The sequence below is a fragment of the Pinus tabuliformis genome, chromosome 5_1 (assembly GCF_031772625.1).
Source record: "Pinus tabuliformis cultivar Carrire ecotype Pingquan chromosome 5_1, CPIR1, whole genome shotgun sequence".
Taxonomy (NCBI): Eukaryota; Viridiplantae; Streptophyta; class Pinopsida; order Pinales; family Pinaceae; genus Pinus; species Pinus tabuliformis.
In genome coordinates this window covers 686,385,074-686,457,162 of record NC_142305.1, presented here as the reverse complement: position 1 = coordinate 686,457,162, position 72,089 = coordinate 686,385,074, and positions in this window count along the sequence as shown.

Here is a 72,089-nt window from a genome sequence, read left to right as displayed (position 1 = left end):
CAATGTCACTCAAACATGAATGGTTAGGCCGCCAAGGTTCTTGCAAAAGAAGAAAAGACCCTTCCTCCTTAGCTCATTCTCGCTACATGGTCCATCAAACCTAAGCAACTCCTCCCTAGTTAATTGTCCTCTTAACAACTTAATGTTCTTCTCAACCAACCTTTCAGCTAGTTCATAAGTAGCAATTGATCCTATCTATTCCTTCCTCCAAATAGCCAAAAACTTAGACTGCAACCTCCTGTAAATAACATCATGGCTTCCCATACATGAGGACAAAATGGATTGCATTTGTTTTTTGACTGTGTCAGGATGATGTTTCCTAATGCTAAAGAAACATTGGAACATTTGGAGAATTAGGTCATCACACTCTAGATCAAACATGATGTCACAGGTTCTAACCATGTCCATGACTTCTAGAATCTCAAAATTCTTCCCAAAGGTAGGTCCCTCACTATTATCAAAGTCCCGAAAGATATCCACTATTAGCCTAAATACTCTCCTCATAATTTCATCAGTGTAAGGGTGTGTAGGCGTGGTCAACATCATGATACTACTGAGATAAGAGGCAATTGGAATTTTGACCACTTCACAAGGGTGCTCCAAATAGCTATGTTATGCTAAGGCAAACAAGGCTGGTTTTAGAGCCCAAATCAATCTCTGTTACACTAAAAAATGTCACCATGGCTATGTACAGTTAGTATGGCTCTATCAACAGTCATGCTATCCTCCTGGGCAAGTCTTAAGCCTCTGCTCTCCATGTCAAACTCCAAAAAGAGAGAAAGTCTTTATAAATGTATTTATCTCTGGGTACGCAGGTTCTCTCAACCTTACCTGCGGGTACGCACCCAATGTTCACAAAAGCTGCGTCCTTGTACGCTCTGTATGTAAAGGGGCAGGTGCGTCCCCCTGTAAAGGTCAAAATGCGCAAGTTTCATCTTTAAAAAGTTACTTGTGGTCATTTCTAGAGCATTCTAGAAGGTTGTTCGATGTGTATTGAGCGCCTCCAGATGGTTCATGTATCCCTACCAAAGGGGAACTTATCCCATCAAGAGAGGACCTATCCCATCCAAAGAGGGGATTATCCCATTGATGGTGGACCTGATTAACTTCCTCTTGAGCACTATAAATACAGGCATTGGGCCAGAAGGAGGGGAGGTTGAAAGCTAAACATTTCTAAGGGTAGATGCTGCAGGAATTAGGACTCCCATTTAGAAGCTTGTGAGGAGAGATTGTCATCTTTACTTGTTCTATTTGGAAGTGGGTGAGCTTTGTCAAAGTAAAGGAGAACTCTTGATGGACCCTGGGAGGGACTTGCACAACACCAAGGCTCAGGTTGTAATTGTTCCTTTTGTTTCCTATTAATGCAAATGAGTCCATTCTTCTCAATAACTTGTTATTTATGAGTTGTTTCATGTACTGCTTGGTCTATGTGTTAAATATGTTTTATTCTATGAGATTATCAAGTGCTATTTAATCGTTTGATTGTTAGTGGATGCAGGTTTCAAAGTGAAGGAGGAGCTCATCCGGATCCGCAGAGGTGGACTGCTACAACAGCGTTGGACTACAGGTAGGATCTAAACACTTGATTTCTTTTATAATAAATGCATGTTTAGAGAAGGATTGCTCTTGTTTGTCTTGTTTGTCACTAGAGAGTCTTAGGCTCCTAGGGAGGTTGATTTGTGTCCGCACTATCGACTCTTTCCGCTTGACAAAATGGCGACTCCGCTGGGGAATCCATTGATGTGAAAGTCTTTTCCTTTGTATGCAACTTTGATCTAAGAAAAGTCATTTATTTTCTGGTTTTTGGCTCTGTGACTTTGTGTTTGGGTGGGTTAGCTTAGGGTTAGATTCATTTTGGTTTTTCTTGGTTTTTTCAGTAGGACGCACCCTCTGAGTATTGCACAGTGCGTACTTGTACGCACTGTTGCTGTGTGCACAGAGCGGGCCCGCACCTGGCTTAACCGGTTGCCTGCGTCCCCTGCTAAAAATTAAGAAATTTCCATTTTTTGCATTTTTTCTCTTAGATTTTGCTTTTTATTAGTTTTTACTGCCCAGATCCATTAGTCTCTTGTCAAAGATATTCACCTGAACTTGTTTCGATAGCATTGAGTGTTTTAGTGGATTTCATAGAAGTTTAAGTCCTAGGGTTTGATTTTTGAGTAGGTCTTGTAGTGACTTTGGCGGTAGAAGTTGTCAAGCCTTAGATCTCTCTGGTTTTGTCAGTCTTCTTAGAAGTCAGACCTGTCATAAAGTCTACCTGTGAGAGCAACTTACTTTTGAGTGGTCTCTTTGGCAAATTTCGAAGTGCTTGTTGATTGAGTATTGAATTCCATTTTACAAAAAGAACAAAAAGATTTGAGTTTTGTTTTGACTGGTCTTTTGATTCTGCATTAGCTTGTCCTTGACTTGATTGTGGTCAAGTAAAACAACCTAGAATCATCTTTGTAGGCTTTTGCCTCGTTAAGTTTGCTTAGAGTAAATTTCTTTTTGATTTGCTTGTGAGTCAAGTTTTCATAGATTTTATAGCTTTTGAGATTGATTTTTGTTAAAATAGATTTATATGCTTTATTAAATAAGAGAAAATACAAAAATATCTCATTTGAAAAGTTTTGTTTCAAGTAGCTTTGAGTCATTTTGAGAGAAAAAGAATTTTTTTCGTGCACGTAAGGAGTGGTCATGTTTGTATGCTTGGAAAGATAAAGAGAATTGTTTCTTTGATTGTCTTTACTAAGAAAGTTGTTTTCTATAAAATTTGCATTTCTCAACTCTCTTAGTTAGGAATTTCATTGAAAGAGAAAAGTAGCGTAAATCATCCTAGGTGCATTTTTGTAGTGGTTTGAGTCGAGTCTACACACCATTGGTTTCACTTCCGCTACCTTTTGTCTTTAAGAAAAACCATAAAATTAACGCTTAAAGTAAAATCAACGTAGTAACTTTTATTTACTAGGGCTCTGAAACACCAATTTAGATCAGGCTAGTGTCTTGGAGTAGGAGAGTAATTGACTCTCCAAGACAACAAAACCAAACAAGTAGCTTATCTTGTGATAGAATAAATCCAATTGTCTCATTTGCACTCTGGGAAAGCTCCTCTTAAAGGAGAAGCACGAGCTCATGTCCGAACCAGTGAGGGGATCAATCCTCCCTCGTTGGGAACGACGCCAGACACGCACGTATTACAAACGGTAAACCTCGGATTAACCATTGTCGAGGAGCCAGGGGTCACTTGTCGGTAAAACTTGGATTATTGTCAAGGAACCGGCAAGGGGATTGAGCTTGATACTCTGCCCTTGCGTGCTGTCGGAGTGTAGACTGTTCCCCCAGGTGCATTTGTTGCGGTTGGTAACCTTAGTGACCATTATCTTTAGGATTGTACCGAGGTGACGGTGGAGGGAAGATCCCACTGTACCTGGAGCAGACGTCGGCTAGACTCACTTGGATTTTCTGGGGGGTTCACTTCACTCGAGACGGTTAAAGTGAAGGAACTTGTGCCAGTCTATTCATTAAGCAGGTTGCCGGGGTAACTGTTCCACCTGCCACTTCTGTACTGAATCCGACGATGTTGGGTTTCATCTCCAACTAGCGTTTTCGGTCTGGAAGGCTACTGTTTGTGCTTGGTTTGACGCCCTAGATTCTTTAGGCGTGTGATTCAAATTTGTTTGGTTCTTTAGCGACTTTAGGTGGTTTGATTTGAGATTTTAATTCGTTTTCGTGTGTAGTAGTTAAAAGTTTTTAGCTGTGGCGGAATTACCGAGACAGTCCCGTAGACTTCGGGGTAAGTCACCTGAGATTGTTACCGGAACTGATTTGTTGAGGAAACTCCGTAGATCACGGGGCGGATCTCCTGAAGACGTCCCGGGTCAGTACGAAGGATTGAAGGTCCTTTTAACTCCTCCTAGTGGCAGTAAAGTAGGTTCACCTGAAGAAGGAGAATCTTCCTTGGTAGTCCATCTAGATTACCAAAGTCTAGAGACAGGTTATAATCCTAAAGCTGTTACAGTTTCTGAGCTTGCTGGTAGTTTTTCGTCTACTAGTGATATAGGCGAAGAACCTGAAATATCCGAACCTGTTACTCTGACTTCTAGTGTTCCAGATTCACCAAGGATAGAACGAGTTATCACCGAAAATCTTCCTACTGGTCAGATTGTTATTGAAGAACTTGCTCCACAGGAAGAAATAGGCGTCTCTAACCTTGAAGATCAACTTACTATTGAGCTCAAGGAGCGTGAATCTATCTTTTACAGTCCTCCTAGAAGTACTACTTGGTACCTTTCGTTAACTAATTATTTAGACAACTCAGGGATAGGTTTTTCTCCACCTCGTACTCCTTTTCCACCAGGAGGTATTTATACTCCTGTAAATATGTCTGGTCAGTCGTCCGTGTTTATTCAAACTCCTGAATCTTTCTTACACGGCGGTCCTTCTGTTCCCACTGGGTATCAGTCGCTTTCTAGTACCTTTACAGGGGCATCTCCTCAACCCGTCGATCATGGGTTATTAGCTGGAAACAATGGTAATAGACCGTTGGGTGTAGGGGACATTTACATGATGTTAGGATCAGTTCCCGTTTCTCAACCTCAAGGTGGCCAATTACCGCCTGGGGGGCAGCCTCAATTAACGCCTGGGGGGCAACCTCAAGGTACACAAATTGTGTCTGGGGGGCAACCTCAAGGCCAGTATGTACCTATGGTACAATACATGCCTCAAGGTCAACCCCAGCCTCAATATGTACCCCAAGGTCAACCTCAGTATCAATATCAACCTCAAGGGTATCAACCCCAAGGTCAAGGTCAACCCCAGTATCAGTATTTACCCCAAGGTTATCAACCTCAAGGTCAATACTCGAGTCAAGGTTATCAACCACCTCAGGGTCAGTCTTATGTTCAAGGTCCGGGAAATGTACCTTTCAATTATCAACCCTACCCTCAACCTGGTTACGGATCTCAGTATCCTCAACCTGTTACGGGTCAATACCCCGGAATGATAGTGTGGGATCCATCCCAAGGTCAACAGGTGTTGCAGCCAAGTATACAGTTGTTACCTCAAGCTGGACAACCCGTAGTTTCTGGTTCACCCCAGCAACTGCAACCTGTCCAGTCAAATGTTCAAACTTCTGTAACTTCGATAGTTACTCAGCCGCCAATTGCACCTAGTACTCCATCTCAAACGGCTGCTGCAACTACCGCTACATCTACCGCACTTACTTCTGGAGTATCGACAGCTCCGGTTTCTACTGTCTCTGCAACCACTCCTTAGGCATCTTTACCGTTATCTGGATCTACGATTCAAACCACGGTCCAAATGCCTATAGGTCAGCCTGGTATAAGTACGGTTGTCACTACTCAACCTCAATCTGTTCAACAACCGTACCAGGGACAGTACCAACAAGGGCAAGCTGTCCAACAGCCGGTTTACCAGTATCAACCGTATCCTGGGTACACTTATCAACAACCTCAACAACCCCAATACGGTCCGGTTAATCCTGGTTTTCCAGGAGGATATAATATCCCTAATGCGATTCCTGTTCCTAGTTATCCTGGATATCCTCCTCCTCGGGCTGGTGTCATGACTCAGAGTTTTAGAGATCCTAACCGGCAATTACCGTTTATCGCAACTTTGGATTTACCAGATTTGACCCGCCTAACGAATGATCCAATTCAATATCTTCAGTTCTGGCCGCCAATGCCAAATAAGTTGCCCAGTGATATACCCAAGTTCGAAGGTAAGCCTGGAGAGGATCCGTCCAATCATGTGATGACTTACCACCTCTGGTGTGCTTCAAATTCTATCTCGGATGATTCGATCCGCTTACGTCTTTTTCAGCGTACACTCATTGGTCTCGCGGCCAAGTGGTACATTGAGTTACCACGGGCCTCTTTTTACAATTTTAGCCAGTTAGCTACCTCGTTCTTAACTCACTTTCAGTTGCCGGTCAGATACGATAACGACACAGAGTTATTAACTTCACTAAAACAATCGACGTCCACGTATATTTCCGATCACATTCATGAGTGGAGACGTCGAAGAAGGTTAGTGAAAGTTTTTATTCCGGACCAAATCTTAGCTGAATGGTTTGTTAAATCATTGTTACCAAAGATTACTGAAGATGTAGCTAAGGCCGGAGTAGTTACTGAGGAGCAAGTCATTGCTCAGGCGCAGTACCTTGACTTAGTTTATACTCAGTCGGGTACGTTACACGAGAAGATTCCAGATCTTCCAAAATCGAATCAAATCGTTGCTGCTCCTTCGGGATCTCATGCCGCTGATGGTATGATTGGTATGGTGAACACAAAGAGCAAGAAGAAGTCTTCCAAGAGTTCTACTACTCCTATAATCACCTTGCCTGATTCCCCGACAGGAGAGTCTTCTCCTGAACTTTCCGCCGATATTCACGCTGTAGAGTCATCTACGGCCAAATCAAAAAACGGTGGAAAGAAGAAAGGGAAGAAGAAGGCTAAAGCAGACAAGGCTCCGAAGGAGAAAATAGAAAAGTCGGAAACCAATGACGAAAAGCGCAAACCTCGATATCCTTGTCTTATTTGTGAAGAGGATCATTTTACAAGAGATTGCCCTCATCGGGCCGAGGTTGTGAAAATAGTCAAATGTTCTCCCACTCCTGCTGTGTTGAAAGATCCATTTCCAAAGCAGGAGAGTAAGATGATAGGTTCTTCCTCGACTGCCAGTGAAGAACCCATTTTGATGATGTCTCATGTGAGGATTGCGACTCGGTCGCAAGATTATGGTAGTAAGAATCCTGTTGATGGTAAGGAAGCAGAATCTTCTCATTCTAATCCATCAACCTCAGCTCCTGGTTCTGATCCACTACAGATCGAAAAACCTAACCCGGACTTAGTAATCAAACCGCCCGCCAAGGGTGTACTTCGAAGGTCTGCTTTCAATCCACATGCGAGAGCGGCCCAGAATTACAACATTGTTGAGGACTTAGCTGTTTCACCCTCAACAATGTCAGCTTTAGAAGTGCTGCAATCATGCCCAGCACAACGGAAATTACTTTTGTCGGCTATCGGAGCTGTTGATGTTCAGGACCCGAATCTGATAATCTTCGATCTAGAAAATAGTACACCGCGTCTACCCCATCAAATGGCTTTCCAAATTCCAGTGATAGTCAAAAACAGGCCTATTCATCGGACTGTGATTGATGAGGGAGCTTCTACGTGTATTATGTCGATTCAGTGTTGGAGATCACTTGGTTCTCCTTCGCTGAACCAATCCCCGACCATCCTTAAGGCCTTTGATGGCCGTGGGTTCCGTCCGTTTGGTATTCTACAGGAATTGCCTATAGGGGTAGAAGGTAAAACCGTTAGTCTGGATGTGGAAGTGGTTGATGCCCCTCTAGACTACAACCTTCTTTTGGGTCGAAGTTGGTCATATGCTATGACAGAGGTCGTTTCATCGGTCTTCAGAGTAATAAAGTTTCCACATAACGGTAAGATCGTGACAATTGATCAGCTGACATACTTTTCATCCGACCCAGCCTCTTCAGAGAGTATCCAGCATGTCGGTAAGACGACAATCCCTTATAGGGATGTTGGCGTAGGTTTAGTTAAAGATTCCGGTTTACTGGGAACTTTTCCTTTCCCTCCAATCAATGCAGACCCTTCATTTGCATCAATTCATATGATTACATCAGACACCATTATTTACGATGATCCTTGGATTGTCCCATCTGAATCTGAGATAGACTCATTCGGTGATGCTATGCCTTTGAGTCCATATGAAATTGCTTATGAAGCCGTCATGTCTTTTACCGACTCGCGTTCAACCCAAATCGACCAAATGAATGTGGTCAGTGAAGAGTCACTTTTCACATCATCCTTAGAACGAATAACGTTTCTCGAAGTCGTGTCATCTGACGAGCAACTTCGCGAAATCCTAAGTGTGGACGATCTACCATGGGAAGATCTTCATCATAAATCTTCGTTTTTACCTGAGGATGATGCTCTTGAAAATGATTTTTCATCTATCTTTACCGCTGAATATGTCAAAGACGCTCAGAATCCAACGAAACATCCTGATTCAGAGTTGAATTTAGGGAATATTTCTCGCACTATTCCCATTGACATTTCAGTGAAGGCCAGAATTGAGGAAAACATTCATATAGGTGCCTCATGTACAGAAGATGAAATTCAAACTTACAAGGCCCTATTCCAAGAATTCCGCGATGTGTTTGCCTGGTCTTACGAGGAAATGCCAGGAATCGACCCTGCCATTGTTGTTCATGAAATAAAGACCTACCCGGACGCTAAACCCGTCCGGCAACGGTTGCGTCAGATTCACCCTCGGAAAGCGGCTGCGATTAAAGCAGAAGTCGAGAAGCTGTTGAAAGCAGGTTTCATTTATCCGATCCCGTTAACGGATTGGGTATCGAATATTGTTCCGGTTAACAAGAAACAAGGAACAATAAGAATCTGTATCGATTATAGGGATATAAATCGAGCTTGTCCAAAAGACAACTATCCAACGCCTTATATCGATCAAATAATTGATGATTGTGCCGGAAGTGAAATGTTTTCCTTTATGGATGGTTTTTCGGGCTATAATCAAATCAATATTCTACCTGCCGATCAACCAAAAACGGCATTCATTTGTCCATGGGGGACATTTGCTTACTGCAAATTACCTTTTGGGCTTAAGAATGCCGGAGCCACTTTTCAACGGGCGATGTCTTACGCATTTCATGACATCAAGCACATTGTGCAACCGTACCTCGATGATTTGCCTGCTCATTCTTTACATCGAGCTGATCACCTTGTCCACTTACGAGCAATCTTTATGAGGTGTAGGCATTATCGTATTCGGTTGAATCCACACAAGTGTGTTTTCTGTATAGAAGCAGGTCGATTGCTGGGATTTGTTGTTTCAAAAGCCGGCATTCGCGTCGATCCCTCGAAGGTCGAAGCCATCATCAAATTGCCTCCTCCTTCGAGTTTGCGCCAACTCCAAAGTTTGCAAGGGAAAGCAAACTTTTTACGCCGATTCATCCCAAACTACGCCGAGGTCACTAAGGGTTTTACACGATTGTTGAAACAGAATGCTCAATTCTTTTGGGACGAGATTGCCCAACAATCTTTTGATGCACTTAAACACGCGTTGACCCATGCACCGTTGTTGCATCCTCCCAACTACAACCAGGACTACTTCTTATACCTCGCAGCTTCGCATTCCACTATTGGAATGGTGTTAGTCCAAGAAGATGAATTCGGAACGGAACATGTGATATATTATCTTAGTAGGACGTTAAACCCCACTGAGCTAAAATATTCGCATGTGGAGAAATTGGCCCTGGCAGCCGTCAAGCTGTCCAGCGTTTTCGTCACTACATTCTTCTTCGTAAAACTACAGTTATTTCGGATTGCAACCCTATGATTTATATTTTGACAAAACAACTGCTAGGGGGCAAGTACTCTAAATGGATCGTTATCCTGCAAGAGTTCGACTTGGAGTTTGAGAAGTCCAAGTCTAAGAAATCCTTAGTTTTTGCAGAATTAATGTGTGATTTCCCGCGTACTGACACAGAAACTGTGGCAGAGGAGTCCATTGTGGACGAATCTTTGTTTCTTATCAGTACTTTAGATCCGTGGTACGGGGATATAATCATCTATCTCCAAACCCAAACTTTTCGGCCTGAAGCTTCAAAGTCAGAACGTCGAAAAATTCGGTTTCAATCCCAGCAATACAAGATTATTGGAGATACACTTTACCGCCGGGGGGCAGACTTAGTTTTTCGACGTTGTTTAACTCACGAAGAGGCTGAGAGGGTTTTTACTGATTGTCACTCTGGAGCATGTGGCGGTCATATGTCTGGGTATGCCACAGCTCAGAAGGTGTTGCGTGCTGGCTATTTCTGGCCGTCCATGTTTAAAGATTGTATCATTGCGGTCCGGAAGTGCCACAACTGTCAAGTGTTTGATCGCAAGATGCGCGCACCACCTGCTCCTCTCCACCCTATAATTGCCGTTGGTCCTTTCGCCAAATGGGGTATCGATTTTATTACTTGTAACCCTCACTCGGCCGGGGGGCATGCGTATATCATCCTCGCGGTTGATTATTTTACTAAATGGGCCGAGGCGATGCCTACATTCGACGCAAGCGGCAAAACAGCTGCAGTTTTCGTATTCAATCATATTATAACTAGGTTTGGTGTCCCACAAGCGATTATCACTGACCATGGGAGCCATTTTCGAAACATCATGATGACTGAGCTTACAAGCCAGCTTGGTTTGCGCCACGATAGCTCTACTCCTTATTATCCGCAAGCCAACGGTTTGGTTGAGTCTATCAACAAAGTTCTGGTTATCATGATCCGACGAACCATTGGTATTCATCAGTCGAATTGGCACAACATGTTATTTTCAGCGCTATGGGCATACCGAACCTCAGTGAAAACTTCAACAGGGTTCACTCCTTTCCAGCTAGTTTATGGCTTGGAAGCTGTGTTACCCATTGAATGCGAAATCCCATCACTTCAAATGGCTGTCGAATTACTCCCAGCTACTTCCGAAGAGGAGAAACGTTTATTATACTTAGCTCAGTTAGATGAGACTCGACGTGACGCTGCATTGGCAATCGAGACTCACGCGAAGCGAATGAAAGCTCAGTATGATAGAAATGTGACCCCTCGAAGTTTTTCGGAGGGAGACCTAGTGCTATTATATGATCAAGCTAACGATAAGCTAGGTGCTGGAAAATTCGTTCCTATGTGGCATGGACCCTACATTGTAAAGCGAAAGCTAGCAAAAGGGGCTTATGAGCTGGTAGATTTTGATGGGGACTCTTTGGGTAAACCCAGAAATGGACTTTACCTAAAGAGGTATTATGCTTAAATGGTGGGTATGGAGAATTTTTAGTTAGGTTAGGCTTTCTTTCTAGCTAGTGTGTTTGTTAGTTTGGTTAGTGTGCTTAGCTTAGAGAGTGTGTTTTTCGTCGTTATTCTGGCTTATCTTGGTTTTACTCTTGATATTGCAGATGTCGATGCCTCTCCAAACATACATCGAATTTGCTGATGGTGCTTGTCGTAGTACACGGAATATCTCTTCCGCAGCTTGGGTTATCTATTCGCCCTCTGACGAGTTAGTTTCTATGCATGGGGTAAGCCTCGGTCAAACAACAAACAACATTGCAGAATACAGTGCAGTGGTTGAATTATTATCCGAATCTATTTCATTTGGAATTCGACGTTTGATAGTGAGGTTAGATTCTGAACTTGTTGTATTACAGCTTAATAGAGTATATGCCATTAGAAATCCTGTGTTATTAAGGTTATTTTTGAGAGTGCGTCTCTTGGAACGTGAATTTGATTACATTGAATATCAGCATATTCCAAGGTCTTTAAATACATTAGCAGATGCAATTGCTTCTCGAATGTTGGACAGACATTTACGATAATCATGCAAGTAAATTTAAAAACATTTCATCACATATGTTAAACAAGATAAGCCGGTAATAATGATATATATATATAGATAGGAGTGTGTCAAAAATATACATCGTCTTCGATCATAGGTTGAAAAACACCTTATGATCGGCAAAAATGATAAGTACAAAAAGCCAAAAATGTCATATGTGTCTACAAAAGTGACTAGCCAATCACTGGTGGTGCTCTCTATACGACACCACTGCACGGGCTACCTTACACAAAAACCTCCTAAACGGTCCAGGGACTGCGACTACATAGCGCTGAAGTCTGATAGGAATATCATCTATGGTAGTCTCAGGTATATCCACCGTTAGACGCTCTAGATCCTGCTCCAACTCAGCTAGCGACTCTGCAGCCGCGTCTTGTGGGGCCGGTACCGGTACAACTGGATGTCTCCTCTCAAAAGGCCGGAGGTTGGCTGGGCGCTGTGGACCAACATCTGCATTTTGAAAATTTTTACTGTCAGTTTTGAGACGATATATATAAAAAATAAAAAATATATATAATTTGAAAACTTGTGAAAAATAAAGTACCTCTGTCATCCCATTGTTCTCCCGATGGAAGAACCATGTCCGGATCACCTCGAAAATCTACTCCGGCATACGGAAAGTCCTGGATTGCAAAAACCTGGTCCTCTAACCAATGAAAATAACCAGCAGGGAATCGAACAACTGCCGCGCCCTCGTCAGGATGCCGGGCCATCACCGTAACCCATCGTATCAGCTTTGGCTCCCGAGGACCCAAGATATCAACAGTGAGATGCTGAGGGATCAGCATCGGAACTCTCTCTAAGGCAAAGCTCACAACTAGAGGCCCATATCCAAAGGTCTTCAGTTGTCCGTTCTTTGCCCTAGTCAGTTGGGCCTTCATATTGGCCGACACAGCATCGCACCAGTTGAATATGGTACCTCGGAAACAGTCAATCGCCATCCGCATTTGGGACCCGGTGGCAATATGTAAAGCGGCTGCACCGCAAATTCTGGTAACCGTGAAAGCTATCACCTTGAGTTCACGCAGAGAGATGTGTTTGATTTCTACGCCTTTTGCATGGTGTGCATTGGGTATGCACCAATCTGCCCGGAGACTAGCAAGGGATTGGCCACCCGGCCTAGTCCCGGCTAGATTGAGTTGCTCGCCCCTATTTGGCAAGCCAGTGAGAAAGTATATGTCAGAGGGCTCTATCTCGAGCTGGTGTCCTCTGATGTAAAAGCATTGCTCATGAATGTTCCATCTCTCAACCAGCCACTCCAAGAATCTCACCTGAGCCCTCATGCCAGGTATGGCCCAGTATTTATATAGTCCGCATGCTTTTAGGGCATCAATGGAAGGTTGATGATTGATTGCGGCTAAATCAACGTCCTCGTGCTCTCTTTCTCTCCAATCCAACATGGTGAGTGCCCTACACACCAAGAAATAAAGATTAGAATTAATTTGGGAAAATTCAAATGGTTATTTTTGGGGTTTGGGGTTTCAAATTCCGCCTTTCGCGGGGGACGCACCCCGTGTTTAGGACACAGAGCGTCGGGACGCAGCTGGCCTGAAGGTGGGCTGTGTACCCCGACCTTTTTCCTATATAGGAAAAGGTCGGGGGACACAGGTCACCCTTGGGGCACCTGCGTACCCCGCAGAGCGGTTTTTGAAACCTAAAACCCCCCAAAAACCAAAACTAAAACCTAAAACAAAATTTTAATCAGATGAAATTGAAGAGGAGGATGTGGTGAAATACCTGGAAGAGACGGAGTTCGATTCTGACGGTCGGATTCTCTGCAATGACCATGGGAAGTTTCTTGCCAAAACCCCTTTTTTCAACCTCAACAGTAAAATGGTAAAAATGACATGGTAAAAAGTCTTTTTATAGGTTTTTTGGATGAATGAATGCTAGGTTTGTTTATTTTTCACCATGGAAGGATATTTTTCAATGTATTTTTGCCTATCTTAAACAGGTATGAGTAATGTGTCGTTTTTGTGCAGGACAAAGGGATTTAGAGGGAAAATTGTCATTTTTCACGAACCAAAATATCAGAGTCATCTTTTAAGCCCTTTTCTGACTCCTAAAATATGAAAAGATTGCCGAGCATTTCTTTTACACTCGTTAAAACGGAATTAAAAGACGGTCCCCTTATAGCCCTTTTCTGACCGTAAAAACAGGAAAAGATTGTCGGGTTTTTGTTGTTTCAAACTCGATACTGGAAATAAAACGACGTGTCCTTGATCGCTTTTTACTTTTTAGGTCAGTGGCACTAATTATGAAAGTACTCCTTGGTCGCAAGATCAAGCGGTTCCCCCAGGTATTATTTTATACTTTTTTGGGCTTGAGGGACACAAATCTACGAAAAAGTTCAACTTGGAGTCTTCTTAAGTTTTTCAGACTCTCTAAAATTGAAAAATGCCGAGTTTCTCCTATACTGGACTCGTTAAACATTTCACAATAAAGGACCTGTTCAATTACAAACAGGAACGAACCACTCCTTCCTAGGGTTCGAATCAAAACTAGGATGGACTCATCCGAAGGATGAGCTTATAATCAAGCATATGTTATCCTCCTCAAGCTTGTTAAAAATAAAGAGGTACTTGCCAGAAATGGTGGGGGAAAAGAGAGAAGAATGAGCTTATTTGTTATCCTTTGTCTCAGAAGAAACTTTATTACCACTCTTGGACACGACGCTTTTCATTCACCTGGGTTGGGAAATCCTTTGCCTCACAGTTGATCAAACCACATTGAAAGTCTTCAGCTGGGTTCCAGGGATTAACTTTGAGTCATTCGTCACCAAGCCATCTGTTGTGTCGTTATGTGTTCAAGAGGTCTGCAAGCAAAACTTTCATCTGCAAAATACTTGTCATCCATTTGACCATCCCTGAGTCAGTCCTTACAGCAACATTTCTTCAACTTGAACAAATGATTTCGTGTTGTGGGCTTGCCTGCAACGGGTCGCTTTCTATCGACATCAGCACATTATCTAGAGAGATGACTTAGAAATCGTCAGCACCTTGAAATCTGCATGCATCAATGGCAGGTTTCTCGCCTTTGACGTCAGTTTACATCATCGACTTTCGATCGAAGGATTCCGTGAAATGTTCGACATCAACTCATTCATTCACATCTCATGGATTGTACTGGGTACTTTGAGAACCATTGACATTACTGGTGGTCTCTCTCACACTTGTTAACAGTTTACATCATCGACTGGTAATCGAGTGGTTTCTACCATGTTCGACATCAACTCATTTATTCGCATGGCTAGAATCGTACCAATTCGGGAAGCGGAAATGAAGACCCTGGATCTAGTTTCCACCATCCAAGCTGCAAGGAGTTTTGTATTCATTATCTAAGTAGACTAATCATAAACAGATGGCTGCGCCCATACTGTGTCTACAAAAGTCTATGATTATGATGTACTGCAAGATCATTCCTGTATCAGAGTAGTTAGTCAGTTAGTTAAAGTTTTGATCTGAGTATGGGAATGCCTACCTCAGTGATGATATAATCTTATACATGTATTTTGTGTTGAAAATTGCAGGTTCTGACCAGGCTCTCCACGAGATAATCCTTGAAATGATAAAGCGCTTCACCCTTCCTAGATTTACAAAACCCTAATCTACTACAGGCTTCGCACTTTAGGGGGCAATCTGTTACACTAAAAAATGTCACCATGGCTATGTACAGTTAGTATGGCTCTATCAACAGTCATGCTATCCTCCTGGGCAAGTCTTAAGCCTCTGCTCTCCATGTCAAACTCCAAAAAGAGAGAAAGTCTTTATAAATGTATTTATCTCTGGGTACGCAGGTTCTCTCAACCTTACCTGCGGGTACGCACCCAATGTTCACAAAAGCTGCGTCCTTGTACGCTCTGTATGTAAAGGGGCAGGTGCATCCCCCTGTAAAGGTCAAAATGCGCAAGTTTCATCTTTAAAAAGTTACTTGTGGTCATTTCTAGAGCATTCTAGAAGGTTGTTCGATGTGTATTGAGCGCCTCCAGATGGTTCATGTATCCCTACCAAAGAGGAACTTATCCCATCAAGAGAGGACCTATCCCATCCAAAGAGGGGATTATCCCATTGATGGTGGACCTGATTAACTTCCTCTTGAGCACTATAAATACAGGCATTGGGCCAGAAGGAGGGGAGGTTGAAAGCTAAACATTTCTAAGGGTAGATGCTACAGGAATTAGGACTCCCATTTAGAAGCTTGTGAGGAGAGATTGTCATCTTTACTTGTTCTATTTGGAAGTGGGTAAACTTTGTCAAAGTAAAGGAGAACTCTTGATGGACCCTGGGAGGGACTTGCACAACACCAAGGCTCAGGTTGTAATTGTTCCTTTTGTTTCCTATTAATGCAAATGAGTCCATTCTTCTCAATAACTTGTTATTTATGAGTTGTTTCATGTACTCCTTGGTCTATGTGTTAAATATGTTTTATTCTATGAGATTATCAAGTGCTATTTAATCGTTTGATTGTTAGTGGATGCAGATTTCAAAGTGAAGGAGGAGCTCATCCGGATCCGCGGAGCTGGACTGCTACAACAACGTTGGACTACAGGTAGGATCTAAACACTTGATTTCGTATATAATAAATGCATGTTTAGAGAAGGATTGCTCTTGTTTGTCTTGTTTGTCACTAGAGAGTCTTAGGCTCCTAGGGAGGTTGATTTGTGTCCGCACTATCGACTCTTTCCGCCTGACAAGCTCTTCCCATCTAACTGATCCAACTTAGAGAGGATTGAAGCAAGTTCTTCCAACTTGATAAGGGATTTTACTATAGCCCCAATGAAACTTAAATCTGTCTCGAGCACATAAATTTTGGGTCCCATATCATGTTCTTTCTGTGGCTGATGTTGTTGTAGCATAGAATGCATCCCCTTGGAAAATGATTCGTTGACTGTTGTTCCTAGTTTATTAAGGGATTTTATGAAGGTTTTATCCATGTTTTAGTCCAATAAAGTCAAGTACATCAAGCCATCATACCTTATCCACTAAACATGACAACAATAAACTTTTGATTCCATGGCCAACTAACTCAATACATAGACCTCTCACATCAATACATACCCATCATTCACAACTCACACTCAACAATTATATATATGTTCAAATATAATATGAACATCTCATGTAGACTCACCATACTCTCTTATTGACTCAACAAATATTAAAAACTTGTTTTGATAACTTTTAACAAACAGTTAGCAAACAATACATTTTTCAAACACTTTGCAGATAAAGTGGAAGCACTTGTAACATAAATAAATATGAGAAGCAAATTATTGAGATAATTGCAATGCTCAAATGAGTTAGAGAAATTTGGCACAACTCTCTTAATATAGTAGTTTGACTAAGCCTTAAGAAATAATAACACATATCTCAAGAAGTAACTCAGCCCTCAAGGAGAACTCAACCCCAACAAATAATCTCAATCCAATAGATTAATTGAAGTTTGAACAAATGAATTTGGATTTCACAAATAAACTCATCCCAACAAATAAACTCACCCAATATATAAATTTAGCTTCGACAAATAAATTCAGCTCCAACAAATAAACTCATCCTCAATAAATAAATACGATAAATAGAAAAATAATATGCTCTCAGAACATATTTCTTTTTAGAAAATATCTAAAAGTAATTTTGCCAAAATTTTAATAAATTCCAGCAAAAATTGGATAGTTTATGAATCTAAAAAAAATTATTGAAAAATTTCACAACATGTAACCCAATCAAATTTATTAATAACGCTGAGGAAACAAATTGAATTGCTACAAAATAATTCGACCCAACAAGGGAAATTAAGCCCAACAAGAGAAATTTTGCATAGTAAGATAAATTCGGCCTAACAAAATGGCCCAAATAATTAATTTTCACTGCCCATAAATTATGCTACTGTTTCTAAATATGAACTGTTGTTTTTCCCCCAATACCTCTCCAAAAATTCTGAAAATTTAATCTGAGGTTCCTCACACCAAGCCCATAAAATACTAGAAATGGTTTGGCTTAACTGCAAGCCAAGATCAAGCCCACCAAGTGGTATGAATTACCTAGTTTACCCATAAAAATGCACCGTTGAAGGAAATCTTGATTTCCACCCTGAATACTATCCCAAAAATTCAAAAATTTTAACCACGAACTCCTCTCATAAAACCCAAAAAAATCTAGAAAAATCTTGGGCAAATTCTAGCTGCTTCTAAAAGCCCCAATTTTGTACGAGTTTCCAAGTATTCCCAACTTTTCACACTACACCAAATAAGATAACTTTGTACCACAATGTTCCAACTCTTCAGTCCTGCAAATGCACTATAAAATCACCAGCTCAAATAAGAGAAATCTCCTACGAAACCTTTGACAAATAGATTAAGAAATTTAACCCACAAACTTGGCTCCTTTATTCTTTAGAACCCATACAATAATACAATTTTTTTTTTATTTTATTTTTTTATTTTAGCCAATAGTTGGACAAAACCATGCTCTGATACCACTACAATGTTCCAAATATAAATTTAGGAGAAACTTGCTTCAAAAATTTTAGTTTTCAACTTCATAAACAATTTGCACAAATCAAACCACAAATTTCACAGCAAAACAAGAAATATAATTTGTAAATTAATAATAGATAAGATAAAGCCTGTTGAAGAAACCAAACTTATTTTATTAATATGTAAATAAGTTGGTACAAAGAGCAAGAATATGGCTCATGTGATGTTCTCAAAGATCAACAATAATGTTGCAACGAGCCTCTAAAACGATGATCTATTGAGATCACTTGTGAATTCTAGATGAATTCATCAAAGGGAGAGATGGGTAGTCGCCCACTCTCACTAAATCAGGCGAGGGTTTCCATCTTAGAGCTACTACTGAAACTGGGAACTATTGGTTCTCCAAACCTCTCCACAAGAAAAAATACTAAACTTCAAGATATCCCAAATGATTTCCTCCTCCTTTTAAAGACTCTATAGATAGATCTCTAAGCCTCTAGAATCATCTTATTTTATTAAGATCCTCCCTTAACTTTAACTTAGGTGACTTTTTAATTTAATTTTATTTCACTTAAGTCACTTTTGGATTTTTTCTTCCAATTAATTATTCCCCCCCGTTAATTAAATGACTAATTAAAGTCAATTTTAGTCTCGAAAAATGGTAAAATTTCCCACCATACTCTCTCTGACCACTAGAAGTCACTTCTCAGCATCCCATCATGTCAATGTTCTCATTACAGTTCCAACGAGCTATTACGTTTAGGTGTTCCATCAAATGATCCTCTTGGAATGCCACCTCAAATGTAACTAATTAAGTTAGGCCCAGTGATAACCTTGTTTTTTGAAATTTGTTAGAATGCAACAAAATATAAGGGAAGTTGTGCGAATGAGGAATATGTCGAGCTAATGCCATAACATCTCGTGAAAACTCCTTAAAACCCCTCCAACCCCTGATGATTATACTACAGATGAAAATAAAAATGGGGACATGACAATCAATTCTACGTACAAGTGAATTTTTTTATTATAATCAATTCTAGATTGTTGAATGAACCTCTAATCTACAAGCCTTGCTTTATCTTTCTCAATTTCACCTTTGACATTCAACTTGGTTTTGTAAATCCATTTAATTCCTATATTATTTTTACCTTTAGGAATATCTACAAGCTGTCAAGTATTATTTCTTTATATAGCATCAATCTCTTCATCCATATACTTTATCCAAACTTCTTCTTTAATTGCTCCATCAAAATTTATAGGATCACATGCAATTAATGCAAAATTTGAAAATTGATATATTTCATCATTCTACTGACACAATTATTTTAAACTTCTAGTTCTCTAACCTTTAGTTATTTTCATTAATGTAGCTAATTTATGGTTAGATTCATTACTTACCTCTGATCCTATTGTTTGTTGTCCACTATAACTTGATGGTTTGCCATTCTCTTGCGTTCTTGGAATTCTGTACTATAATGGGCTAACTCTTGGTGTTTTCCTTGTTAAAGTGCTTGCAACAAGTGTATATGGAATCAACTATCCACCTTGTAATTCTTTCTCATCTCCATCACCATCTCCATGAGATAGTATGGCTCCCTTTGCAATAGATTTATTTATGATTCCACCACAACCCTCTTCTTCCTTAAAGTCAACATATCTACTGATAATATACTTCTTGCAGATGGTATTATAGATTTTTTATGCCTTAGACTCCTCACTATACCCAATAAAGATACACTTACCACTTATGTCATATAACTTATTTATCAACTCTTTAGGTACATGTGTCTAAGCAACGGACCTAGAGATTCTTAAATGAGATATATTGCAAGTCTTACCAAGCCAAGCTTCTTCAGGAACTAAGTCCTTTATAGTCTTTGTTGGACTGGACTTATGTTAAGAATATAAACAACAAAAGTTATTACTTTCCCCCAATATTCATTTCGTATATGTTTTTCCTTCATCATGCTGCAAGCCATATCTGAAATGGTTCAATTTTTCCTTTCAACCACTACATTTATCTGTCGAGTATAATAGGTAGTAAAATATATCTTGTTTCCATGAGGCTTGCAAAACTCAATGAAATCATTTAGCATATATTCACCACCTCAATTTGATCTTAAAATTTTAATATATTTCAACCATAACTTTAAAATTCTTAAATACAATAAAAGCTTCAAATTTATGTTTTAGAAATTATCTTTTCAATTATAGTCATCAATAAAGCTAAAAAGTAAACCTTACCATTTTAGGAGGGTGTTTTCATCGTTCCAAATAAATCTGTGTACAATATCCAATGGAACTTTCACCTTATATGGAACTCCATTTACAAATTTTACCCTCTGATGCGTTGCAAGTATACATTCCTCACACAAGGTTGTTGATTGTTGAATACTAGATAACCCTTTCACCATTTGTTTTTGCTCCAACAAATCTAGACCACCAACATATAAATGACCATATCTTAAATGTCATAATCAAGTATGATCCAAATTCTTAGTTTAATAAACATTCAAGGAGGGAGATAATTCATTTCTCATTATAAGCATAAACATCATATTCTTTTTCATCTCCACTCTTCCTATCAAAGACTTACTTGGATATTTATCAATGGTTGTGCATACTTTATTCTTGAAGAAAACTATGTACATTTTCTCTATCAATTGTCCAATGCTCAAAAAATTACTTTTTAAACTAGTTGCATAATACATTTCATCAATTGTTCTTCTTTTTGCATTTCTAGTATAGTCAACAACCTCTCATTGACCTTTAATACATACTTTATTATCATTGCTCAACTTGACCTCAAACTGACTACCTGACAAACAAATATTTGTTTCCAATCGTGTGATTGTTGCAATGATCCAGGTCCGGGTGTGACGAAGGACCCTTCCAAGACCTTTTACTTTCGTGATGTGTTAAATTTCATTTTTTAAAGAACATTAATGAATACATCTACATGTTGTAAAGAAGAGGAACATGTCAATCATTAGCAACATAAAAACATATGCCATTGATAACGGAGTTCGTCTAGGAGGGTGTTAGGCCCCTATACTACTAGTGTAACCCCTTATTGTTATTAGTAAAACCCACTTATTATATTGATGTACCCATGTAGTGCCCATATTGTTACTAATGTACCCCATAGAAGCCCACTATTGTTATTATTGTGCCCTTACATTATTATTGTTATGTCAGCTTTGATTATGTTATGATCCCTTAGACTCCTATATATAGAAAGGAGGTCTTTTCATTTGTATCATCGAAGAATTGTTCATTTATGTAATGTAAAGGAGGTTTCCCCCTCGAAGAGGCTGAATTCTAAGGCGTGGATTTTTCTTTTCTATCTTTTCTTGAGCTGGTTTCATAACATTTGGTATCAGAGCTTTGGATTCTAGGGTTTCGCTACTCCAAACAGGTCATCGTGGCATTTTCGCTATAACTTTTTTCTGTGATGTTTCGGAAGTCGCAAAAAAAACCCATTTGAGAACAAATCGTGCTGAACCTTGGGTCCGAATTTCAGATATTTTCGCGCCATATTTGCGGAGATATGATCTGAGGAATTTGGTCTTTTTGCAGACTCCTGAATTACATTCCAAACAGGTGACCTGGGGAAAATTGTCATAACTTTCTTTCTAAGCATCGGATTGAAATTTCGCAAGAAGGTACAGAAAGAGGACGGACTTTAGTTTTCTTTTATATATTTTGCAGAGTCAAATCTTGAAACAGTGACACGTGGCACTTCATACAAGTTCGCTCTACTGAACTAGTCTACAATCAAGTCATTGTGGGAGATTGTGCATAACTCTTTCTTGGAGAATCCAATTTGGATCAGACTAGTGGCATTGGAAAGAGGACACAGAAGGCTACTACAGGGTGCAATTTTAGAACTTAAAGATCCAAAAGTACAAAGTTACAGTCGTTTCAAGGTCGAGCTCCTAAAATCAAGAAAAAGCAAGATGAGGAAGTTTGATGGCAAGGATCCGGTAAATTGGATACTTCAGATGGAGCAATATTTTGATCTAAATGGTGTACAACTGTTACAAAAGGTATGTATTGCATCTTCATATTTAGAACCAGATCAATTTTTATGGTACAAAGGGCTTTGTTCTCGTAAAAAACTTGTTACGTGGTCAATTTTCACGGAGGAAATGATAGCACATTATGAGGATACAAAGAGCAACACCTTCTTTAGAGAAACACCACAACAATTGGAAAGGGTGAAAGGTCTTTGTGACATAGTGGAAAGAAAAATTATGGAAACTAAGAAGTGTACCTCTCACAACTATAAAGATGGAAGTGTTGTTTCTCCTAGCCTTCCACAACCTACAAGGGTTACACCACAACAATTGGAAGAAAAAAGAGAAAAGGGGATTTGTTACAATTGTGATAGCAAATGCACTAAAGGTCATAAGTGTACTGAGAAGAAATTATTTTACATAGAGTATGAAGAGGAGGAAGAAAAGGATCAAGAAACATCAAAAGAAGAAGATATACGTCAGGACCTTACCCCAGAGAAAGAAGAAATGAATCAGAACATATCTTGTAAACTATTGGCAAGAATGACCACTCCTCAAACTCTCAAGATAGAAGGACATATCAAGAAGAAAAAGGTGCAAGAAGTGAAAGATCACATCAAGAAAGAAGAAATGAATCCAGCCATATCTTGTAATTCACTGGTTGGAATTACCACTCCTCAAACTATCAAGATAGAAGGACATATCAAGAAGAAAAATGTTCAAGAAGTGAAAGATCACATCGAGTGTCAAGAAATGAATCCGACCATATCTTGTAAAGGATTGGAAGAAATTACCACTCCTCAAACTCTAATGATAGAAGGACATATCAAGAAGAAAAAGGTTCAAGCAGTGAAAGATCACATCAAGCATCAACAACAAGTTCTCCAACTTTTAAAGGATAACGCCACTTCGGTGCAAAATCAAATGAAACAACAGGTAGATCAACATCATAGTGAAAAATGTTTTGATGTAGGTGACCGGGTATTTTTACTGCTACATCTAAAGCAAGCTATTTATGAGAAGGAAATGTTTGCAATACTACATGCACTTAAAAAATGGCGACCTTACCGAATGGGAAGACTCTTCAAGGATGAGGATGTGGAAGCATTGTTTTGTGCTATTTCTATTATCCAACCAGATTGGATAAATGAAGCAAGGGATCAATGGAAGAAGGACAAAGAAGTATGGCCACTTATTCAAAAGTTGCAAAAGATCCCAATTCAAACAATATTTCCAGATATTGAAAAGGAAGGAAAAATCATATTGGAACCTGGAGCAGTCATAGAAACAAGAACCCGACAAATACGAAATCGATCAATTTCAGAGTATCTCATCAAGTGGAAGAACTTACCCGCTGAAGATTCCACATGGGAGGACAAGAATTTTATACAGAAGCATCAAGAACTACTCAAGCGTTGAGGACAACGCTTTTTGAAGGAGAGGGGCATGTTAGGCCCCTATACTACTAGTGTAACCCCTTATTGTTATTAGTAAAACCCACTTATTATATTGATGTACCCATGTAGTGCCCATATTGTTACTAATGTACCCCATAGAAGCCCACTATTGTTATTATTGTGCCCTTACATTATTATTGTTATGTCGGCTTTGATTATGTTATGATCCCTTAGACTCCTATATATAGAAAGGAGGTCTTTTCATTTGTATCATCGAAGAATTGTTCATTTATGTAATGTAAAGGAGGTTGCCCCCTCGAAGAGGCTGAATTCTAAGGCGTGGATTTTTCTTTTCTATCTTTTCTTGAGCTGGTTTCATAACAGAGGGACTATGTCTCTCGACCCCGGTGTCAAGATGGTGTAGGCCACTACATTAAGTGCTGTCAATAGTGATGATGTACACAAGAGATGATGTTGCAATCATACAAGGAAAATTCCCTCATGCAGGAGTGGCTCTAAGAGATGTTCCTCTACAAGAACTCTCAATCAAAAGACTCCTATCAGTATGACACAAACTCATGCATGATGAGCATCCCGCCAACATGGCATAAAAGGGATCTCAATGCAAAACATGCATGATGACAACAAGAGTATCCCAAAAACATACAAAAAAGGGATCTCAAAGCATAACATGACGAATCATGACAACAAGTACATCACATATACGATTCCTCATCACATCAAGCAAGGAATTATGACGACATGTAATAAACAAGATCCTGCATCAACATCAATCAAGGATCTGTGCAACATAATGCATAAAGAAAAAGTACATGAACACATCATATACCTCACCACCAGGGGCCATCTGAAGAAGCGGATGTCAGACTGCTGAAGCTGTTCGAACCATCGATCTCACGACATCAATTGCATGACTGTTCGCACATGGACGTTGACACCTACATTCCACTTAGAAAAGTGGATGAAGAATAGAATGAGAGAATGAGAAATCTAAATGCACCATCAGATTTGTGGCGTCGAATAGTGCAAAATTGACTATCCAAAATCTGAATTCTGAGAAGTTGAGAATCTGGGGCTCAAGGAATCTTGTAGATTCCCCCTAGATTCCTCAAAGATTCTGCTCCATCGATGGACTGGAAATATGCAAATCCAAAGGCGAATCTGACTTTTCCATTGCGATCCCTGCATAAAACTGTGAAAAACAAGTATAAACTTGACTATATTTCGACCTGGAGAAAAATTACCTCCTCGGGAAGATTTCAAGGATCATGGTTCCACTCCCTGTGTTTACAGCGATCATGGTTCCCCCTGCAAACTGAAAATTGGCCAAAAAATGCAGAACTCTGATGGAGAAACAGACGGCGCCATCGCATTCATGGCGTCGAGAGGTGTTGAAACCATATAAAATTTGTTAAAATATGACAAAGTGAAAATTCGACCCTCTTGCAAAATTTTGCCTCGAACTGTGTGCACTGCCTCCTCCCCCTGAGCACACTGAAAAACTGTGTTTAAGTAAAAAATCGTCAAAAAATTGACCAATGTAGTTCAGTTGGTGTAATGGTAAAATTTAGAAGTTGTTGAGGAGGCGTCAGGGGATCAGATCTTGCCCCTCCCAAAACAATACACAATAATTTTTTTAAATCTGTAATTTACTTGGGTTGTGGTTGGAGCGGGGGGGTCAGCGGGGTCATTTCCCCGACCCTACCATTAATAACACATAATATTCTTTTATGCAGTTGGGGACAGCGGAGGTCATGGCCCGCCCTCCAACAATTTTTTTTTATTTTTTTTGTTATTTAAAACAAATAATGCCTTTTTTGAAATTTGGATTTTTAGCCATAGGAGACAATTTAACGACCCCACAATTTCACCCAGAATCTAGCCCAGGTTGGCTGAAACCTGATGGCCGAAAAAAGTCCAAATTTTGGCCTCCTTAAGCCTGCCCAGTCATCAAAATGTCAACCCAACTTTGACTGCTTCTAACTTTCTCATCTGAACTCGGATTGACGAACCGTTCACACCACCGCGATCAGGATGACGAAATATACGCTCGGGTCCTAGTTTGAGCATAATCCAAACACTTTGATTTTTGAGTTTTCCTGATTCCTCTTTGTCCTGTGTGTCTCTGGAGCCACTTGGATCAATCCTCCCCACTAAGGAGCTTTTGGTCCTCCAAAAGCATGAAAAATAATATGCAACTTCCCTGTACCTTGTCTGCATCACAAGCATCCTGAAAGGTCTCGGTTCCATCTCCTTCACCTTTGTTCTTCGGAGCCTTAAGTGACGAGCCGACACCTACAACCTCCAGTAAATTGTCTTGCAAATTACATGCTTGACTTTCATGACCAACTATTGACCCAAGCGTCCCACACTTGCCACGAGTTTATAACACATACTCGGTGGTCAAGTTTACATCAAGATGGACACAAGACCTCAGCTATGACAACAAGGCCAAATTATCATTGTTGCTTCAACAAGTAATGGAAAACACATCATCACCGCAACACATAATTTACAAACATAAAACCAAACACTATTGTTTTGACAAGTGATGGAAACATAACATCACTTTCATAGTTTAACATGCGACACCAAATAAGACCAGACATCATTGTTGCTGAACAAGTGATGGGAAACACATCATCACTTTTACATTTTAAAATGCAACAAATGATTTACAAAAGAATGACCATAAAACGACAACATGTCTAGAAGCCATTTTTCACTTATCAATGTGAATGGGTCTCCTCCTTGTGGAGGTTTTGGTTGTCAAACAACCGCTTCACCTGGTTCATGCACCGACGACTTGTCTTTAAGGCGCTGCTCTAGATGGATCCTCCAACACGTGTCTCTTTGATGGCCACTTCTATCGCAATGACTACAGTAGGTTTTCTTCCTCCATATCTGCTTAACCTATTTCTTTTCATGCTAGAGACAAGGTCTTTCACGCCTCATCCTTTTGTGTGCTGCCATTATTTTCCAACACTTAGAAAATGTATGGTTATGTAATCCACAAAAGGTGTATGTTTTTTGATGCCATGTTTTACGTTCATTTCTAAAAACATTATTATAATCAAAATAAACATTCAAAGATTGAAAGTGGTTATACCTTCCCTTGTTATCTCCGGTGTAAGTATGGTGATGAGAGCTTGCCTCAGCTCTTTCCTTGCAATGGAAACTGCCATGGGATGATGGGCATGTGTTCCCATAATTTTCCTTCCTTGACGATTTCATCGATGTCTCGAATGAATCTGACACCTTCAAGCACTCTCCTTTAGTGTATCTTGAGCCTGCAAATCGATGTTTGTGCACAACCTCCAAAGGTTGAGTTATGCCTTGGTTATTAACACCAAGTTTTTCTTCCTCCTCACACCTCATCCTTGTAAGGAGCCTCATGTTTGTCCCTGTAATTGGGATCTCCAAATTTCCAATAGAACTCATACTATGTGAAGATGAAACCAAAAGGAAATCAACATCTTTTACCTCCTCTTTCGATTTGGAAAGAACCAATGATGGTTTCTCATCATTCATTGTTGGTGATTCGCTAGCTTTCTCGGTGCATTCCCCAACTTCCTTTCTGACATAACCAAGTGCTGCCTGACAAGGTAATTCCTCTACTTTGATGGGGTTGACAATGCCTTGGCCATTAACACCCCAGCCTTTTACTACATACCCCATTCTCTTCAACAGTTTGGAGCCAATTCCTATGGTGTCATTTTCAAAAACAACGAAATCATCATCAGGACACATACACGAATTTGGAGAACTACCTTTTACCTCACATGGGTCACGCTACATCTTTTCCAAGGCCTTGTCCTTTGCTTGCAGCTGTCATAGAAAACTATGTTTCTCCTCTTTCTCTTCATGTAGGCACATCTTCAATTTAGTGTTCTCTGTTTGAAGATTATGTTTGTTTTGCTTCAGTTCTTCCAAGGCCTCTTCCATGTCTTGTAACTGAAGCTGCAATCCCTCCTTTTCGTCTGTCTCTTTCTCTAGAGTTTCATACATGATTTCCACTCTTTTAGAAATGTTGAGCATGGTATCGTACATCGCTTTTTCATCCTCTATCATTTCACATTCCATTGTTCACGCTGCAATTCACATCCACGCAAAGACCGCTTTGATACCACTTGATCCAGGTCCAGGTGTGACGAAGGACCCTTCCAAGACCTTTTACTTTCGTGATGTGTTAAATTGCATTTTTAAAAGAACATTAATGAATACATCTGCATGTTGTAAAGAAGAGAAACATGTCAATCATAAGCAACATAAAAACATGAGCTGTTGATAACGGAGTTCGTCTAGGAGGGATTACGTCTCCGAGCCCCAGTGTCAAGATGGTGTAGGCCACTGCAATAAGTGCTATCAATAGTGATCATGTACACAAGAGATGATGTCGCAATCATACAAGGAAAATTCCTTCACGCAGGAGTGGCTCTAAGAGATGTTTCGCTACAAGAACTCTCAATCAAAAGACTCCTATCAGTATGACACAAACTCATGCATGATGAGCATCCCACCAACATGGCATAAAAGGGATCTCAATGCAAAACATGCATGATGACAACAAGAGTATCCCAGAAACATACAACAAAGGGATCTCAAAACATAACATGATGAATCATGACAAATACATCACATATATGATTCTGCATCACATCAAGCAAGGAATCATGAAGACATGTAATAAACAAGATCTTGCATCAACATCAATCAAGGATCTGTGCAACATTATGCATAAAAAAGAAGTACATGAACACATCATATACCTCACCACTAGGGGCCATCTGAAGAAGCGGATTTCAAATTGCTGAAGCTGCTCAGACCATTGATCTCATGGCATCAATCGCTTGACTTCTTGCACATGGATGTTGACACCTGAATTCCACTTAGAAAAGTGGTTGAAGAATAGAATGAGAGAATGAGGAATCTGAATGCACCATCAGATTTGTGGCATCAAATAGTTCAAAATCGACTATCCAAAATCTGAATTCTGAGAAGTTGAGAATCTGGGGCTCAAGGAATATTTTAGATTCCCCCTGGATTCCTCAAAGATTCTGCTCCATCGGTGGACTGGAATATGCAACTCCAAAGGTGAATCTGACTTTTCCATTGCGATCCCTACGGAAAACCATGAAAAACAAGTATAAACTTGACTATATTCCAACTTGGAGAAAAATTACCTCCTCGGGAAGATTTCAAGGATCATGGTTTCGTTCCCTGTTTTTACAGCAATCATGGTTCCACCTGCATACTGAAAACTGGAAAAAAAAATGCAGAAATATGATGGAGAAACGGATAGTGCCATCGTGCTCATGGTGTCGAGAGGTGTTGAAAACATATAAAATTTGTCAAAATTTGATAAAGTGAAAATTCGGTCCTCCTGCAAAATTATGCCTTGAATTGTGTGCATTGCCTCCTCCCACCGAGCGCACTGAAAAACTGTGTTTAATTAAAAAATCACCAGCAGATTAACCAATGTAGTTTGGTTGGTGTAATGGTAAAATTTAGAAGTTGTTGAGGAGGGGTCGAGGGATCAAATCTTTCCCCTCCGGAAACAATACAGAATAGTTTTTTTAAATCCGTAATTTAATTGGTTTGCAGTTGTAGCGGGCAGGTTGGTGGGGTCATGTCCCTAACCCTACCATTAATAACACAAATTATTTTGTTATGTAGTCGGTGAGGGTGGAGGTCATGGCCCGCCCTCCTATTTTTTTAATTTTTTTTTGTTATTTAAAACAAATAATGCCTTTTTTTGAAATTCGGATTTTTAGCCATAGGAGACAATTTAACGACCCCCCAATTTCGCCCAGAATCTAGCCAAGGTTGGCCAAAATCCGGTGGCCAGAAAAAGTACAAATTGTGGCCTCCTTAAGCCGGCCCAGTCATTAAAAAGTCAACCCAACAACTCACTGCTTCTAACTTTCTCATCCAGACTCGGATTGATGAACCGTTCACACCAGCACGATCATGACGATGAAATCTATGCTCTGGTCCTAGCTTAAGCATAATCCAAACACTTTGATTTTTGAGTTTTCTTGAGTCCTCTTTGTCCTGTGTGTGTCTCTAGAGCCACCTGGATCAATCCTCCCCACCGAGGAGCTTTTGGTCCTCCAAAAGCATGAAAAATAATCTGCAACTTCTCTGTACCTTGTCTGCATCACGAACATTCTGAAAGGTCTCACTTCCATCTCCTTCACCTTTGTTCTTCGGAGCCTTAAGCGATGAGACGACACCTACAACCTCTAGTACATTGTCTTGCAAATTACATGCTTCACTTTCATGACCAACTAATGACCCAAGTGTCCCACACTTGCCACAAGTTTATAACACATACTCAATGGTCATGTTTACATCAAGATGGACACAAGACCTCAACTATGACAACAAGGCCAACTTATCATTGTTGCTTCAACAAGTGATGGAAAACACATCATCACCGCAACACATGATTTACAAACATAAAACCAGAAACTATTGTTTGGACAAGTGATGGAAACATAACATCACTTTCATAGTTTAACATGGGACATCCTTGTAAGGAGCCTCATGTTTGTCCCTGTAATTGGGATCTCCAAATCTCCAATAGAACTCATACTATTTGAAGATGAAACTGAAAGGAAATCAACATTTTTTACCTCCTCTTTCGATTTGGAAAGAACCGATGAGGGTTTCTCATCATTCGTTGTTGGTGATTCACTAGTTGTCTTGGTGCATTCCCCAAATTCCTTTCTAACATACCCAAGTCCTACCTGATGGGGTAATTCCTCTACTTTGATGGGGTTGACAATGCATTGGCCATTAACGCCCAAGCCTTTTCCTTCATACCCCATTCTATTCAACATTTTGGAGCCAATTCCTGAGGTGCAATTTTCAAAAATAGTGAAATCATCATCAAAACACATACATGAATTTGGAGAACTACTTTCTACCTCACATGGGTCACGCTGCAGCTTTCCCAAGGCCTTGTCCTTTGCTTGCAGTTGTCGTAGCAAACCTTGTTTCTCCTCTTTCTCTTCATGTAGGCGCATCTTCAATCCAGCATTCCCTGTTTGAAGATTATGTTTGTTTTTCTTCAGTTCTTCCAGGGCCTCTTCCGTGGCTTGCAACTGAAGCTGCAATTGCACTTTTTCCTCTGTCTCTTTATGTAGAGTTTCATACATGATTTCCACTCTTTTGGAAATGTTGAGCATGGTCTCGTACATCATTTTTCATCCTCTATCACTGCACATTCCATTTTTCACGCTACAATTCACATCCATGCAGAGATAGCTCTGATAGCACTTGATCCATGTCTGGGTGTGATGAAGGACCCTTCCAAGACCTTTTACTTTCATGATGTGTTAAATTTCATTTTTAAAAGACCATTAATGAATACATCTGCATGTTGTAAAGAAGAGGAACATGTCAATCATCAGCAACATAAAAACATAAGCTATTGATAACGGAGTTCGTACAGGAGGGACTATTTCTCCGAGCCCCGGTGTCAAGATGGTGTAGGCTGCTGCATAAAGTGCTATCAATAGTGATGATGTACACAAGAGATGATGTCGCAATCATACAAGGAAAATGCCCTCACGCAGGAGTGGCTCTAAGAGATGTTCTGCTACAAGAACTCTCAATCAAAAGACTCCTATCAGTATGACACAAACTCATGCATGATGAGCATCCCGCCAACATGGCATAAAAGGGATCTCAATGCAAAACATGCATGATGACAACAAGATTATCCCAGAAACATAAAGCAAAGGGATCTCAAAACATAACATGACGAATCATGACAACAAGTACATCACATATATGATTCCGCATCACATCAAGCAAGGAATCATGAAGACATGTAATAAACAAGATCATGCATTAACATCAATCAAGGATTTGTGCAACATAATGCATAAATAAGAAGTACATTAACACATCATATACCTCACCTCCAGGGGCCATCTGAAGAAGCCAATGTCAAACTGTTGAAGCTGGTTGGACCATCGATCTCATGACATCAATCGCATGACTGCTCGCACATGGATGTTGACACCTGCATTCCACTTAGAAAAGTGGCTAAAGAATAGAATGAGAAATAGAGAAATGTGAATGCACCATTAGAATTGTGGCGTCAAATAGTGCAAAATCGACTGTACAAAATCTGAATTCTGAGAAGTTGAGAATCTGGGGCTCAAGGAATCTTTTAGTTTCTCCCTAGATTCCTCAAAGATTCTGCTCCATGGGTGGACTAGAAATACGCAACTCGAAAGGTGAATATGACTTTTCCATTGTGATCCCTACGAAAAACTGTGAAAAACAAGTATAAACTTGACTATATTCCAACATGGAGAAAAATTAACTCCTCGGGAAGATTTCAATGATCATGGTTCCGCTACTTGCTTTTACAGCAATCATGGTTCCACCTGCATACTGAAAAATGGACGAAAAATGCAGAACTATGATGGAGAAACAGGCATCACCATCGCGTTCGTGGCATCGAGAGGTTTTGAAACCATATAAAATTTGTCAAAATCTGACAAAGTGAAAATTCAGCCCTCCCGCAAAATTATGCCTCGAATTGCGTGCATTGCTTCCTCCCCCTGAGCACACTGAAAAACTACGTTTAAGTAAAAAATCGCTGGCAGATTAACCAATGTAGTTCAGTTGGTGTAATGGTAAAATTTAGAAGTTGTTGAGGAGGGGTTGGGGGATCAAATCCCACCCCTCTCGAAACAATACACAATAATTTTTTTAAATCTGTAATTTACTTGGGTTGCGGTTGGAGCGGGCGAGTTGGTGGGGTCATGTCCACGATGCTACCATTAATAACACATAATATTTTGTTATGTAGTTGGGGAGGGCGGAGGTCATAGCCTACCCTCCAACTATTTAAATTTTTTTTTTTGTTATTTAAAACAAATAATGCCTTTTTTTGGGGCAGAGGTCATGGCCCGCCCTCCAACTAATTTTTTTTTTTTTGTTATTTAAAGCAAATAATGCCTTTTTTTGAAATTTGGATTTTTATCCATAGGAGATAATTTAACGACCCCACAATTTTGCCTAGAATCCGGCCCCGTTTAGCCAAAATCTGGTGGCCGGAAAAAGTCCAAATTATGGCCTCCTTAAGCCTGCCCAATGATCAAAAAGTAAACCCAACTTTGACTTCTTCTAACTTCTTCATCCGGACTCGGATTGACAAACTGTTCACACCACCGCGATCACGACGACAAAATTTACACTCTAGTCCTAGTTCGAGCATAACCTAAACACTTTGATTTTTGAGTTTTCCTGAGTCCTCTTTGTCCTCTGTGTGTCTCTGGAGTCACCTGGATCAATCCTCCCCACTGAGGAGATTTTGGTCCTCCAAAAGCATGAAAAATAGTCTGCAACTTCTCTGTACCTTGTCTGCATCACAAGCATCCTAAAAGCTCTCGCTTCCATCTCCTTCACCTTTGTTCTTTGGAGCCTTAAGCGACAAGTCGACACCTGCAACCTCTAGTACTGATTGTCTTGCAAATTACATGTTTGACTTTCATGACCAACTAATGACCCAAGCGTCCCACACTTGCCACGAGTTTATAACACATACTCGGTGGTCAAGTTTACATCAAGATGGACACAAGACCTCATCTATGACAACAAGACCAACTTATCATTGTTGCTTCAACAAGTGATGGAAAACACATCATCACTGCAACAAATGATTTACAAACATAAAACCAAACACTATTATTTTGACAAGTGATGGAAACATAACATCACTTTCACAGTTTAAAATGCAACACCAAATAAGACCATACATCATTGTTGTTGAACAAGTGATGGGAGACACATCATCACTTTTACATTTTAAAATGCAAAAAATGATTTACAAAAGAATGACCATGAAACAAAAACATGTCTAGAAACCATTTTTCACTTATCAATGTGAATGGGTCTCCTCCTTGTGGCAGTTTTGCTTGTCGAACAACTGCTTCACCTCGTTCACGCACCGACGACTTGTCTTTAAGGCGCTGCTCTGGATGGAGCCTCCAACAAGTGGCTCTTTGATGGCCACTTCTATTGCAATGACTATAGTATGTTTTCTTCCTCCATATCTGCTTAACCTGTTTCTTTTCATGCTGTAGTGAGGGTCTTTCACGCCTCATCCTTTTGTGTGCTGCCATTCTTTTCCAACACTTAGAAAATGTATGGTTATGTAATCCACAAAAGGTGCATGTTTTTCGATGCCATGTTTTACGTTCATTTCTAACAACATGATTATAATCGAAATGAACATTCAAAGATCGAAAGTGGTTATACCTTCCCTTGTTGTCTCTGGTGTAAGTATGGCGATGAGAGCTTGCCTTAGCTCTTTCCTTGCAATGGAAACTGCCATGGGATGATGGGGATGTGTTCCCATCATTTTCTTTCCTCGACGATTTCATCGATGTCTCAGATGACTCTGACACCTTCGAGCACTCTCCTTTAGTGTATCTCGAGCCTACAAATCGATGTTCATACACAACCTCCAAAGGTTCAATTATGCCTTGGTTATTAACACCAAGCTTTTCTTCTTCCTCGTGCCTCATCCTTGTAAGGAGCCTCATGTTTGTCCCTATAATTGGGATCTCCAAATATCCAACAGAACTCATACTATGTGAAGATGAAACTGAAAGGAAATCAACATCTTTTACCTCCTCTTTTGATTTGGAAAGAACCGATGAGGGTTTCTCATCATTCGTTGTTGGTGATTCGCTAGTTGTCTCGGTGCATTCCCCAACTTCCTTTCCGACATACCCAAGTCCTGCATGACGTGGTAATTCCTCTACTTTGATGGGGTTGACAATGCCTTGGCCATTAACGCCCAAGCCTTTTTCTTCATACCCCATTCTCTTCAACAGTTTGGAGCCAATTCCTGTGGTGTGATTTTCAAAAACAGCGAAATCATCATCAGGACACACACATGAATTTGGAGAACTACTTTTTACCTCACATGGGTCACGCTGCAACTTTTCCAAGGCCTCGTCCTTTGCTTGCAGCAGTCGTAGAAAACTATGTTTCTCCTCTTTCTCTTCATGTAGGTGCATCTTGAATTCAGTGTTCTCTGTTTGAAGATTATGTTTGTTTTGCTTCAATTCTTCCAGGGCCTCTTCTATGGCTTGCAATTGAAGCTAGAATCGCTCCTTTTCCTCTGTCTCTTTCTGTAGAGTTTCATACATGATTTCCACTCTTTTGGAAATGTTGAGCATGGTCTCATACGTCATTTTTTCATCCTCTGTCACTTCATGTTCCATTGTTCAAGCTGCAATTCACATCCACGCAAAGACCACTTTAATACCACTTCATCCAGGTCCAGGTGTGACGAAGGACCCTTCCAAGACCTTTTACTTTCGTGATGTGTTAAATTGAATTTTTAAAAGAACATTAATGAATACATCTGCATGCTGTAAAGAAGAGGAACATGTCAATCATCAGGAACATAAAAACACAAGCCGTTGATAACGGAGTTTGTACAGGAGGGACTACATCTCCGAGCCCCGGTGTCAAGATGGTGTAGGCCACTGCATTAAGTGCTGTCAATAGTGATGATGTACACAAGAGATGATGTCGCGATCATACAAGAAAAATGTCCTCACGCAGGAGTGGCTCTAAAAGATGTTCTGCTACAGGAACTCTCAATCAAAAGACTTCTATCAGTATGACACAAACTCATGCATGATGAGCATCCGCCAACATGGCATAAAAGGGATCTCAATGTAAAACATGAATGATGACAACAAGAGTATCCTAGAAACATATAACAAAGGGATCTCAAAACATAACATGACAAATCATGACAAAAAGTACATCACATATACGATTCTACATCACATGAAGCAAGGAAGCATGAAGACATGTAATAAACAAGATCCTGCATCAACATCAATTAAGGATTTGTGCAACATAATGCATAAAGAAGAATTACATGAACACATCATATACCTCACCACAAAGGGCCATTTGAAGAAGCGAATGTCAAACTATTGAAACTGTTCAAACCATTGATCTCACTGCATCAATTGCATGACTGCTCGCACATGGATGTTGACACCTGCATGCCACTTAGAAAAGTGACTGAAGAATAGAATGAGAGAATGAGAAATCTGAATGCACCATCAGATGTGTGGCATCGAATAGTGCAAAATCAACTATCCAAAATCTGAATTCTGAGAAGTTGAGAATCTAGGGCTCAAGGAATCTTTTAGATTCCCCCTAGATTCCTCAAAGATTCTCCTCCATGGGTGGACTCGAAATATGCAATTCCAAAGGTGAATCTGACTTCACCATTGCGATCCCTGCAGAAAACCGTGAAAAACAAGTATAAACTTGACTATATTCCGACATGTAGAAAAATTACCTCCTCAGGAAGATTTCAAGGATCATGGTTCTGCTCCCTGTTTTTATAGTAATCATGCTTCCACCTGAATACTGAAAAATGGCTGAAAAATATAGAACTATGATGGAGAAACGGACAATGTCATCACGTTCATGGCATCGAGAGGTGTTGAAACCATATAAAATTTGTCAAACTTTGACAAACTGAAAATTCGGCAGTCCTGCAAAATTATGCCTCGAACTGCATGCACTGCCTCCTCCGCCTGAGCGCACTAAAAAACAGCGTTTAAGTAAAAAATAGCCAACAGATTAACCAATGTAGTTTGGTTGGTGTAATGGTAAAATTTAGAAGTTGTTGAGGAGGGGTTAGGGGATCAATTCTTGCCCCTCCCTAAACGATACACAATAGATTTTTTAAATCCGTAATTTACTTGGGTTGCGGTTGGAGCTGGCGGGTTGGTGGGGTCATGTCCCCGACCCTGCCATTAGTAACATATAATATTTTGTTATGCAGATGGGGAGGGCGGAGGTCATGGCCCGCCCTCCAATTTTTTTTTTTTTTATTTAAAAGAAATAATGCTTTTTTATGAAATTCAGATTTTTAGCCGTAGGAGACAATTTAACGACCCCACAATTTCGCCCAGAATCCGACTCAGGTTGGCCGAAATCCGATGGCCGGAAAAAGTCCAAATTTTGGCCTCCTTAAAGCCTGCCAGTCATCAAAAAGTCAACCCAAATTTGACTGCTTCTAACTTTCTCATCCGGACTCGGATTGAAGAACTGTTCACACCACTTTGATCAGGACAACAAAATATATGCTCTGGTCCTAGTTTGAGCATAATTTAAACACTATGATTTTTGAGTTTTCTTGAGTCTAGCCACCTGGATCATGAAACCACTATCCAAAAGCCAAAGTTCATTTCAACATTCTTGATTCATGTCACAAATCAAAAACATTTTCTTTTGATTAACTTCAATGTCTAAGATGTGTGCTACTTACCAACATTTGCTTGATTGTTCTAGCACTTGTTAGCAAAATGACCATATTTTTTGCAATGATAGCATTGAACCTTAGAATTATTGTACCTTTGATTTCCTTGCTTTTATATTTTGTTATTACTCCCCCTTAAATTAGAAGGGTGTGGATAATATTTCTCGTTTTACTCATAATCATCTCATGTACATCTTTGATAAGCTACTCTACTCCTCTTCCTCTATTATTAGACCTTCCTATGTCTCTCCCTTTAGAAAAATGAAGTTGAGTTTTGAAGGCATTATGTAATGATCTATGATCGTATCTAGTCATCCTTATTCATGTGCAATCAAAGAATCAATGAACTGATTAATTTGTGTTTGACTCATATCTTTAAACTCTTCTATGTATATAACCATGGCTTCAAATTTCTTTGCAAACTATGGAGGACTTTATCACTCACACTCTTATTTGACAAGTCTCCTCCATACTTTCTTAATTGATTGAGAATTCTCATGACGTGAGTCATAAAACTATCCATGGTTTCACTATCTTTCATTTTTTTAGATTCTCAAAATCTCTTTTGAAATTATGTAACTTAACATTTTTAACTTTGGATACACTTTGATAATAGGAGTCAAGAGTGTCCCATTCATTCTTTGAAGACTCTACACTTGACACCTTTGAAAATATCACATCATCTCAACCTTGTTGAATAAGGCCAAAAGATTTGTTATCATTCTTTCTATTCTCCCTTAACAAAGTTCGCTCTATTTGTTCAATAGGCTCTAGATACCCAGCAATATAGTATCCCCAAAAATCATGAGAAAGCCGCAATGTTCTCATTCTAATAGACAAATAATTATACTTTTTCTTAGACAATAATAAAAACTAGTGACTAAGCAATGTTGTTATGCAATGCCATCTCTCAATGTTAGCTAAAATATTCAAATGGAGGGTAAAAGAAATTTCACACTCTAATACCATCAATTCCTATGATACAAACAATTCTTCCTTGGCTCAATCTACAATGGGAAAAGACATGCCTCGATGATCCATCTCAATATGTCCATCAACAATTCTTACAAATATGACTTTCCTACGAGCATTGCAATTCAAAACACACAACCCAATCAACCTTCCAACATGAAAGGTACCACTCAAACTATAACCAGCATAGATCCATTTTAAATACGGATCTAACATGAGCCAAGAGGGATCCAATTTCTTCAAGTGCAAATTTTTTTATGAGCTGACATTATTTAAATGTTTTGTATAGTTATTATTTATTTTTATTTTTTATTTTGGCTAACATGAACAAAATTTCAATTTTGATGACAGATCGACATCGTTACACATCTTACAACATTGTAGAATGAGCCTCTTGACTCAATTATTCAAATCCACGATAACAACATGGGAGTTCTCTTTATCACAATAGACACTTTTACTCACAAAAACATAAGGAATCACTTCATGAAACCAAACATCACACAAGATCATACAAACGACTTTATTCAAACAAGTCAATTTCTTTATTCAAAACAACCTATTATAGAAGAAACTTAAGCGAATATACCCAAAATGACCCTACAACATATAAACATCTATAAAACAAAACACAAATAGTGTATGCCAGATTAGTAAAGCTCTTTCATCTCTTCAATCCATAATAAATAAATAAATAATAATATAAATATAAATATAAATAACATGAGTGTATTGTCACAACTCCGACTCCCACACGTTGCTCGCTCCAGCGTTGCATCCAACGACTTCTCTTACTATTGATCTCTCACAACACAATGTCAACATGCACAACCAACCTGCGCTAATACCAGTTTGATAGACACAACGTAATACAAAGACAGACATAATACAATATTCAGCTATTTCCGCCAAAATAAGGAGTTTCCACCACTGCAAATAAACAAGAAAGAACTTTGTCTATATTTTCATCTTCTGTCCCGATCATCAATTTATACAAATTATAAGTGGGTAAAATGGATTAAAAATTTGAATTTCCCCTTCAGATGTGGCAGTAGTTTGTCTCTTCAAAAAAACTATTTATAAATATAAATATAAAATTATTTTATTTTTATACATCTATATTTTATATCAATTTTAATTTATTTTATATTTTAATTATTAAATATATTTAATTTATGTACATATGATTAAATTATTATGAAATTATAAATATACAAATTAATAAACTAATTCCCCTTTTTCTCTTCTTCATATTCTATACCAAATAATCCCACTGTAACCCCACGAAATGGTTCATTCTCTGCGAATAAAATAACCATAGAATGTCCCTACCATTCATACCAGATAGGTCCACAAATTACTTCATTCTCCAGAAATACAATTGCCATACTTATCACTTATTAATGTAATTGATTGAGTTTTTTTATTAACAATTTTTTTTTCATTTAAATTATATAAATAATTATAATTTAACTCTATTTAAATTTTTCTCTATAATAAACGCAACTTTTATACCTTCACTAAAATTATAATAATAAAAAACATGAGTTTTTTTTTAAATATATTTTTCGTTCATTTACACCCTCACTGTGATTATAATAAAAATATTTAGATTTGAGTATTTTTAAATATAATTTTTATCAATTACTTGGATCAAAATATTGATAAAACATTTAACCACGCTCTAATATAATAATTAAATATTTAATTTTTAAACAAATTAATTTATAAATTAATGATTTAATTTTTTTAATCAATTTTTTTGTTTTAAAATTCTAATAACATTTATATTAAAAAAAATAATTATAAATTTCTTTCAACATAAATTTATTACATTAAAATTTATAATTTTTAAAAATCAATATATTATAAGACTTATATATATATATATATATATATATATATATATATATATATATATGTTAATTAGAAAGAATAATATCTATTAAAAGTTAAAATATTGCATTAATAAAATTTAAATAATAAAAAATTATAACTAAAAATAATTACAATATTAATTATTTTTAACATATGAATTAAAAAAATTTAAATTTGTTTTTTAATATTATTTATACTGAAATGAGAAAGTGGAAAATGTTGGTACAAAATATAGGCACATAAAAAAAATTATACATTTTGATGATGATGGTGGTGGTTAAAGTCTACTGAGACCAAATTGGTCTATCGAACCTATGATTTTCTTAGTTTTTAATTATGTGGCTCCTCGTCTTTTTTGGCGAGATTGGTGTTGTAACTTTCTTTTTTTCTCTACGGTATTCCAACTTCCTTTATCTTGCATCTCCTTCATCTCTTCTGGTTCTTGGGAAATTGGTGTCTTAGCTTCACAATCCATTGTGTTCGTCCTTTTGAAGGTAGTCGGAGAAGAAGTTTGGTCTAGAAGATCTGCTTCGCTATTAAATGAAGATTTATTTTGTGCGGTATTCGAATCCTCATCACTGTTGATGCTTGAGGGGTTGTCGAGTTCACTTTTTTATTGTTGGGCGGGGCTTTCTCCCTGCTTGTCTTGAGAGTTGTTTCTTTCTTGCCCGATTTTTTGTAATTCAGAGTTTTCTCTAGAGTATTCTTCTTTGATGACAGTGTAGTGTTCTCTTTGTGATTCTTCCCACCATGTAGATCTGTAGTGGTTTTTTCTAGCAGAATTTTTCTTGGAGGCTTTTGGGCAATTTTTGGCTAGATGGCCTGTCTCAAAGCAAGATCGACATCTGAAGAGGACACTTTCATAATCGAGTTTCTGGTTCCACACATAGTCTTTACTTGTTAGGTTTATTTCAGCTGGGAATCCGGCGTTGAAGTCCATTTCCACACAGATGCGTGCATAGGTGGTTCTGGCATATTCCTCTGTTTCTGGGCACCTGCAGTAAAATTCCCCAATTGCATTTCCAATCGCTTTTAGCGAGGAGAGGTTCCAGAGATGCAACAGTAGACTTGACAATCTCACCCAAACTGGTGTTGAGGTTATCACTGTTGTTGACGGATCGAATGATGGGTTCCATGGCTTCATGAATAGGCCTGATTTTTCCCAAAACCAAGGGCCGAAATCTAGAATACATTGTCTGCTTTCTGCATTTTCAAAATCTACTATAAAGAAACCCTTAGCACACGGGTAGATATTAATTTCATCAGAAATTATAGGCTTCCATACCTGCGAGATCCAATTGTGGAGAGCTGTCAGCGGCGGCCAAAAACCGTTGAACTGATAGATTAGGGCACTTCCGGAAAACTTCAAAGTCTCATCGAGTGAGGCTTGGACCACCTGGACAGTGGGAGCTAGGGCTTCACTAACGATATGGGCAGGAGCTTGCCCTCCAGAAGTGGATGGAAATGAGCTAGCAGCTATTTTCACGAAGCTGGGAGCCATATTTTCCTTACCCGTAGAACTCAGCAACAGAAAAAAAAGCAAAAGATAAGATTAGATCTAGATTTAGCCACAGAAGATTAGATCTAGAACCTAGCCGCAAAGAAAATTAGATCTAGATCTAGATCTAGCCACACAAGATTAGATCTAAAACCCAGCGGAAAAATCTCAGTAAGCTTTTTAATCTGTAAGAAACCCTTAGCATATTTTGATTATATTTTGATTATATGGCCCATAAACAGATCTATGGATCTCAACCAGCGCTCGTTTCCAGTCCTGCCGAAGAGGTTACCATCGCAGAGAAAATAGTCAATCAAAACCCAGCCGCGGCAAATCAGAACCCGCAGATCAGCGACAGAAGACCCGCAGAACAAAACGTGGGAGCCGTAATTCTAAGTCAAAGCCATTTCCGCATATCCTCAGAAGCAAACTCTGCGGAAAAACCACCCGACACGGCCAAAGTGAATGCACAGATCTGGAAAAAAATCAATGACGTGCCGATGAAAGTGACAAGATTGGAATGAATTAACGGCAGAGCGAAGAAAACCCTCAAAACCCAGCGGCGGCAGATCAGCCGCAGAAGAACCGCAGATCAGCGGCAGAATACTATTATATATATTATTTCAAACAGCTGGGATTTAAAGACCATTTTCAATTCTCGTTTTTATATTAACAGTATCAATTTTATTTTGTATTAAAATTTACAAAATTAAGACTTGTTTAATCAATATTAATAATTGTATGAAGAAACGCCGTGCCCTAGAGACATGATAGAGGGCCTTACAATAAGTCCTATCAAGAAATCGTCCGTGTTTTAAATTTTTTGCAGTTTTTGCAGAATTTACGGTTTAATTTCTGGAAGCCGAACGAATTATTTATGGCTGCCATAGAAGTGCAGCAGGATAACGATTCGCCAAAAAGAGAGTCATCATCTTTGACATTTTACTCTGCAGGTTTCTGTAATCACGCGGACTCTTACGAGCTATCAAAAGAACATACTACATGTTCACAAATTGTTCAGAATAAAACATTTCTATCTCTAAAGGATTTTTCCTGTTCACAAATTATTCAGACTAAAACATTTCTACCTCTAAAGGATTTTTCCTGTGATGATTGTTGCATGTGGTTGTCCACCTTTTAATTTCGTTCGTTTTGTTTTATAATACTTTTACTTTTTCACATAATTTATAGTTGTGGGAAAAGTAGGATCGCCTAATTTTAGAGTCTCGCTGTATTAACTTTTTATGACCAGGTTTTTTTTAAGTTATTTATCAATAAGGTTATATTAGCACAATTATATTAATAAATAATTATATTTAAAAATAATAGGGGCGTAAAATTTTTTTAGTTTAAAAATAAAAATAATAGAAAACATCTTTATTTCAGTATTCATAATCTTGGATTCTACAATCTAAATGGTATTAGAAAATTTTGAGAGATCAAAAAGTGATTGATTGCACACAACAAATCACACTTCATATTTTTATTGATCACTACAAGTACAAATATATAGGACATAATTAACTAACTTCAACACATCTAGATCATGACTACAACTCATACATTGGAAACAACAAATTTGAAGTCACATGTAGATCATGACTACAACTCATACATTGGAAACAACAAATCACACTTCATACTTTTATTGATCACTACATGTACAAATATATAGGACATAATTCATTGACTAAGACACATCTAGATCATGACTACAACTCATACAATGGAAATAACAACTTTGAAGTCACATGTAGAGCATGACCACAACTCATACATTGGAAACAACAACTTCGACACTGACTCTTCGTAACTCGTAATGACTATTACACATGACATGGAAGCATTACTTTTAGCATCCTCCTTTAATGCTTACATGGAAAAAAACTGAAGACACATATTACAACAACAATATGATATATGTTTGACTGGTCTTCATCAGCACTCACATCCACTCTGTAAATCTGGCAAATACGCTCTTTCACCACCACATCTTCCAACTGTCACTTGACCTCCATTTAAAACGTAACCGCCTCTATGGAACAAACACAACTATTTCACCACCACATCTTCGAACTTTCACTTGACCTCCATTTAAAACATAACCGCCTCTTACCATCTTTGATGAACTTTGCAAGATCAACAATATTGGCCATTGGGCTCGTCAGGGTTTCCCTGATAAGAGCCATCAAGTAATGAACCATCATATGGACCAACCACCATCTGTCGGATATTTTGCAACCACCATCTATCGAATATTTTTCTTCCGACTATTTGTCACTTGTTAGAATGGAGGTATGTCACTTGTTAGAATGGAGGTCTAGACACTGAATGTGTTCAAGAGTTGATCAAACATCTTGATCTTACACCAGAATTGATGTTTGAGACAACCAGACTTCCAGTTTAATAACCACCAACCCTTTTTATAACCAATAAAAACACAAACACCAATACCATCTCTCACATTTTTTTTTTAATAATAACAAATTGCATGACTTATACACAAATATATATATATCGTCTGCCGTTAAATTTTGGAAATTGGTGTAAGCCAGTTGCCTGCCAAACAAATTGCAAGAAAACATGCAAGTCATTGAGATTTGAGCAGTGGGCTCCTCCTTGCAGGGTGCTCCAAAGGTGGCCCTCATATTCTCCTGTGCTTTTCCTTCGTGAAGTGGTGCGTGATCTTGTGGCCAAGGCGCTGGAGTCCACACTCTGAGCAGTGTGAGATGACTGTGCTAAAGTTGATCCCCTTTCTAACATAGTAATGCAAAATGTGACGATGAAGTCGACCTTCCAACATGTGTGCATCAGACGCCTCTCAGCTAAGGCTATGTAGGCGTACAATTAAATAGCTCGAGGTATGTGTTATAGGATCCAACGAATTTGATGATGTGCTGGCTTGATTAACACTCCAGAAACCATAATTATGCGGAGGGTTTTTGGATCCACATTTTCCGACACTCATTAATGGATCCAGAAATCTCTATCTGCGCTTCTAACGTGGTATATAAAATATTTACGCGGTAAAGTGTTCTCTCTGAAATGAACTTTTTTCTGGTTTTCACTGTCTTTAATATGAGCCATTAGATCAAGTGTTAGACGATTGAAATGTTTTTATCCATTGATCAATGGAATAAACTTTTGTTACACGGTAACCGCTCCCTAGAGGTGGGAAACCCATTCCAGTGGTTCTCGCGCTCCCAGAAGTTTTGGAATTGATTGGGAATGTCCATTTTCTGTGGGAGTTGCAATGGGAGCTTGAGAAAGTTCCGGGAGCTTTGAAGACTGTTTTTTTTGGAGTTCCCACATTCCCTGGGGTTGGGGAATACAAAGTATTTAGAAAAATATGTTGAACTGCCCACAAAACATGAGGCTTTGTTGAAATCTTCGCAGGAAGCAAGGCCAAAGACATCCTTAACACCGATATCCCTAACTGAAAAACTAGAGCAATCTCTTGATGGGTTAAGGAAGCATGTGACACCTCAATGTAAGGGCGATATTTGGGATGCCATGCTGATGTGTATTTATTTTTTTGTTTATGTATATGTATCGCAAAAAATTGTGTGCATATTATATGTGGAAGTCAATGCTTAATCATTAGAGTCGCTTTACTTTTTCTCTTAAAAATAACTAGACAAACAAAGGTAAAATTGTTCCTTTGTATTTTTAAGACAGATTGAACTTGACATTTTAATATTTTATATATATAAAAAGGAGAGATTCAAAAAGAGAGACACCCAAAAAATATATTTATATATAAGAGAGATTATATATTTAAATTGATTTTAATATTTGAATATTTTGATTTAATATTAATTTTGATTATTATATAATTATATATTTTTATTTATTTTTATTATATAATATTACCATTCCCGATTATTAGCCATTTCCTGTAAATTTTGGGAAAACCTCTAATCGTTGCCGACACCCATACCCAAGTTCTCAAAGTTCCCACATTCCAGAAACTCATGCAACATAGGAATAAACTTTCAACTAACTCCTTAATTTACTCACTCATTTATTCATTTATTTTTCTGGTTCAACGGTTGCATCCCACCTGGCACCTGCTAAAATGAACTGTCAACTGATTGGTTTCCTTAATTTACTCACCTCAACTAACTCACTCATTTATTCATTTATTTTTCCGGTTCGAGGGTTGCATCCCACCCGCTGAAATGAACTGTCAGGCATTAGTTAAGCTTCAGTGGAACTGAACTATCAACGGACTCATTAGGTTTTCGTTGCGTTGCTTTAACACTCAAGCTCATGGGGAATCTAACCACCTAGGTGATTGTGGGAAATTCCCAACCTCCGAGTTTAGCCGGCTACCTGGATTTACCTCTCAAGCTCATGGTGACTCTAACCCCTGAGGTAATTGTGGGAAATGCCCAGCCTCCTTCCTCCATTGGTGGCGCTTCCAAGCCCATAGCACAATCTGCCAACTTCATTCGATTCTGTGCCCAATTTGCATCTCTTCTCTGACAGTTGTCAATAGCGTTGGAGCTGCTGGTTGCAGAAAAAGATAGGGTGTCTTCCAACAACACCGAAATAAGAGCTAATAACATTCCATACAAAGAAACCAATTGGATATAGTTGATCTCTTTGCCTATGATCGAAGAAAATGTTTCTGTAGGTGCATCTTTCATGCCCTCCATCATTCCCTTCTTGGCCTACATGTTCTTTTGAGATCCTTAGGCTTTGTTACTTTAATAACGAAACCGCAAAGCTGAATTCGAAAAATAAATTAACGCGCAAGACTGTAGGATGTAACCTTATTTCGCACTTGTATGGGTAGGGTAACATTAGAATGTACGCCCCTATTACGAGTATTTGTGTTAAATTTTTTGGCTTAAAGCGACGTCGCTGCGAGGTTTCCGTTGAGTTGGCAATGAAATTTGTTTAATGTTGTAACCATTGATTGTCCTGATTTTCATTCTTTTCTAATAGCGCGGCATTAATGCGTCACTGATATTGCTGTGAGCCTGTGACATGCATTTCAGTTCAGTTCCTGAACTCAAGTGTGAATGGCAGAAGTTGGGCTTGCCACGGAGAAGGTTCCTCAAGCCATGGAGCAGGCTTTAAATATGATGTTGACAGACTATATTTCTCTTTTAACTGTTTCAGAGAACTGCACATGGCAGTCTTCCTAAGGTTGCAGTAGGTATGCTATTTTGATCTTATTATTTCATACCAGACTTTAGATACACGACCCAATGTTGCTAGCAACGATATAAGACCAACGTGGACTCAATCTCAATCCTGGTAGTTTATTAACTTTAGAGCAGATCAATTCAATGATCAAAAGGATAGGAAAATTTTATAAACTTTTTATCTCCAACCATGAACACGTGATAATAATCTTTGCTCATTTTAATTTAGCGAGTGCAATTAATCATTTTTTACTTATGGTTTTGAGAAGTGGGAAATTTACTTTTATCGCTAATTTTTTTAATAACATCTCTCTATCATCGTTTTTAATAAAATTATATTAAAAAAATATTTTATTGTAAACCAATTTGGTTTTGAAGAGTGGGAAATTTACTTTGATGGCTAATTTTTTAAATAACATCTCTCTATGATCGTTTTTAATAAAATTATAATAAAAAAATATTTTATTGAAAACCAAATTTTTAACTCTTTTGAATTATATATTATTTTCATAGTATTAGTCTTTTAGTTTTTAGGATGAGAGTAATTGATGTGTTTATTGGCAATTATTAGTTTAACATTGATCAATACAAATTGTAATTTTTAAATTTACAAAAAAAATATATATATTTTTCAATATTACAAAAAAAATATTCTTCAAACATTTTATTGGACCATAATTAGAAAGTCATATTGTAGCATTTCTACAATACAATGTCATGTGGATCAATAGTTTTACCATAGCTTTTAGATACATTTGCAATATTCCTACTATGTTTTCTAGATATTTGTGAGATGATTTTTTAGATACTTCCTCATTGATTTTTTTGTCATTATTTTTTTTTATACAGTTGCAATATTCATGTAGTGATTGAAAATAGTAAATAACATATAAATCAATTCTTTGCATAAAAAAAAGATAAGAGTAAGATGTGAATAAATATACTATAAATAGGAGTAAAAATGTAAATGTGTAAACTTACTAGTGGTTACTATCCACTAAAATTTATGCAAGTTCTTGGGCCAGAGTAGGAAACTAATTTTTCTCCTTTAAATATCAATTTACAATTTTTCTAGGAACATAATTTCTAGTTTGAATAACAGTAACTAAGATACCCTATAACAAAAACTTTATTGAAAACTTTCCTCTACATATAAAAATTAACAAATTTCTTTTCATAATACTAGTGTTATCTATTATTTAATTAAAGACTATATATATATTCAAAGTAAGATATCAATTTCATAATAAGTTAATAAATTGTGAGAGATAATTTTTATAAAATAATATATTTTCAAAACTCTTCTTTTTAAATATGATTAAATAACTTTTTAAGTAATATATTAATTTCATATTTCCTATGTGGTTTAGAATAAAAGGTAATAGGATTAAGTATAACTCCAACATGTTAAGGCCTATGGTGACCTAGCTAACTCACAACAAGTGAAACACCTTTTAATATAAAAAGTGTGAGTTTAAATACACACCTTTCAATAAAAATATTTTGAATGTATTTGTATAAAATTAATTTTAAGTGAGGACAAAAATTATAATCTCACTGTTTTGAAACCAAAAATGTGATTCACAAAAACTCATAATATGGGAATGTGATTCACAAAAACTTGTAATATGGGGTACATTCGACTATCATAGTGCCCATATAAGTCCAGAATAAGGCTACACTATTCACTTTATCATTTTATTTTTTAATTATGCTTTGCACTTTCGTTATTAAAAATAGCAAATTGAACGGTTATCACTCGTATTTTTTGCAACTTTCCTATAAGGGAATGTAAAGTGAATAGCACCAGTATAGAAAATTGAATGGTTACCACTTGTATTTTTTGCAACTTTCCTATAAGGGAATGTAAAGTGAATAGCACCAGTATTAGAGGTGTTGGAAAGGTAGAAGATGAAAGGCACAAAATTTAACACACATAATAACATGATAAGGGAATGCAAAGTGAATAGCACTAGTATTAGAGGTGTTGGAAAGGTAGAAGATGAAAGGCACAAAATTTAACACACACAATAACATGAGTTGCAGCTCTTAGAGGTGTTGGAAAGGTAGAAGATGAAAGGCACAAAATTTAACACACACAATAACATGAGTTGCAACTCTTAGAGGTGTTGGAAAGGTAGAAGATGAAAGGCACAAAATTTAACACACGCAATAACATGAGTTGTAGCTCTTCAAATTGATAACACAAACCTGATAATTACAATGACTGTGGTGAGGGGTATTTAAACATTTTTTACTAGCGACTCGCCTAAATTAACTTCACTTGCACACACTCTAAATTCGAATTTTCCCAAAATATGGCTTAAGTCAAACTCACTCGACTTGACTGACTCTCCAAATTTAGCCCTCTTGCATGCGGGAGTAATTACAATTTCCAACACTCCCCCTTAATTACGACTACATGACTCAACTAAGCATGCTAGGCTTACAATAGAAATTGACTCAATCACCCCCTGTTGGTCTATGTCTCAGTTAGGCTTACAATGACTCAAAACTTTTACAATTTTTGATTTTCTTTTTCTCTTCTTCCAAATTTTATATTCCCGAAATTGCTAGCATGTTTTTTGTTTTTTTTAGATTTTTAAAGTTATTGTGAAATGTTATTCTCATTTTTATTATATGATGTATCAATATTTATATAATTATATAAATTAAATGATTGGTAAATGTGGATAGACTTAATAAGAATCAAAATATTTTTAAAAATATGTATAGCTTTTAAAAAAAATAAATAAAAGAAAATCTGACGGTGAGGAGAAGGGTCAATTGTTTGATGTCTTTCTATACCATCAGATTACAAAATATTCTCAAAATATGCCATCCATATAAATTCAACGTCAACCCACACCATTTTGTTTTTCAATTTCACTTCCACCACACCATTTTGTTTTTCAATTTCACTTCCACCAAAATTGATCAGTATATGCTTCCATCCCACACCATTTTGTTTTTCAATTTCACTTCCACCAAAATTGATCAGTATATGCTTCCATCCAGTTATAGCTAATCTTTGTGGCCTTGAGTTTCTACATCTTGGAGGTTTCACTAGGCATAGCCAATCTTTGTGGCCTTGGGTTTCTGCATCTTGGAGGTTTCACAAAGCTAAATCCATTTTCTAACAGGACAACATAAAAGTATGTGTCGATGTAAAGAGATGGAGAGTAGTGGTAATTATGGGAAAGATTACAATGCTTTCAAGCTCAGTGACCATGTAAAAAATACAAAAGAATACCTTGGTAAGTGTTGGTTGATTTTAATTAGGTGACATTGCTATATAATCATATGGAGGTTCTCTAAAATTGGTGGTTTTAATTTGAAATTATCTAAAATCGGTAACTTTGGAGAGGAATAAGAAGAAATTAGCTTTGTTTGGTATTTGAAGTGGCTTCAACATTTGTTCCATAAGCCTAGCAATAAAATTTCTTAAATAGAATGGGAGCTTTCTTCTCGGGTGAGAAAGGCAAGTCTGCCTTGCCCATGCTTGGCTACAACTCCATATCCCCCAAGAAAAAATGTGGGAGGGATGAGAAAATTATGCACTGTTATGCCCAGAAAGTGCAGAGGGAAGTTCTCGAAACTATTGTGGGTTTGCTTCATTCTTTAGAGAGAGCAACAATCACATGCAGGAGCTTAGAAAAACTTCCCAAACTTCCCTCTAGGCCACCTGTCATCCATCTATGTGGTTGGAATATATGTTAGACAATTGCAGAGTGTTCAGTCATTCGATCAAGCTAAGGTAGTTGGATGAAGAAAGCATTTGGAGCCTAATTACTGAAGCTAATCAAAGAATTTAAGGTTGAACAATGATGTCCTAACCAAACATGCATAGGGCACAAACAATGGGTTTATTTTGTATCCTCTTAAAGACATTTGGAAGATAGATTTGTGAGAATGCTTGGCACATTTTCAAGGTTAAATTCTTGGCATAATTATGAGGGTAAGTCCGGAGAGTTGTTGCAAACAACTACAAAGATTTGAGCTTACAAATCTGAGTCAGCTTCTGTGAGTTGGAAATGTCTATGCTTTCAAATTTCCCTTGAAATGAGTGAATTCTGTATCCACAGCTTAAGTTTATCCAAGACAAACAATCTAGCACCAATCTGCATCCTTTCTTGAGGCTACTGTGGAAGATTTGTTCTACAAAACTACATCATACTTACATAATATGCACCTATTTTTATCATGATGTGAATTTATATTTTGTTTAATAAGAACTTCTTCAGAGAACCTGAATTATGCTTGTTATCTAACATATTAATCCAACATGTTTGCTAAGTTTTGCAGTAACAATTGTACAACATCTATTGTTGATTACCATAGAAGATGCCCAAATTGTTGTTATGATCTCTGTCTCATTTGTTGTTGTAAGCTTCGAGAAGGCCATCAACCTGGTGTTGATGAAGCAGATTTTGCTCAACATAAATCTCAGGAAAGAGCTAATTCTCTTGTTCGAGAAAATTTCCGTGCTTTAGCAAGGAGATCTGGCATTCTTGATTAGAACTATTGCTTGATTGACAACCGCATGAACCTTGTGTTGTACAACATTTGTATTGACTGTGAAGGATTTAAGGAGCAATAATGTTGTTTTTGCCGAGCCTAACAAGGATTATCAAATACACTATTTATTGGTCCCTGTGGTATACATTCTTTCGATCTTGTTTGTTCCCTTAATTGTAAGTGCATAAAAATATTAGATTCATAGTACAGGGTACCATTAATCATGTGAGCCATTAATCGTTAAGTGCAAAGTGTGGATTATTAGGCATGTATTCTAGTTGAAAAAATTAATAGAAGAAGGAAGTCTAATTGGCCAATTTGCTTTGCCAACTGTACAAATTTCAAAAATCACATGTATTAATTTGTTTAGGTTCCAAAATTTTTTTAGGGAAAATTAATAAGCATTGAGTCAGTGATTAAATTTAGGATGCACAAATGAAGCTTCTATCAAATGGCTTAAAGGAAGCAATATTAATTCAATAATTAATAAAAAAAATATACTCTTAGGTACCCTAGATCAATTTTATTTTCTGCAGCTTTAGAATTTCATTCCACCTACGTCTCTGCATCTTATTTATATTTTCCCATTCCCATGTCACGATTGTTCTTAAATTTATACCAGCGTTTCCTTTGCAACATCTAGTGCAAATGCTAGCATATTGGATATCGTTGAACTCTTATTTAAGAAGGAAAACAAATCAGAATATTACACATAAATTAGAATATTGAAATACTTTTTTAGCCATTAATATTTCTTTTTAAATATTATGTGCCAATTTCATATTGAGAAAAGAAATATAAATTTCTCATACTATGATGTATAAAGCATTTAGTGATACCTTTTTTTTATATATAGACAATGTTGAAATATCTTAATTACTTATATATAGAAAATATTGAAATATTTTAATTAATCTGAGATGTTTGTTTTGAAATAGGGCTTCTCAAATTTAAATTTAATTACAAATAATTATTAGGTGCATGGTAGGGATTTAACCTCCTCAAAATATTCTAAAATATTCATAATAATATACACAAATCAAAGGTTGAGATTTATCTTCAAAGTAGTTATGTTCCTTTTGTCCTTCTAATTAAATTAATTAATTAATCTGAAGTGGGTTATGATTTTTTGGACATGTCCTATGGATAAGCTATGGTATTGGCTTATGGTATTATAACAAATCTTATTTACAGATTATGAATCTTCATGATAAAGTGGGAGCAAATCTCTTTGTTAATAACCACATTCAATTTTCTATTAAATGCCTACGTTTTTATTTTATACATCAATTTTTTACATATATATTTAATAATAATAATTTAAAATAAAGTTATAATTTAGTTAGTTTTTATATATATTTTTTAATTTTAGCAACATGAGTAAATGTTTTTATGTTTATTATGGACTGATACATATCATGTTACTAGCCATTTAATTTATAGTATTACCTACTTAGCCTATTGAAATATTATAGATCCAACTGATATATAATTTTGATATATTTGCAAAGAATTGCACATCTTTGTAAAAAGGGTCATTCATATCTATAATGAATTTCATTATAGTATCTGAGGGAGATTTGTTTAAGAGGAATTATATTCATTATTTTTATAAATTAGCCTATTATTAAGATAGTTTACAGATGCCACAAAACTAATCTAGTTTGGAGCACCAAGATATAAACCACTTAATCCCCCTACCTTATAAGAATTTACCAAAGGAATAATTCTCATCTATATGAAAATCACTACAAGAAACAAAAGAACCATTGCATTAGTTGAAATGGATGATATTTTATCATGCTACATTTTTTGAGGTTATTTACTAGTTAGGATCATCATTTACTTGTGGGATATGGTCATCATATCCTATTTGGGCAAGACCATGATCTCATGGGGTAGGTAAAACACCATTTAAAAATGGGGGTGGATGGTCTCTTAGTAGTGACTAATGTAGGTACTAATTTAGTATAATCATTTAATAAGAAGTCGATGGGGTGATCCTCAGATCCTATGGATCTTGCAAGGACCAAAACATTGCCATGTTCCTTTTCTAACCAAAAAGAAAGAGTGAAGAGGATCTTACCATTTTTTTCCTTTTACTCTATCCTCACTTAGAGCTTCAACCATTCCTCCTCTTGACCAATGATTTCATGAGCAACAAAATACTTTGTCTGCCAATATAATTTTAAAACTTTGAAAAAATTTATATCCTCAGTGTGACTTCAACCAACACTAGGCATGAAGCTCTTGATTTGATCTTAAATATCCTCAGTTTGATAATAAAGGAGAAAGAGGCATTGAGATCAATAGAATCAACAATGGAGGCCAATCTTGGCATCATGAGCGGGGTACCATGGAATGATAGAGTGATATGAAGCAAAGGTACCTAAGATTAGAATAACAAGAGGGTAAAGTGTTGAGCATAGAAATTGGAGAATCAACACGACTTAGAGTAAGTTATCTATATCACATATAGGTGTAGAAAAAATAGCTCATAAACTTAATGAGGCATGTTCCCTGGAGTGGAATTGATGTGTAATAAGGCCATCATGTTTTCATAATAGTTATTTCCTCACCTTAACATCAGTGTCGCTAATACGAGGTGGGTGATGATAAGTGCAAGACATCTTCACAACCACGAGTACAATGCACATTCACACATACTCATATACTTGCAAGGATATATCTTCATGTCAAATGGGAAGTGGAGGATAGTATATCACTAATGAGGGACCGCCAATTGTACCTCCCACAAGAAGACATGCATTTCCAATAAACCTGATATAGGGGAGTTGTTATATATATCACATCATGGTAGATACATGGGCCGCCATTACAAAAAATTACCAATCTAGGCATGGTCATGCTCCAAGACATAAAGAAATTATTGATAATGTATAACCTAGTTATAGTTGAATGATTTGGGTCAATCTACGTGCATTATTTAGTTACTTAATCATGGATGTTTACAACAATGATCCATAAATTATTTTGGATATTCCATTGGAAATTTTATCACAATAGATTTATTAAAATAATATGGAATATATATTATGAAGGGTTAATTCCTTTATATTCTAGATCTATTATTACTAGTTTTTTGTTGTTTATGGATACAATATAGAAAAAAAATAGAGAATAAGTAAAATAAAAGCACTCTCAAACCACAATGAATTCCAAGATATGCTTCGGGAGACCCCTTACAAACAAAACCCAATTGGATTGTGAGGAATCTCTATTCTTGTTTGTCAAGAATGAAAATAGTGTAGCTACAAAGGAGTATGCAATATTTATGGAAGTATTGAGACCTATATCCCATGGGATGCTACAGAATACTAACCCCCTTTGTTATGATCTCTTTATATCCACGGTAAGTTACTCTATTATAGCATGGAACAAAATGAATTTGAAAAGAATGGAACCCTTCTTCTTCCTAGTGGCCTCATTATAACACAATTTGATAACCAACTAGGGGTTAGATTTGACACATTAAACCCTTAATATGCCTTACAATTGAACCCTTCTAGAGTATTCTTTAGAGTCCCCATGTGGCTAGCCCCTTTTCCATGAGTAATAGGGGATGGTGTAACATGCTCTCAACTTATGGTGGTCAATCATGATAGGTTAACTTTTGGGAGGCATAAATTTCTCATACAAGCTCTTATTACAATGATTGCTATGTCATTAGAAAGGTATTAATTCATGGATTATGGAAAATAGGTCCAAAATAAGTTTGGGATGAAAACATGTGATCATTTATGGCCTCAAAATGAATCATAACTCTTTTTACTCCCAATTTTCCAAATTGGGACCACTAGTAAAAATGACTCTACAAGGGGATTCCTCCAATTTTTTCCACTCTAAAATCATTGAGATGGATGAAAAATAATACAATAATCCAACTCAGAACATACTTCCCCATTTTGGGAGGATTTTTCTCCTCAAAATATTTTATTTAATGAGATGAGGAAAATATTCCTCTAACCTCTCCTATGAGTATCCTTTAACCTTTCCTTGCAACTGTTCTTTCCACCCAATTTTCCAAAATTCATGCTATTATTATGTTTTATTTCCATACATACTCTATAAAAGTATACCATCTGTTAACTATGCCTAAGCATCTAGTGAAAAATTCAATATAGAAGGTAGGACCCACTCCTCTTCCTGATCCAACATGGAAGGCTCATAGATTTTCATATTTTTCACATTCACCACTAAATAAAGGTGCATATATGGGGGTATATGGGTTTATAAGTGTTTTTCCCACATTTTCCAGTATCTCAAAAGGACCATATCATAGAGCCTTGATTTTCTTATTAGGACCTTGTGGCTTCTCCTTATTCAAATGAAACCATATTATGTCTCCCACCTTGAATAACTAAATTATATTATCTATAGATTACGCTTGGACTTATACATTTCCTATGAATATTCAATTTATCTTATACTTGTCAATGGATCTTCTATATATATATATATTCATCCCAAGTATCCAAATGATTTTTCTTATAACCCATCAAAATTTGCATCAAAATCATATTGGTTGTCTTAGTTGCACCTAAGTGGGTTTAAAATGCATCAAAAATATTCAAAGAGCCTTCCTATGGGGAGGCACTCATCTCAAGCAGAAACCTCTGGGATAGAAAGACTAGTTTAAACCAAAAGAATAGAGCAGGACACTGCTTTAATGGTTCTTGAGAAGAGATTTTGAAAAGTTTCTTGGATTGTTTCTTTGATAGAGAGGAGTATAGCTCGAAGGTATCTAGTTGTGGAAGCCAACTTACGGTTAGGAGGATCATGAGATCCCTTCACACATTCTCAGGAAAAGCTTAGGTAAGTTCTTTTTTATATTCAAGTTACTATTGAATAGATATGATGGAGAAAGTAGATTAAGATGTTTGAGCCCATATCTACATATTTAACTGTAATATCATGACTGTGTAACCTACAGTTCTATGAATGCCGTATTGGTCTATGCATTCCTAACTTGTAATAAGTCAAGAAGAAATTTCAAGTTGCAGGTAACTTGTTGTAACCACTAGAGGTCGTTCATAGTTGGAAAGGTAAATGCTTATACTAGAGGTTCTAGGAAAAATATGTGTATGTAGGTAAGGGTTTTATTAAAAATGTCATAAACAAAAAATTTCCTAGCTAACCCTACTAGCCTAGATTTGGGTCATCATTATAAATGGTACGGATGTTATAGTCTAAAAGAAGTTGTTTATAACTAAGTATGTACATATACTGTAAACTTATAAATACTTAGAGGGTAAAATAATAAGAAATGAACCCAAGTTAGTTACCACAGGAAAACTAGTAGACAAAGGTTATGTCAACCTCCCTAGGTGGCAAAATTCCTGGACTCTAGGTAGTTTAGGACACAAAAATAAATGGTAGATCCCATGACAGGTTCTGTCAAGTCCTCTAGTCTGAAAAGTCACAGAAATAATGTAGCATGTATATATGTATTGTGTGTGTGTGTACAAAATAATTAGAAATAGTGCAGAGACTAAGAATAAATATAGAAGTTGACAAAGGTGAACAATACAATTACTTCTGGAAATTACAAATATATTTCTATTTTCTTTACATACAAAAACCTTTTCAAAGATAAATCTGAGTATTTGAATGAAAAGGGAAATCCACAATGTTGCACAAAATATTGTCAACATGACATTCTGCAGTAAGTGTGAGTCTATCACCACTCATACTGTCCTCCTATGCAAGTCTTAAACCTTAGCTCTTCATGTCAAGCCTTAAAAATGAGAGAAAGTCCTTGAAAATCTTTAAAACTCTGGTTCCGCACTTTCTCTTAGCATTACCTGCGGTCCCGCACCCCTTGGTCATGTTCCCTGCGGACCTGCCTGCTCTGTCTCTAAAGGAAAGGGTGCGGACCCCTGTAAAAGTAAAAAAGGCGCAAGTTTATTATTAAAAACTCACTTTGGGTTAATTCTGGATGCTTCTAGAAGGAATTTTGAGGTGGCAAGTTCACTCCTAGGTGGTTCATGCATCCCATAACTAAAGGAGCTAACCCCTTGATGAGAGGAGCTTATCCCTTTGAAGGAGGACTCTATCCCTTTGAAGGTGGACCTGGTAACTTCCTTCCTCTGCACTATAAAATGAGGCATTGGGCTGGTTGCTAGGGAGGTTGAAAGCTGAATATTTTTTAGGGTAAATGTTGTTGGAATTTAGACTTCCTAATTGAGCTTGAGAGGAGAGATTACATACCTTTTGATCTCTTTGGGAAGGGAGTGAAGCTTGTCAAAGTAGAGGAGATTCTTGCTAGACCCTAGGAGGAGCTTGTACAGCATCAAGGCACCAAGGTTGTAAAGTTCTTCTTTTTTTAAAGTTAATACAATCAAGTTCATTTTTCTTAATAAGCTATCTTCTATGGTTTATTTCATGAATTCCTTGATCATCATGATAAATATGGTTTATTATATTGGCTATCCAGGTGTTATTTGATGTGTGCTTGTTTGTGTTTGCAGGTTCTTTAAAAGGAAGCTCATTTGGACAGTTGAAGTGTCGCTGCCACAAACTAGCGTTGGACTTGAGGTAGGGTCTGAAACATCTCTTGGCTTTTATTTATAAATCACAATATTTAGAGAAAGTTAGAATTTGTTTGTCTTTCTTGTCGCTAGATATAAGTAGATACTAGGGAGATCGGTCTTGTCCGCAAGAACGATTTATCTGGCCGACAAAATGGCGACTCCGCTAGGAACTTGAATTTTTGGTTTTTTGCCTTTACTTTTACTTTGACTTGAGAAACTTTTTCTCTGTTTCTGGTTTTTTCTTGATGTGTGTGGGATTGGGTAGTTTCTTCAGATTTTGAATTTTTTTTGTTTTTCACGCTTTTGAAAGAGGACCTCATGTTCTGTTTGTAACACAGTGCGGACATCCCCGCCCTATTGCTTTACTACACAGAGCGGTACCGCACCTGGTAATACTGGGGGCCTGCGGACCCTATCAAATTTTTGAAAAGCTTAAAATCTTCTCATTCAATTAAGCTTAGGATTTGTTTATGTTTTTTAGCCTCTGCCCGGATCTGCATGTGTCTTGTCAGAAACTTTTTCTAGGTGAATTCCATTGGCATTTAGGTTTTAGGAGAATTTCTAGAAGTTTTGTGTGCCTGGCTTGATTTTCATTTGGTCTTTGTAGTAACTTAGATTTTAGAAGCCTAAGAAACCTCAGATCACCCTGGTTTTTGCTGGTCTTCTTTGTGAGTCTGATCAATTTGTAAGATCTGCCTTTGGTGAGGAATACATCTCGTTTTTCTCTTTTCGAAGTTTCGAAAGAACTTGTTTTGAAAGTTTTGGATTTCATTTTTAAAAAGAAAACATAAGCTAGTTGGTTTTTTATTAATTTGTTATTATGAACGAATTAGTCCTTAGTTTGCTGATAACTAAGTAAAACATCCTAGAAAAGAAATTTTGTAAGCTTTTGCTTAAATTAGGTTTTTAGAAGTTATAGATATCAAGATTAGATTTTTAATAGTTTTGAGTGTTTTCTAGAAATTTTTAAAAATTCTCTTTTGAAAAAGTTTGTTTTTGTAGTTTTTGAGTGGAAAAAGAAAGGGATATTTTTTCGTGAGCATAATTAGTAGTCTCATTTTTGAGTTTATTGAAAAAGACAAAAAAAGTTTTTCTTTTCATTTGTTTGTTAAGGAAAGTTTTGTTTTTCAAGCAATTGCATTCTCAACTCTTTCTTTAGCTAGAGATTCATTGAAGAAAAAGGATTATTTATCATCTTAGGTGAATTTTTAGTGTTTTGGAGTCGAGTCTTCATGTCACCATAAAGTTTCATCTCCACACCTTTTGACTTAAGAAACAACCAATAAAAATAACGCTTAAAGTAAAATTTATCTAGCAATCTTTTTATTTCTAGGGATCTTAATCACCAACATAGCTTAGGCTAGTATCTTGGAGTAGGGAGTAATTAACTCTGCAAGATAGTAAAAACAAACAAGTAGCTTTATCTTGCGGTAGGAGATAAATTCCAATTGTTACATCTATGCTCTGGGAAGCTCCTCTTATAGGAGTCAAGCACGAGATCATATCCGAACCAGTGGGGTAATCAATCCTTCCTCATTGGGAACGATAGAAGATATACATGTATTAAAAAAGGTAAACCTTGGATTACCCATTGTCGAGGAGCCTGGGGTCACTTGTTGGTAAACCTTGGATTATGTCAAGGAGCCTTCAAGGGGATTGAGCTTTTCTACTCTACCCTTGCGTGTGTATCGGATCACAGACTGTTCCTCCAGGTATATTTGTTTCTGTTGCCAACCATAGTGACCATAATCTATAGGATTCTTTCCTAAGGTGACGATGGAGGGAAGATCCCACTGTACCTGGAGCAGACGTCGACTAGACTCACTTGGACTCTCTGGGGGGTTCTCTTCACTTGAGACGGTTTAGTGGAGAAACTTGTGCCAGTCTATTTCATTAAGCAGGTTGTCGGGGTAACTGTTCCAACCGCCATTTCTGTATTGAATTTTGCGACGTTGGATTTCATCACCAACTAGTGTTTTCGGTACGGAAAGTTACTGTTTGTGTGTGGTTTGACCTCCTAGATTCTTTAGGCGTGTGATTCAAATTGTTTGGTTCTTTAGAGACTTTAGGTGGTTTTCATTGAGATTTTTCTTTGTTTGCATGTGAAGTAATTAAAATATTTAATCGTGGCTGAATTACCGAGACAGTCTCGTAGACTTCGGGGCCAACCTCCTGAGTTTTCACCAAGCCAGCTTGAAGGGCTACGAGCTCTTGTAACTCCTAGTGACAGTAGAGTTGGGTCACCCGAAGAAGGAGAATCTTCTTTAGTTGTGCATCCTGATTATCAAGTTCAAGCACCAGAGTATATTATTGAACCAATTTCATTTTCCGAAGTTACTGGTAGTGTTTCCTCTACTAGTGAATTAGCCCAGGAACCTAAAACTAAACCTGCTGCTACTCCATCGTCAGGATTTGCTTCTCCAACTTCCAGTGGTCCTGGTTCACCTAGGGTAGGAAGAATCATTACTCAAAATCTTCCTTCTGGACTTATTGCTATTGAAGAACTTATCGCTCCAGAAGAATGTATATCTATCCCTAAAAATCAACCAACTATAGAACTTAGGGAGCGTGAATCGATCTTTTACAGTCCACCTAGGAGGGACGCTTGGTATCTTTCATTGACCAATTTTCTAGAAAACCCGGGACTAAGTTTTTCACCACCTCGAATTCCTTTTCATCCAACACCTAGAGGTTATTATCCTCCTTTGAATATGTCGAGATAGTCATCCATGTTTTCTCAATCTCTAGAAACATTTTTATATGGCGGTCCTTCTGTTCATTCTGGGTATCAGTCACTTACTGGTAATTTTTCAGGAGCATCTCCTCAACCTGTTGAACAAGGTTTATTAACTGGTAATAACGGAACTAAACCGTTGAGTGTAAAAGATATTCTTATGATGTCAGGTACCATTCCAAATCCACAGCCTCAAGGTAGTCAGTTACCGCCTGGGGGGCAACCTCAAAGTCCTCAATTATCGCCTGGGGGGCAACCTCAAGGTACCCAATTACCGCTTGGGGGGTAGCCTCAAGGACAGTACATGCCTTTGGGACAGTACATTCCTCAAGGTCAACCCCAGAGTCAGTACGTACCTCAAGTTCAACCCCAGTATCAATATATACCTCAAGGTCAACCCCAGTTTTAGTACGTGCCTCAAGGTTATCAACCTCAAGGTCAGTACCCAACCCAAGGTTTCCAACCACCTTCAGGTCAATCATTTGTCCAAGGAGCTGGAAATGTACTTTTGAATTATCAACCCTACCCTCAACCTGGTTATGGTCCTCAATATGCTCAACCTTCTATGGGTCCATACCCCGGAATGAACGTAGTGTGGGATCCATCTCAATCCCAACAGATCTTGCAACCAAATGTGTAGTTGTCATCTCAATCTAGACAGCCTTTAGTTTCTGGTTCAACCTAGCAACCTGTCCAGCCTACTATTCAAACTTCTGCACCTGGTGTAGTTTCTTATCCTGGGCCTAGTTTGCCTCGAACTCCGCCTCAAATGACTGCTGCAACATCTGTTCAATCTACCCCACCTACCTCTGGAGTATCGGCAGCTCCGATTTCTACTCTTCCTGCATCAACTCCTCAAGCATCTTTACCTCAGTCTGGACCTACAATTCAAACTTCAGTTCAGATGCCTGTAGGACAACCTGGACCAAGTACGGTTGTCACAAGTCAACCTCAATTTACTTATCAACCGTACTAGGGACAATACCAATTTGGTCCTGTTGTGCAGAACCCAGTCTATTAGTATCAACCGTACCTTGGATATACTTATCATCAACCTCAACAACCCGAGTATGGTCCAGTTAATCCTGGTTTTCCGAGAGGATATAATATCCCAAATGCAATTCCAATTCCAAGTTATCCTGGATATCCTCCTTCTGGGGCTGGTCTTATGACCCAGGGTTTTCGAGACCCTAATCGTCAATTATCGTTCATTGCAACTTTGGACTTGCTTGATTTGTCATGCCTTACGAACGATCTGATTAATTATCTTCCGTTTTGGCTGCCAATGCCGAATAAGTTGCCCAGCAATATCCCAAAGTTTGAAGGTAAATCCGGAGAGGATCCATCAAACCATGTGATGACTTATCACCTCTGGTGTGCATCTAACTCCATTTCAGATGATTCAATTCATTTACGTCTTTTTCAATGCACTCTAATTGGTCTTGCAGCCAAGTGGTACATTGAGTTACCACGAGCCTCTTTTTATAATTTTAGTCAGCTAGCTACTTCATTCTTAACTCATTTTCAGTTGCCGGTCAGATATGACAATGGCACGGAATTATTAACTTCATTAAAACAGTCAATGTCCACTTACATTTCAGATCACATTCATGAATGGAGACGTCAACGGCGTTTAGTGAAAGTTTTTATTCTGGATCAAATCTTAGCAGAATGGTTTGTTAAATCATTATTACCTAAAATCACTGAGGATGTAGCTAAGGCATGAGTTGTTACTGAAGAGCAAGTAATTGCTCAAGCTCAGTACCTTGACCTCATTTATACGCAGTCGGGTACTTTACATGAGAAAATCCCCGACCTTCCTAAACAAAATCAAATAACTGCAGCTCCTTCAGGGACTCATGCCACTGATAGTATGATTGGTTCAATTAACACCAAAAGTAAGAAGAAATCTTCAAAGAATTCTTCTCCTATCATAACTTTACTAGATTCCCCAACAGGAGACTCTTCCGCGGAAATTCCTGTCGATATTCATGTCGTAGAATCATCTACGGCCAAATCAAAAACCAGCGGTAAAAAGAAGGGGAAGAAGAAAAATAAGCAAAATTCGAAAGAGAAAGCAGAAAAATGGAATCTACTGATGAGAAACGTAAACCTCGTTATCCTTGTCTCATTTGTGACGAAGAGAATTTTACAAGAGACTGCCCTCATTGCGCTGAGGTTGCGAAAATTGTCAAAGGTTCTCAAACGCCTGCTGTCTTGAAGGATCCTTTCCCTAGTCAAGACAGTAAGATGATAGTTTCTTCCTCAAATTCCTCGGAAGAACCCATAATGATGATGTCCCATGTTAGGATTGCGACACGATCGCAAGATTATGGAAGTAAAAATCCTGTTGGTGGTAAGGAAGCAGAATCTTCTAATTTGAACCCATCAACTTCAACTCCTGGTTCCGATCCACTACAGATCGAGAAACCTAACCCAGACTTAGTAATCAAACAGCTCGCTAAGGGTATACTTCGAAAGTCAGCTTTCAATTCACATGCGAGAGCTGCTCAGAACTATAACATTGTTGAAGATTTAGCTATTTCACCTTCAACAATGTCGGCTTTGGAGGTGTTGCAATCATGTCCAGCACAGCGTAAATTGCTATTGTCGGCTATAGGAGTTGTTGACATTCAGGACTCGAACCTTATAATCTTTGATTTATAAAATAGTACACCTCGCTTACCTCATCAAATGGCTTTCTAGATTCCAGTGTTAGTAAAAAACAGAGCTTGCTTTAGGACTGTGATTGATGAGGGAGCTTCAACATGTATTATGTCGATCCAGTGGCGGAGATCGCTTGGTTCTCCTACACTTAATCAATCCCCGACGATTATAAAGGCTTTTGATAGCCGTGGGTTCCATCCTTTTGGCATTCTACAAGATTTACCTATAGGGGTTGAAGGCAAAACTGTTAATCTAGATGTGGAAGTGGTTGATGCCCCTCTAGATTACAACCTTCTCTTGGGTCGTAGTTGGTCTTGCGCTATGACTACTGTTGTTTCATCGGTCTTTCAGCTTATAAAGTTTCCTCATAATGGAAAGATAGTAACTATAGACCAGCTAACTTATTATTCATCCGACCCAGCCTCTTTTGAAAGTATCTAGCATGTCGAAAAAATAACTATCCCTTATAAGGATGTTGGAGTAGGATTAGTTAAAGATTCTGGTTTACTAGGAACTTTTTCCTTTCCTCCTCCTAATGTATCGCCTTCTACTGCAACCATTCATATGATTTCATCAGACACTATTGTTTATGATGATCCTTGGATCGTACCTTCCAAATCTGAGATGGATTCATTTGGTGATGCTATGCCTTTGAGTCCCTATGAAATTGTGTATCAGGCTGTACAGTCGTTTTCTGACCCTTCTTCAACCGAAATTGACCTAATGAATGTGGTCCATGGAGAATCACTTTCAACATAAAACTCAGATTCAACATCTTTTTCCGAACTTGTTCATATTGATGAGAAGATTCATGAAATTTTGTCTGTTGATGACTTACCATGGGAAGATCTTCATCATAGATCTTCGTTCTTACCTGAGATTGATCATTTTGAAAATGATTTTTCATCTATTTTTACAACTGATTTTGTCAAAGAACCTCTGAATCCATTGCAAAATCCCGATTCTAAATTAAATTTGGGAAATATTTCTCGAACAGTTCCTATTGACATTTCAGTTAAACCTGGAATTGTTGAAAACATTCATATAGGTGCCTCTTGTACAGAAGATGAAATTTAAACATATAAGGCCCTATTTCAAGAATTCCGCGACATGTTTGCCTGGTCATATGAAGAAATGCCAGGAATTGATCCAGCAATTGTTGTTCATGAAATCAAAGCTTACCCGGATGCTAAACCCGTCCAGTAACGTTTGCGTCAGATTCACCCACAAAAAACTGCTGCTATTAAAGCAGAAGTTGAAAAATTACTTAAAGCAGGTTTCATTTATCCAATTCCTTTAATGGATTGGGTATTGAATATTGTTCCTGTTAATAAAAAGCAAGGGACGATAAGAATATGTATCGATTATAGGGATATTAATCGAGCCTGTCCCAAAGACAATTATCCGACTCCCTATATCGATCAAATCATTGATGATTGTGCTGGCAGTGAAATATTCTCCTTTATGGATGGTTTTTCCGGTTATAATCAAATCAATATTCTACCTGCTGATCAACTAAAAACGACTTTTGTTTGTCCATGGGGGACATTTGCTTACTGCAAATTACCTTTTGGGTTGAAAAATGCTGGAGCAACTTTTCAAATAGCTATGTCTTACGCGTTTCATGACATCAAGCACATTGTGCAACCTTATCTCGATGATTTACCTACTCATTCATTACATAGAGCTGATCATCTCATCCATTTACAAGCAATCTTTATGAGATGTAGGCATTATCGAATTAGGTTGAACCCACACAAATGTGTTTTCTATATAGAAATGGGTCGTTTACTAGGATTTTTTGTTTCGAAAGCTGGAAATTGTGTCGATCCCTCGAAGGTTGAAGCTATTGTCAAATTGCCTCCTCCTTCGACTCTTCGCCAACTCGAAAGTTTGCAAGGGAAAGCAAACCTTTTACGTCGATTCATTCCTAACTACGTCGAGATAACAAAGGGTTGTACCAGGTTGTTGAAACAGAATACTCCATTCTTTTGAGATGAGATAGCTGAGAAATCTTTTGATGCACTTAAACATGCGTTGACCCATGCACCGTTATTGCATCCTCCCTACTACAACCAGTACTACTTCTTATATCTCGCCACCTCTCATTCCACCATCGGAATGGTGTTAGTTCAGGAAGATGAAATCGGTAGTGAACATGTGATTTATTACCTTAGTCGAACTTTAAATCCGACTAAGCTAAAATATTCGAATGTGGAGAAATTGGCCTTGGCAGCTGTTCAAGCTGTCCAATGTTTTCGTCATTAAATTTTACTACGCAAAACTACCGTAATTTCCAATTGCAACCCTATGATCTATATTTTGACCAAACAATTGCTAGGGGGCAAGTATTCCAAATGGATTGTTATCCTGCAGGAATTTGACTTGGAGTTTGAAAAATCTAAGTCAAATAAATCTTTAGTTTTTGCAGAGTTGATGTGTGACTTCTCGCGTGCTGATATTGAAACTATGGCAGAAGAGCCCATTGCGGACGAATCGTTGTTTCTTATCAGCACTCTTGATCCATGGTTTGGAGATATCATTGTTTATCTCCAAACCCAATCTTTTCGGCCTGAAATTTCACGATCTCAGCATCAGAAAATATGTTTCCAATCGCAACAATACAAGATTATTGGAGATACACTTTATCGTCGTGGGGTGGACTCTGTTTTCTGACGTTGTTTAACTCATGAGGAAGCTGAAAAGGTTGTAAATGACTGTCACTCTAGAGCGTGTGGCGGTCATATGTCTGGGTATGCCACAACCCAAAGGATATTGCACGCTAGCTATTTCTGGCCGTCTTTGTTTAAAGATTGTATTGACACGGTCCGAAAATGCCACAATTGTCAATTTTTGATTGAAAGATGCGTGCTCCACCTGCTCCTCTCCACCCTATAATTGCCGTCAGTCCTTTTGCAAAGTGGGGTATCAATTTTATTACATGTAACCCTCACTCGGTCGGGGGCCATGCGTATATCATCCTTGCGGTAGATTATTTTACCAAGTGGGCCAAGGCGATGCCTACATTTTTAGCAGACGGAAAAACTACTGCGATTTTCGTTTTCAATCATATAATTGCTAGGTTCGGTGTTCCACAAGCAATTATCACTGATCATGGGCGTCATTTTCGAAACATCATGATGACTGAACTAACAAATCAGCTTGGCCTGCGTCACGATAGTTCAACTCCATATTACCCACAGGCTAATGGTCTGGTTGAAGCCATCAACAAAGTTCTAGTCATTAAGATCCAACGAATCATTGGGATTATTAGGTAGAATTGGCATAACATGTTATTTTCAGCGCTTTGGGTGTATCGAACCTCAGTAAAAACATCAACTGGTTTCACTCCTTTCCAACTAGTTTACGGTTTGGAAGATGTGTTACCCATTGAATGCAAAATCCCGTCATTGCAAATAGCCATAGAGTTACTTCCAGCCACTTCCGAAGAGGATAAACGTTTGTTGTACTTGGCTCAGCTAGATGAGAATTGACATGATGCTGCACTAGCAATCGAAACTCATGCCAAACGTATTAAAGCTCAGTACGATCGAAATGTTACACCTCGTAATTTTTCAAAAGGAGACCTAATCTTACTATACAATCAAGCAAATGATAAGTTAGGCGCTGGAAAATTTGTACCCATGTGGCATGGTCCTTATGTTGTTAAGCGAAAGCTGGCAAAAGGGGCCTATGAATTGGTATATTTTGATGGTGTCTCTTTAGGTAAACCCAACAATGGTCTTTACCTGAAAAAATATTATGCTTAAATCTGGGTGTGGAGATTTTAGTTAGATTAGTTTTCTTTCTTGCTGGTGTGTTTTAGATTAGAAAAGTGTGCTTAGTTTAGAGAGTGTTTTTGTCATTATTCCTGCTTATCTTGATTTTACTCTTGATATTGCAGATGTCAACATCTCTTCAAACATACATTGGTTTTTCTGATGGTGCTTGTCGTAATACATGGAACATCTCTTCCACATCTTGGGTTATCTATTCACCCTCTGATGAGTTGGTATCTATGCATGGGGTAAGTCTCGGTCAAACAACGAACAACATTGCAGAGTATAGTGCAGTGATGGAGTTATTATCCGAATCCATTTCATTTGGGATTCGGAGTTTGATTGTGAGGTTAGATTCTGAACTCGTTGTATTGCAGCTTAATAGAGTTTATGCCATTAGAAATCCAGTGTTATTAAGATTATTTTTGAGAGTTCGTCCCTTGGAACATGAATTTGACTATATAGAATATCAGCATATTCCAAGATATTTAAATACATTAGCAGATGCAATTGCTTCTCGAATGTTAAGTAGACATTTGCAATAATCAAATAGTAAATTTAAAAACATTCCATAACATGTTTTACAAGATAGCCAGTAATAGTGATATAGCATAGCATAGAAGTGTGTCAATATATACATCATCTTCGATCATAGGTTGAAAAACACCTTATGATCGGCAAAAATGATAGTACAAAAAGCAAAAATGTCATATGAGTCTACAAAAGGCGATCATCCTATCACTGGTGATGATCACGATAAGAAACCACTACTCGGGCCACCCTACAAAGGAACCTCCTGAAAGGTCCTGGGACCCCAATCACATAGTGTTGTAGCCTAAGAGGAATGTCATCTATGCTAGTCTCTGGAATATCTACTATCAAATGCTCTAGATGGTTTTCCAATTCGGACAGGGCCTCTGTAGATTCATCATGTGGGGCTGGTACTGCTGCAGCTGGTTGTTTCCTCTCATAGGGCCAGAGAGTGGCTGGTCGCCGTGGACCTACATTTGCATTTGAAACTTTTTACTATCAATTTTGAGATGATTTAAAAAGCAAAAAATTTTAAATTAGAAAATGTTGAAAATGATTTTACTTGAGTCATCCCATTGCTCTCCTGGTGGAAGAGCCATGTCTGGGTCACCACGATAATCCATCCCAACATAAGAAAAATCCTGAATCACAAAAACTTGGTTTTCTAACCAATGAAAATACTACGGAGGAAATCGAACAACCTCGGAACCCTCCTCAGGATGACAGGCCATAACTGCAACCCAACGCATCAGTTTAGGCTCTCAGGGAAGTCCAGCTTCAACGGAAAGATGTTGTGGGACCAACATTGGGACCCTCTCTAGACCAAATCTCACAACTAAGAAACCATATCCAAAGTTCTTTAGTTTTCCGTTCTTTGCTCTAGTCAGTTGGCCTTTTACATTAGCCAACACATCTTCGCACTAGTTAAAGACGGTGCCTCGATAACAATCTACCACCATCCACATTTGGGATCCGGTGGCCATATGCAGTGTTGCGCTTCCACAGAGTCTGGTGACAGTAAATGCAATCACTTTGAGTTCAGGACGGGAGATGGTTTTGATATCAATCCCTTTGTCCTTGGTTTGGTCGTTACAAAACTCTAGTCGGAGGCTATCGACAGACTAGCCACCTGGCCTAGTCTCGAATAGAGTCAATTGTTCACCTCTCTTAGGCAAACCAGTTAAGAAGTAAATTTCCTTTGGCTCTATTTCGAGCTGGTGGCCACTAATAATGAAACACTAGTCTTGTATATTCCACCTGTCCACCAGCCACTGCAAAAAGTCTACTTGGGCCCTCATGCCAGGTATGGCCCAGAATTTAAATAACCCGCATTCCTTCAATGCATCTATCAAAGGTTGATGATTAATTGCGGCGAGGTCCACATCTTCGTGCTCCCATTCCCGCCAGCTAAGCATGGTGTAGATCCTACATTGAAAGAAAAGGCGGATTAAAACATTTTAAATCAAAGTTTTTGGGCGAAAATTGAAGAATTTGAAATTTTAAAACCTATGCCGCGGGGACCGCACTCTCACTCTGAAGTCAAACGGTAAAAATGAATTTACAAAAGCCCTTTTTATAAGCTTTTTTGAATAAATGAATTTTTAATTTGTTTATTTTTCACTTTAAAGAGGTAACTTTTTGATGCATTTTTATTTTTAAACAGGTATGAGTACTGTTTGAGTTTTTGTGCAGAATATCGGATTTTTCAAGCAAAATTAGTCATTTTCAACAAAAAACATTAGATTCATCTTTAAGCTCTTTTCTGACTCCTAAAATATGAAAAGATTGCCGAGTTTTTTCTCTTTAAGCTCGTTAAAACGGAATTAAAAAGACGGTCCACTTACAGCTCTTTTCTGACCATATAAACATGGAAAGATTGCCGAATTTTTGTCGTTTCAATTTCCATATTGGTTATAAAACGACGTGTCGTTGATCGCTTTTTTACTTTTTCAGATCATAGACACTAATTATGAAAAGTACTCCTTGATCGTAATGGTCAAGCGGTTCTCTCAAGTATTATTTTATACTTTTTTGGGCTTGGGAGACACAAATTTATGAAAAAGGACAACCATGGAGTTTTCTTAAGTTTTTCTTCTGACTCCCTAAAATTGAAAAACACCGAGTTTCTCCTATACTGGACTCGTTAAAGCTTAACAGTAAAGGACCTGTTCAATTACAAACAGGAACGGACCACTCCTTCTTACGGTTCGAATTTAAACTAAGTTGGACTCATCCGAAGGATGAGCTTATAACCAAGCAAATGTTATCCTCCTCAAGCTTGTTAAAAAATAAAGAGGTACTTGCCAGAAATGGTGGGGGAAAAGAGAGGAAAATGGACCTGTTTGTTATACTTTATGTCTCAGAAAAGCATTCAACCACTCTTGACCACGAAACATTTTGTTCACCTGGGTTGGGAAATCTTTGTCTAACAGTTAATCAAACCATATTGAAAGTCTTCAGCCGGTTTCTCGGTATTAGCTTTGGTTCAATTGTCACCAAACCATCTGGAGTGTCATTATGGGTTTAAGAGGTCAGTGTAATAAACCATTCATTTGCAAAATATCTGTCATCCATCTTGACCATCCCTGAGTCAGTCCTTGCAAACATATTTCTTCAAACTTGATCTATGATTTCATGTTGTGGGCTTGCCTACGACGGATCACTTTCTATTGACTTCAGCTCATTATCTAGAAAGATGATCTAGAAATCATCAGTACCTTGAAATCTGCATGCCTCAATGGCAGGTTTCTTGCCTTCGATGACAGGTTGCATCATTGACCTTCGTCCGAAGGATTCCGTGACATGTTCGACATCAACACATCTATTCACATTTCATGGATTGTGCTGAGTACTTTGAGAGCCATTGACATTACTGGTGGTTTCTCTCACACTTGTTAACAGTTTACATCATTGACTGGTAATCAAGTGGTTTCTACCATGTTCGCCTTCGACACATTCATTCACATGGATAGAATCGTACTATTTCGGGAAGTTGAAATCAAGACCCTGGATCTAGTTTCCACCATCCAAGCTACGAGGAATTTTGTATTCATTATACAGTGGACTATTCATAAACAGATGGTTGTGCCCATACTGTGTCTACATATGTCTATACTTGTGATGTATTACAAGATCATTCCTATATCATAGCAGTTTAGTTAGTTTTCTAGTCAGTTTTGATCTGAGTATGGGAATGCCTACTTCAGCGATGATATGATCTCATATATATATTTTGTATTGAATGTTTTTACAGGTTCCAACCAGGCTCTCCACAAGATGATCCTCGAAATGATAAAGTACTTCACTCTTCTTAGATGAAAAAATACTATTTATTACAGACTTCGTACTTTAGGGGGCAATTTGTTGCACAAAATATTGTCACCATGACATTCTACAATCAGTGTGAGTCTATCACCACTCATACTGTCCTCCTATGCAAGTCTTAAACCTCAGCTCTTCATGTCAAGCCTTAAAAATGAGAGAAATTCCTTGAAAATATTTAAAACTCTGGTTTCGCACTTTCTCTTAGCATTATCTGCGGTCCCACACCCCTTGGTCATGTTCCCTGCGGACCTGCCCGCTCTGTCTCTAAAGGAAAAGGTGCAGACCCCTGTAAAAGTAAAAAAGGTGCAAGTTTATTATTAAAAACTCACTTTGGGTTAATTATGGACGCTTCTAGAAGAAATCATGAGGTGGCAAGTTCGCTCCTAGGTGGTTCATGCATCCCATAACTAAAGGAGCTAACCCCTTGATGAGAGGAGCTTATCCCTTTGAAGGAGGACTCTATCCCTTTGAAGGTGGTCCTGGTAACTTCCTTCCTCTGCACTATAAAATGAGGCATTGGGCTAGTTGCTAGGGAGGTTGAAAGCCGAATATTTTTTAGGGTAAATGCTGTTGGAATTTAGACTTCCTAATTGAGCTTGAGAGGAGAGATTACATACCTTTTGATCTCTTTGGGAAGAGAGTGAAGCTTGTCAAAGTAGAGGAGATTCTTGCTGGACCCTGGGAGGAGCTTGTACAACATCAAGGCACCAAGGTTGTAAAGTTCTTCTTTGTTTAAAGTTAATAAAATCAAGTTCATTTTTCTCAATAAGCTATCTTCTATGGTTTATTTCATGAATTCCTTGATCATCATGATAAATATGGTTTATTATATTGGCTATGCAGGTGTTATTTTATGTGTGCTTGTTTGTGTTTGCAGGTTCTTTAAAAGGAAGCTCATTTGGATGGTCAAAGCATGGCTGCCACAAACTAGCGTTGGAATTGAGGTAGGGTCTGAAACATCTCTTGGCTTTTATTTATAAATCGCAATATTTAGAGAAAGATAGAATTTTTTTGTCTTGCTTGTCACTAGATATCAATAGATACTAGGGAGATCGGTCTTGTCCGTAAGAACGATTTATCCAGCCGACACACAAACATTCATCAAGCTAAGCATTAGCAGAAACATTGTAGACTATATCCATTTATTATATTATCAATGACAACAATTATATGCATATCAAAAATAAGGAATAATTGTAGGAAATATATCTATATATAAACATATCGATACACATCAAAGAGTTTGAACAAATTACTAATATTAGTATCTTCGAAAAGAAAGAACTGTTTATATTAGTTCTCAAGAATGTTTTTTTGTAAATAACAACTATGGCTGGTGTTTAAGGCCAAGTATCAATTTAATCAAAGTTACAAGGAAATATTGTAACCACAATAGAAGGGAAACTAAGTAAAAACTCTAGAAGCCTTATTTTAAAAATATTCACTTAGAAACTATCGATACCAAGGCCAATTGACCTTATACATTAAACAAAAAAAGATTCAAAAGTACATACATGTCTCTAAATTTTGTAAGATCTCGGGCTGAGTGGAGAACTCGTTGGAAATATCTTCATTGTTGATATAAACCCTAAGTATCAAATAAGCCCAGAAAAGGGTCTTGCCCATCACGGTCAAGTACACTGGACATGAGTGACGTCTACATAAGAACTTAGTATATTTCAAATCCAAGCAGAGATGCCATAAAAAAACCATAAAAAATATAGCCACGCCTAGTGTTCTCAATCAGGGAGGGACAAACTTGCAAAGGAGAAGGAGTATTATTAGAACCCTTAGAAAAAAATGAACGTAAAAA